Raw genomic sequence first — 72089 nt, 5'->3', positions numbered from 1 at the left:
CATTTGTAAGTCAGCTATCACCTAAATATTTACAACAACAATTTTATATAATCAAAAGTGAGCTTTGTTTGTGATATATTAAAGGGATAGGAAGAATGATCTTGCTAGGAAATACTGTTGAGAAAAATTCTCTAAATTCATTTTCATAAAAAGGAAGAAATTATTGATAAACACATCTAAATTTGTAGATTGGTTATTTTCTGAGGTTATTTGGGGTCATAATTGTAAATCTCATTATCGTGCTAGAAGGAGGTCTCTTTCATTATTGTGGTGCTGAGGTCCATATCCCTGAAGCTAATTGCAAGGTAGAGCTGCAGAGTTCTAATTGTTTGCCATCAAAATAGCTGTGTAAGCTTGATTAACAGTGTTCAGCAACATTCATAATAGTCCAAGCCTGGCCCTGCATAAAATAGAAACTGGGAAAAAATCAATAAGATTTAATAAGATCAGGAACAATCACTTACAATAGTACATCAATCACACAAAGTAATAGGTGCAGGATTTGATAGGGTCCTGAACTGCCTGAGAGATTCATAACCAGTACTCGTTAATGATTTGTTCATTTGCATTTTATCAATCCAGCTGCAGCTGACAAGCAGAAGGAACAGGAAAGAAATATGTTGACTTAAACTCATCAGCTTTGCAATTAAAAAAATAACATATAATAGCAAATGTCTTGTCACATGGAAATCTGATGTTATTACAAAGATGTGTGCAATCGTTGGCTCTCGGACTAGGCTGTAGTCAGACTTGCAGAATAGCTAGGATGACAGCATCCTTGTGGTCACTAGGAAGTCTCAAAGCTTAGAAAGAATGTCATGCAAATAAAATTTCCTCTCCACCTCTCATAGGCCTTGACTACATAATAATATTTAATGCAAAATGTGCATATTTCCTTGTTTTAATCTCTTTGAAATAAATGAAGCTTTTGGCTCTGCCTTAGGCAAAACCTCTATCAAATGCTAAAACAATAATAATGAGATGGCTTTCTGGTGATTATTGCTTATCATTATATCCTATTTCAGTTCATGTCATGACTATATAAAGTAATCATGCTGTATTTACCATCTATATTAAAACACATTTTGGGAAGAAAGGTAAGTGGATAAGATAAAATTGTGTAAACAAATTTCTGATTCTAAATAAATGAACTTTTTTAAATGTGAAAAAAATAATCCCCCTATAAACATCAGAGGCATAATGAAAAGGGTGAGCTATTTCCAAGAAATTCATGTGGATTCCTGCTAGGAAAATTTCATACAAGTTTTCTATAAAGACCATTATGTGAGTGGTGGGATGCAGAGCACATTGTCAGAAACCAGCAGTGGTACCATCCAAAATGTGGATTAATTAGTCTCTGTCCAAAACTACACGGCAAATAATGTGCTCCTTCAGAGAAAAACACTGTGCTTCAGATCCGTGTGGATGATATTTAAATAGCTCATTTCTATATAGGATCCTTCAATTCAATCAAAATACAGGTAAAGTCCCATTATAATAGGCTCCACTGGGCCTCTAAATTGTTTTGTTGTGGTAGAATTTGGTTAAAATAAATAAATACATTTATCACATTCCCAGTATGTAGTACATACTAGAGAGACAGATGTGATGTCTTCTCTCCTTTCTATTGAATTAACACATGAAAAGAAGTGCTTCGAATAGGGGAAACACGGAGCAGAGTATAGGGCTGCCATACCTTTCAGGCTGTCTTTAAATCCTGGATGACTTTCAAAATGGTTTTGGTATTAAGATAAAGGTTTTTTTTCCCTTTCCTTTTAAAGATAGGATTAATTAGTCTGACCTGAATTTTCAAATCTAAAAGACTGAAGGAAATACAAAGTAATTATTATGTGTTATCCTGACAAAAATAACTGTAAAGAAGTCAATTTTATGCAGCTTAATTTGCTCTCTCTACAAAGCAAACTCAGAATCAAGTGTTTCAATTACACAGGTTGACTCTTCTAAGGCCATTAAACAGAAAGAGCATTAGTAAATTTACCAAGAATCAATTCATAGGATGCCAATTTGCCTAAAAGCAAATTGATATATGTCCAATTTAGTGAAAGACACACTGATTTTTGGCATTCAATGATTTGTTGCAGTGAATTTGTTGGCTTCAAATATAGTTATCAGTTCTGTGGGAATCATCATTATCCATTATGCTGGAATATGGAAATCGTTTTAATTATTCACAACATTCTTACCTTTCAAGTACTAAAGAAACATTTTTAGTACTGACAGGACAATAGGCTTTGGAGATGCAGATACTAATGAAGCATGTATTCCAAATGTTCAGATTGTTACAGAAACAACATACCTCTTATAAATATTCTTTAAATAATATTAATAATGTACTCTCTGAGTTCAGAAGAAGGCTTGGTTAATAGTGGGTAGGTATCATCTTCAAACTATGGTACTTGATAGTGAAAAGTAAGTTGAATGCTTACATTGTAACAGAAGGAGAAAACACGGACTGTTTCAAGCAAAAATATATATATATATATATGTATACATATATATGCTTATTTATACATATGTGTGTGTGTGTATATATATATGTGTGTATATATATACACACATATATATATATAGTTACCTTAGCTGTAAAAGAGGTTATGGGTTGTTGAGGAAAACAATGGGGAACTGGTGACATTTGAGTTGAGATGTTAGAGATAAACCAAATTTCCCATTCTGGGTGAATAAAATTCATGTCATGGACAAAAGAGCATGGGTAATGGTACATCAGGTGAGTGCCCTGTGTGCCCAGTAAGTGCTGGAAGACTCAGGAAAGTGGAGATGTGTCCTGATTATGGAAGATTTTAAGTTTAGACATCTTTCCTGTAGAATAGAAGGGTCATTTGAAGGTATTGAAGAAGGAAATAGCAAAACAGAAGTAAAACATTTGGTATTATAGAAGTGGTTAACACTTTGTGCTCTAGAAACAAAGTAATCTAGCTTTCCATCCCATCTTCCTGCACATTAGCACCTGTAGGATTTTGTTTCACCTCTATAAGCTTCATTTTCTTCATCATCTATGATGCTTGTAAATCACCTACCATGTTGTTTGACACATAGGGATCCACTCAGTGCTTATTAGTTTTTATTATAATAAAAGAATAAATGTTGTGGTAGAAGTGAAAGAACTTATTTCAAATCATTTATATTCAACTATGACTAAATTACCTAATTTATCTGAAGCTGCAATTATATTGCTTAATGAGGATATATACATAAAGAACTCTCCAAAATGTAATACATTTCTTTAAATGATACAGTTTGTATAAGATCCCTATTTTATAAAGGCAAAAAAAAAAAATACTTCAGTAGCAACCTTGAGAATGGATGAGGAAGGAGAGACTAAAGACAGAAAATTATTTAAGGAACTTGTGACAGAGTTCTTTTTCTGGTCTCCAATGAACTAAACCTCCTGGAATTAACCTCGGTGTGTGTTCTCTCCCACTGATTCTGAACCTAGACTTCTGACTAGATGTGCTAAGCTTTAGCCAAAGGGGCACTAGAAGTTTAATACAAGTGGAAGTTTAGTAAGTAAAAACTTGCACACGAGGACTTGTCTTCTTGGAGTACTCCTTTTCAGAACCATTGCCAAGACATAGGAAGACCTGTAAAGGCTCTTTGGAGAGAGAGAGATGCCTGGCTTGGCTCCAGTTGAGATGCCAGATATATGAGAAAAGAAGACCTCATGAACAGCTAGTCCAAGTAGATAACATGTGGAACACTGACAGGCTCTACCAAACAAGCCCTGTCAATATCACAGGATCATGAACAAATAAATACTGCTTTAAGCCATTAGATTTTTAAAAATTCATTTCATTATCATTAATCTACAATTACATGAAGAACATTATGGTTACTAGACTCTCCCCTTCACAAAGTCACCCCCACAACAGACCCCATTACAGTCACTGTCCATCAGCATAGTAAGATGCTGTAGACTCACTACTTGTCCTCTCTGTGTTGCACATCCCTCCCTATGTGCCCCCCCACATCATATATGCTAATCGTAAGGCCCCCTTTCTTTTTTCCTGCCCTTATGTGCCCCCCCACATCATATATGCTAATCGTAAGGCCCCCTTTCTTTTTTCCTGCCCTTATCCCTCCCTTCCCACTCCTCCTACCCAGTCCCTTTCCCTTTGGTAACCATTAGTCCATTCTTGGGTTCTGTGATTCTGCTGCTGTTTTGTCCATTCAGTTTTTCTTTGTTCTTGTACTCCACATATGAGTGAAATCATTTGGTATTTGTCTTTCTCCACCTGGCTTATTTCACTGAGCATAATGCCCTCTAGCTCGATCCATGTTGTTGCAAATGGTAGGATTTGTTTTCTTCTTATGGCTGAATAATATTCCATTGTGTATATGTACCACCTCTTCTTTATCCATTCATCTATTGTTGGACACTTAGGTTGCTTCCATTTCTTGGCTATTGTAAATAGTGCTGCGATAAACATAGGGGTACATTGGTCTTTCTCATACTTGATTGCTGCAATCTTAGGGTTAATTCCTAGAAGTGGAATTCCTGGGTCAAACGGTATTTCTATTTGGAGCTTTTTGAGGAACCTCCGTACTGCTTTCCACAATGGTTGAACTAATTTGCATTCCCACCAGTAATGTATGAGGGTTACCCTTTCGCCGCAACCTCGCCAACATTTGTTGTTGTTTGTCTTTTGGATGGTGGTGATCCTTACTGGTGTGAGGTGATAGCTCATTGTGGTTTTAATTTGCATTTCTCTGATGACAAGCTATGTGGAGCATCTTTTCATGTGTCTGCTTTGCCATCTGAATTTCTTCTTTGGGGAAATGTCTGTTCAGCTCCTCTGCCCATTTTTTAATTGGATTATTTGCTTTTTTGTTTGTTGAGGTGCGTGAGCTCTTTATATATTTTGGGTGTCAACCCTTTATTGGATCTGTCATTTATGAATATATTCTCCCATACTGTAGGGTACCTTTTTGTTTTGTTAATGGTGTCCTTTGCTGTACAGAAGTTTTTCAGCTTGATATAGTCCCACTTGTTCATTTTTGCTTTTGTTTCCCTTGCCCAGGGAGATATGTTCATGAAGAAGTCACTCATATTTATGTCCAAGAGATTTTTGGCTATGTTTTTTTCTAAGAGTTTTATTATTTCATGACTTACATTCAGGTCTTTGATCCATTTTGAATTTATATTTGTGTATGGGGTTAGACAGTGATCCAGCTTCATTCTCTTACATGTAGCTGTCCAGTTTTGCCAGCACCATCTGTTGAATAGACTGTCATTTCCCCATTGTATGTCCATGGCTCCTTTATCATATATTAATTGACCATATATGTTTGGGTTAATATCTGGGGTCTCTATTCTGTTCCACTGGTCTGTGGCTCTGTTCTTCTGCCAGTACCAAATTGTCTTGACTACTGTGGCTTTGTAGTAGAGCTTGAAGTTGGGGAGTGAAATTCCCCTCCACTTTATTCTTTCTTCTCAGGATTGCTTTGGCTATTCAGCATCTTTGGTGTTTCCATTGAATTTTTGAACTATTTGTTCTAGTTCGTTGAAGAGTGTTGTTGGTAATTTGATAGGGTTTGCATCAAATCTGTATATTGCTTTGGGCAGAATGGCCATTTTGACAATATTAATTCTTCCTAGCCAGGAGCATGGGATGAGTTTCCATTTGTTAGTGTCCTCTTTAATTTCTCTTAAGAGTGTTTTATAGTTTTCAGGGTATAGGTCTTTCACTTCCTTGGTAAGGTTTATTCCTAAGTATTTTATTCTTTTTGATTCAATTGTGAATGGAATTGTTTTCCTGATTTCTCAGGAAACATTGTTTCCTATACATTGTTAGTGTATAGGAAAGCCACAGATTTCTGTGTGTTAATTTTGTATCCTGCAAATTTGCTGTATTCCAATATCAGTTCTAGTAGTTTTAGAGTGGAATCTTTAGGGTTTTTTATGTACAATATCATGTCATCTGCAAATAGTGACAGTTTAACTTCTTCTTTACCAATTTGGATTCCTTGTATTTCTTTGTTTTGTCTAATTGCCGTGGCTAGGACCTCCAGTACTATGTTGAATAACAGTGGGGAGAGTGGACATCCCTGTCTTATTCCCGATCTAAGAGGAAAAGCTTTCAGCTTTTCACTGTTCAGTATGATGTTGTCTGTGGGTTTATCATATATGGCCTTTATTATGTCGAGGTACCTGCCCTCTATACCCATTTTGTTGAGAGTTTTTATCATGAATGGATGTTGAACTTTGTCAAATGCTTTTTCAGCATCTATGGAGATGATCATGTGGTTTTTGTCTTTCTTTTTGTTGATGTGGTGGATGATGTTGATGGATTTTCGAATTTTGTACCATCCTTGCATCCCTGGGATGAATCCCACTTGGTCATGGTGTATGATCCTTTTGACGTATTTTTAAATTCGGTTTGCTAATATTTTGTTGAGTATTTTTGCATCTACGTTCATCAGGGATACTGTTCTGTAATTTTCTTTTTTGGTGGGGTCTTCCCTGGTTTTGGTATTAGGGTGATGTTGGCTTTGTAGAATGAGTTTGGGAGTATTACCTTCTTTTCCATCTTTTGGAAAACTTTAAGGAGAATGGGTATTATATCTTCTCTGTATGTCTGATAAAATCCCAAGGTAAATCTGTCTGGCCCGGGGGTTTTGTTCTTGGGTAGTTTCTTGATCACTGCTTCATTTCTTTGGTGGTAATTGGTTTGTTTAGATTTTGTGTTTCTTCCTTGGTCAGTCTTGGAACGTTGTATTTTTCTAGGAAGTTGTCCGTTTCTTCTAGGTTTTCCAGCTTCTTAGCATATAGGTTTTCATAGTAGTCTCTAATAATTCTTTTGGGTCCATCGTGATGTTTCCTTTCTCATTTCTGATTCTGTTGATGTGTGTTGATTCTCTTTTTCTCTTAATAAGTCTGGCTAGAGGCTTATCTATTTTGTTTATTTTCTCAAAGAACCAGCTCTTGTTTTCATTTATCTTTTCTATTGTTTTATTCTTCTCAATTTTGTTTATTTCTTCTCTGATCTTTATTATGTCCCTCCTTCTGATGACTTTAGGCTTCATTTGTTCTTCTTTTTGCAATTTTTATAATTGTGACATTAGACTATTCATTTGGGTTTGTTCTTCCTTCTTTAAATATGCCTGGATTGCTATATACTTTCCTCTTAAGACTGCTTTCACTGTGTCCCACAGAAGTTGGGGCTTTGTGTTGTTGTTGTCATTTATTTCCATTTATTGCTGGATCTCCATTTTAATTTTGTTGTTGATCCATTGACTATTAGGAGTGTGTTGTGAAGCCTCCATGTGTTTGTGAGCCTTTTTGCTTTCTTTGTACAAGTTACTTTTAGTTTTATACTTTTGTGGTCTGAAAAGTTGGTTGGAAGAATTTCAATCTTTTTAATTTTCTGAGGCTCTTTTTGTGGCCTAGTATGTGGTCTATTCTGGAGAATTTTCCATGTGGACTTGAGAAGAATGTGTATCCTGTTGCTTTTGAGTGTAGAGTTCTATAGACGTCTATTAGGTCCATCTGTTCTAGTGTGTTGTTCAGTGCCTTTGTGTCCTTACTTATTTTCTGTCTGGTGGATTTGTCCCTTGGAGTGAATGGTGTGTTGAAGTCTCCTAAAATGAATGCATTGCATTCTATTTCCTCCTTTAGTTCTGTTAGTATTTATTTCACATATGCTGGTGTTCCTGTGTTGGGTGCATATTTATTTATAGTGGTTATATCCTCTTGTTGGACTGAGCCCTTTATCATTATGTAATGTCCTTCTTTATCTCTTTTACTTTCTTTGTTTTGAAGTCTATTTTGTCTGATACTAGTACTGCAACACCTGCTTTTTTCTCCCTATTGTTTGCATGAAATATCTTTTTCCATCTCTTGACTTTTAGTCTGTGCATGTCTTTGGGTTTGAGGTGAGTCTCTTGTAAGCAGCTTATAGATGGGTCTTGTTTTTTTATCCATTCAGTGACTATGTCTTTTGATTGGTGCATTCAGTCCATTTACATTTAGGGTGATTATCGATAGGTATGTAATTATTGCCATTTCAGGCTTAGGTTCGTGGTTATCAAAGGTTCCAGGTTACTTTCCTTACTATCTAAGAGTCAAACTTAACTCACTTAGTATGCTGTTTCAAACACAATCTAAAGATTCTTTTCTATTTCTCCTCCTTTTTCTTCCTCCTTTCTTTATATATTAGGTATCAAATTCCATACTTTTTGTCTATCACCCGATTGACTTTGGGGATAGTTAATTTAATTTTGCATTTGCTTCATAATTAACTGTTCTACTTTCTTTACTGTGGTTTTATAACCTCTGGTGACAGCTATCCAACCCTAGGAACACTTCCATCTATAGCAGTCCTTCTCCAAAATAGACAGTAGAGATGGTTTGTGGGAGGTAAATTGTTTCAGCTTTTGCTTGTCTGGAAATTGTTTAATCCCTCCTTCAAATTTAAATGATAATCTTCCCAGATAAAGTAATCTTGGTTCCAGGCCCTTCTGCTTCACGGCATTAAATACATCATGTTACTCCCTTCTGGCCTGTAATGTTTCTGCTGAGAAGTCTAATGTTATCCTGATGGGCTTTCCTTTGTATGTGATCTTATTTCTGTCTCTGGCTGCTTTCAACAGTCTGTCCTTATCCTTGATCCTTCCCATTTTGATTACTATGTGTCTTGCTGTTGTCTTCCTTGGGCCTCTTGTGTTGGGAGATCTGCGGATCCCCATGGCCTGAGAGACTATGTCCTTCCCCAGATTGGGGAAGTTTTCAGCAACTACCTCCTCAAAGACACTTTCTATCCCTTTTTCTCTCTTCTTCTTCTTCTGTTATCCCTATCATGCAAATATTGTTCTGCTTGGATAGGTCACACAGCTCTCTCAATACTCTTTCATTCTTAGAGATCCTTTTTCTCTCTGTGCCTCAGCTTCTTTGTATTTCTCTTCTCTAGTTTCTATTTCATTTATTGTCTCCTCCCCCATATCCAACCTGCTTTTAATACCCTCCATCGTGCTCTTCAATGACTGGATCTCCTACCTGAATTTATTCCTGAGTTCTTGGATGTCTTTCCATATCTCCACTAGAATGTTGACAATTTTTATTTTGAACTCCCTTTCAGGAAGAGTCACGAGTTCCATATCATTTAAATCCTTCTTGGGAGTTGTATTAATAATTTTACTCTGGACAAGGTTCCTTTGGCGTTTCATGTTTGTATATGGCGCCCTCTAGTGTCCAGAAGCGCTATTCTGGAGCTGCTCAGCCCCTGAAGCAATGTTGGGGATCGCAGGGGAGCGGTACTGGTGCCTGGGGGAAGGAAAGAGCTGTTCCCCCCCTTCCTGCTGCTGTGCCTGTCTCCACTGCCTGAGCCAGTGGACCAGTCACACAGATATAAGTTTTTGTCCCAGAGGAGCCGGATATGGATCCCTGCTTTCCACAAGTGGCCAGAATCCTAGTCTCTCCAGGACCTCTGCCTGTATTAACTTTCCAACCCAGTAGTCATGTGAGTCTCATGAAGGCACTATGAAATGTAGGTTTGCGCTCCCAGCGCAGATCTCCGGAGCTAGGTTTTCAGCAGTCTCAAGCTTTCCACTCCCTCCCTGCTCCGTTTCTCTTCCTCCCACTGGTGAACTGTGGTGGGGGAGGAGCTCGGGTCCCATGGAGCCATAGCTCTGGTATGTTACCCCATCCGGTGAGGTCTGCTCTTTTCTCCAGGTCTATGCAGTCTGACGCTGTCTTCTTTCCTGTTGCTCTCTTGGGATTAGTTGTGCCAACCATATTTTCTAATTGTATCCAGTTTTAGGAGGAATCCTCTGTCTCTCCTCTCATGCAGCCATCTTTAATCCATTCCTCCTCAGCCATTAGATTTTAAGGAAGTTTCTTTGCATACCATAGGTAACTGCAACAGAAACTGGTACTCAGAAGTAGGGTCCTATCATTGCAAAATAGTGAAATATTTGGCATATGCTTTTGGATCAGATGACAGGTGAGACCTGAAGAGCATAAAGTTTGATAAAACAAAAAACATAGACTGAAGTTTTGTACTACAGGACAGTTGGTGAGACTGTCACCTGCAGTGACATGAAAAAAGTATTAGTTGCACTAATATTTCTAGATATAATATTGGAAGTACCAACTGGATATGTTTAGCTTCCTGTCATAAAATATGGGAGATGTTAGATGAGCTAAAGAAAAAGCTATTCAGTATACAAGTAAAATTTAAAGGAAATACAAAGGAGATATGACTTGCTGTGTAAAGAAACAAAATTGTGTCCTACCCCTGGGGTTTCGTGGCAGAAGACTCTCAGAATTAGAAACTAACTCAGGTAGAGATCAATTTCTAGGACCTGCTAGTGGCACATACCCTCCTAGTAAATATCAAGCCTAGGGTGAGAATAAAGGACACTTTTTGAGACCTCAGAAAGATTTAAGGCTGTGTCTTGGAGAGCCCGATGAAGGGGCTTCTTAGACCCTTAAGGATATTGTCCACAGCATCCGAAATCACAAGGTTTTAAGAAAACTGTATAAGAGGAACCACTTCCAGGTTGGATTAAAAGTGCTGAGATGATTAAAAAAGAAAAAAGCCTATTCTATGAGAAGGAAGAAGGTCAAGAGGCTGCTCAGTTGCCAATATATGCCATTTTTTTACGAAAAGGAAGAAAACTCAGCGGGAAGACCCAAGGGAAAGGTGACTAAGCCAAAGCAGTGCAGAACCTCTTCAAGGCCACAGAGAGATGGGCCCTAAGCGAAGAGATGTGAGACAATAAGTGGGGTTGTTTTATGCCTCTAAATTTTGTAGTAAATTTTTAGGACAGCAGTGCAAAACTCATGCTCTGTTCTCCAGATTCTGTTGTTTGCTACTGGTTTATTTTGGATACCATTTATGCATCACTTCAGAACCTGTTGGCCTTATCTGTCTTTTATGTCATTCGCTAATGTAGTGACCAGTTCTGCAAAGGCTCTGATAAACAGAATTATCTTGACATTCTGCAGATGCCATGCTGTCATACTGGTTCACAGTATTGATAAAACTATTTCAGTTGGACCAGGTGAACAAGGCTTAGGAAGTATGTTTGAGAGTAAACCACAAGGCATGTGTGTGAAGATGGAATATTAAACCTTAAGAAAAACAAATGAACATTTTAGAAGTTTAGAAATATGAGATATCCAACCCGGGATATCCCCTTCTTATTTTCTCTTTCAGTTTCTTTAGCGATTCACAACTGCCACAAAGAATGGTGTTTGGTGGAATTCTATGAATTTTGAAGGCATTTTGCACTGCCCTTGGAACTACTGATCCAACCCATTGGTTAGGTGACTCGGAAAGCTGCCAGTTTCAAACAGAGCCTTGCCCAAGTGCATTCTTCCCTTCCACACGGGCTATATGATCAGGCCAATCTCATGCTATTACTGTATTTCTATTGGATAAGGATGCTATGTGGAAAGCCTCTACAGTAGAACTGAAGTATAGATTAGTTTCCAGAGCAAAGAAACTTCCCATGAGAACCTTTTGCTGTAAGGAATACATATCTTCAAACTACCTCAAGGACATCTGACTACTGTAGCTTTTTCACTAACCCTTCTACATTACCTTGTTGCAGAGATTATATTTGGCAAATATCTGAACTGATCTTGAGTTGAACTTATCTTGTACTACTCCTTACTCACAAAAATTGAGACTCCATATAATAGGATATTAGCCAGATATAATGAAGGGCATGAACAATCTGAATGATGCCAGGGCTTTAATGCACTGATTGCTTCTTTCATACCACTCCTGAAACTTGACCTCCCCTGTTTCATTCCAGCCACATTTATAGAAACCAGTTCAGCACAACTTTATGTAATACTCTAGTTGATACCACTTCACTACAAACCTATGCTGCATATCTTTAACCTCTTTTCCTAAGAATTCTCTGTTTGATTCTATAGTGTCCAGGGACCCATACTGATCATATGCATGTGCAACTTGAAAGTATAAGAGAGTTAATACTCATTAAGCAACTCTTTGAATAATAAAAAGATGGTAGCCAGGAGAAAAATGCCTTTCTTAATCTTCTCACCAAAGGACTATCTTGAAAACCATTTCATGTAGTTAATCAGAGTCCCACAGATTAACACAACCAATAATCAACAGAAGCTGTCTTCAAAGCTCAGATTTTTTTCAAAATCAGTGAAACTACATATTTTTAACCAATTGACAGTAAGTTGCTGATATGACATCTTATATCCGCAAATGTTTAAGTGGGGAATTCTTGCAAAGATATTCTCTTGAATAACCACTGTATCATCATCAAAACAGAACTAAACATTGATATGTTACCACATCAAGGTAGGGGCCCATTCTTCCAGTTACCTCAGTAATCCTTTGTAGGAAAAGAATCAAATCCAAAATCACATATAGCTTTTAGTTGTCATGTCTTTTCAATTCTCTTCAATCTAGAATAGTCAGTCTTTCCTTGATATTTATAACTTTGACATGTTTGAATATTATAGACAAGTTATTTTGCAGAATGTCCATCAATATGGGTTTGTTTAATGTTCCTCATGATTAGATTCACACTGTACACTTTAACAAGAAAATTATAGTGATGATAATTACTTATTGCATCTTATCAGGTAATATATAATTTCAATTCATCCCATTAATTGTTGCATTAACTTTAATCATTTGATCAAACTGGTGACTACTAATTTCTCCATTGCAAAGTTACCATTTTACTTCTTTGTAATTAATAAGTATTTTGTGGGAAAATGCTTCAAAACTATGCAAATGTTTCATTCATAAAAAACAGAAATTACCCTACTAGTCTTAGCATGTATTGAAGTTTACTAGGATGGTTGCCAAAAAGTTATTTTCTAATTCTAGTTCAATAATGCCTACTAAATGTGTTAGTATTACATTGTAAAGAATATATATATATATATATATATATACACACACATTTATTTACCTAACTTTCTAAATATATGTATTTAATTATATCAATATGGCCTCATAGATTCTGATTTTATTCAAAGGGTTATGATCCATTAATACTGGTATATATCTGAATTGTTCAAATTATACCAGATTTTGTAAGTGGGAGCCCCTTCAAGCTCACCTCTATGTCTTTTTGGCATGTCTCATAATTCCTTTAGTACTTTTCAAATATTTGTCACAAGACATTCTAGGTTCATGTTGAACTTTCTTACCAAACCCTTGTTCCTCAAGAATTGCCACGTACAAGAATTTTCATCAAACACCATTCTAGTACCTGCACCCAGGTGCTCTGGAGAAAAAAGTTACACTTTTCCCACTGCAGAGCTCTTATAGTTGTTCAAAATTAGAATATGCATAGTAGATTTTATTCAGATTTTAAAATTTATGTACATTAAATTCATACTGTTCAGTGAGTTGTTCTATGAATTTTAATAAACTCAGGAACTTGTAACCACCACCACAATCAAGACACAGTGCAGTTGCTCCATCATTCCCTCCTTTGGGCTACTTCTTGTTTTAAACCCTCCCTTAACTCTTAATTTCCAGCAACTGATACTCTTCTCCAGTCTTATAATTTTGCCATTTCTAAAATATCCCTTTCTACCGACTTGTTTCACTTACTTTAATGCATTGTGATTAATTCATATTGTTGTATGTTTCAGTAGTCAATTGTGTTTTGTTGCTGAGTCCTATTCCCTTATATGAATGTGCCTAATCTTGTTTTCTCATTCCTCATGGGAGAGCCATTTACTTTATTTCAAATTTTGTGCTGTGACCAATAAAGCTGCTATAAACAAGCCCAGGCAGGTTTTTGTGTAAATATAAAACTATCAAGTTCTTTTCAAGAGCCACTGTACCATTTTGCATTTTCGCCAGTAGCATATGACAATTCAAGTTGCTCCACATCCTTACCAGCACTTGGAATCTTCAGTTTTAATTTTTATTTTGTTCCCATTCTATTAGGATTATTTTGGAATTAACTTGCATTTTCCTAATGACTAATGATATTGGATATAATAAGCATACTTTCAAACAGAGCAGAAGTTCCCCAGGGTAATTATATTCACCTAGTAACTTAATTGGGTCCTGAAATAGCAGTCTTTCCATAGTGATTATGTGGAGTTCTCTAATAGTTATTGTGATTCTGATCCCACCTGCCTCCACATTCTAAGAGCAGCACCCTCCCAATTCTCACGTTAAACACCATCAGCCCCTAAAATAACAAAGATAGGTGTAAACATTGGGTGAAGTTATATATACATTTGGAGGTAGAATAAAGGGTATTGTAAAAATTAAACTACTATGATTTTTATGTATTCACTCAAGTAAAAAGTGGGGTCATCTGTTCAAAATGAAGTGTAGTGAGATTTTATTACAACAGAGAGATTTTATTATGGAAACCCATATCAATTCCTTGCTTTTTTTTTTTAATGGATGAAAGTATGAAGTAACATCAGACAGAGCTATTTTACAAGAATTTCATTTACTCAGTGCAATGACATGAACATGGTTTACCTACAAAGATATCCATAATAGTAAAAGCAAGCCAGTTTCAGTTCAGTTTTCAAATGGAAATTTGCCAATTAAAGATCTTTGAATGGCTTTGGAATTGGTACTGAGCCTGCTGGCTCTTTTGAGTAGAGAACTTCACAGGTATTTTTTTCTTGGATAATAAGATGTATATAATGTGACAAAGATTTTGATGGATAAGGATAATCTGAATAGCTCTTATGACTTTGTGTTGAAGCAGTAAAGTTGTGGCAATAGGTGTTTGTTCCCTCAGGAGCATCAAAATTCAGAAGGACTTTATTGTTTTATTAAATCTTTTATACTTGGAAAAACAGCAAAGAGTACACTTAACACTAAAGAATTATCAGTAGTCTATATAGACTTGTTGATAATGCAATTCTAAAGGACATGGAGGAATGACAATTTCCAAATCGGGACTAGTTTTTATTTGGGTTCAACTGGGTGAATGGTATTTGTGTAGAAGTTTGGCTTTTCAATTTGCCTTTAGTAGAGGAGAATATCCTTTCATTTTGGTGCTTTGTTCTTTTTCAAATAATTTGACCATCCTCATAGGAGCTGATAACTGTAGTTGTTAGTTTCTATAGCAAAAACAATTTTTGCAGCCTCTTTTATTTCTTCTTGGCCCTCTTTCTTTAAAAACTGTTACCTAGCACAACCTGTAATTAACCACATACAGCTTTTGTTTTATTAGAAAGTAAATATTTATTACTTCATTCTTTTTGTGTTATATATCATACCTGTTCTCAAATGGTGGGCAATCACAGAAAAATAAATGAAACCAGAAATCCAGTAAGATTTTATATTAAACAACTGTAGGTCAGAAAAATTGAGTACTACTAGAGGAAGGTCAAATTCTGGGAAAGTAGAAAAATAAATCTTGCAGCATGGAATTTTTCCATATCAAGAATAATGGAGAAATAGAGCTCTGGCCAAAGATTACTTTTCTCTCCAAAGGTAATGCAAATTTCATTAAATGCAAATAGCAACTATATACTGATGGATTAAAATATCCTGTTAAGTCCTCTCCAGTATTTTTTTTTCCCTTTACGTGAAAGTTTATGGGTAAATTCACATAATATTAATGATGTGGAGCCATTCCTCAGAAAGTGAACCTTGAATGAGGAAGGATGTCAGATGGGAACTTTGCGTTTCCTTATTTCATTAGAACATCTTAATTATGAAGTATAAACCCAACACAATGTTTATTTGCTCATAATTTCAAGTTCTTTCACCATCATACTTCCAATCTCAGTTAAGGCACACCACACGTTTTTTAAAAAATTACCTAGTATTGCCATTATTGTGTCATGTGTAGTATTCCAGAAAGATTCAATGTCTAGAAAGTTGCATAAATCAGTTCAGCCATGGCCCCTCTTAGAAGTTTGTAACATGTTTTATTTATATATAATTTATACAATGTGTAAATGATACATCTTTCTTATTTCAATATATTAACTTGATTAGAATTGATTAAAATTCTATATATGTCTTGTAAGTTGTGCTTTTCACCTATGCCAGCTTATTACAAGAAGAATAATAGCAGAATTATAATTTTAATAATTAATAAAAATTATAATTTAGGAAATTATAATTTATGAAGAATTATAGCATTTCTGAACAACAGTACAAAACTCTGTCAAAAATTCCTTCCAGATAACAAAAAGTATAAATACAATACAAATACATTATTTAAAAAATTTTCATATGAAATAGCCAAATTAAACTATAGCAAAGTGATGCTTTTCCTGTTAGATATAATATGGGATGCTGACCCTCAATGGTGGGAAACTACATCTTCTGATGAATTATGCAATTACATTGATGGATGGTTAATTGAATCACTGTGGCAGACCATATGTTTACTCATGACCTGAATGTTTTTGGTCAGTTTATGGCTTCACATCTCTGACCTATAAACATATGCTGTTTTTGAAATACCTGTTTTAAATGTAAACTTCTGGTTTAAAATGCCCATAATAAAATTAATTATTAGCTTCAGCAGCAGCAGTTCGTACACAATTGTTTTTTTCACCAAATTGATCTAGACCATTCCATGGTTTGAAACCATCAGTAAATGTAATAACACTTTTGTGTAAATGATGAAATTAATTGTCTCAGTTTAGGGGCTCCCTAACATTAATAGAAATTTCACTTGAATTCTCACAAATAAATATAGACATAGCTATTTAGATAATATTTTGTGGTTTATTGAGAAAGGATGCTAAAGAATATCCAGCCAGGACTGGCACTTACCAAAACTGAGCTGAACAAGATGATCTTTGGTTTTCTGTTTCCCACTCTCTTTGTCCATCGTGGCTTCTCTGCATCCCAGAGTGTAAGAGATATCTCCTTTAGGTAATGTTCCTTGATACCTGTTCCATTTGAGAGGGAAATGTTTTAGTTTCCCTGAATATTAGGATGTAAACAGCCATGGCTTATGAGGACAGGCTAGGTAATTGAAATGAATGGGTTCTTGTTGCTTTTGGAAAGGTGTATAGCACAGAAGAACAACTGCAAGTATAGGCCTGGGTTGGAATCTTCCCTCTGCCACCAACCAGTTCTGGCCTTTCAGTGAGGCTTTCAACAACCCTAACTAGCTTCCTTCTCTACACAATGGAGGTAGAATATCTATATCATAAAATGTTACGAGAATTAATTAAAATCCTCTATTTTGCACCAAGTACAGTTCATAGAAGGCTTTCAGAAGGCAACTATTAATAATTATTGTAATTCCTTGGACATCTCACATAAAGTCTTGGGTAGTAATAACAACAATGACAATAATAGTAATAACAACAACTGCTATTCATTGGGTACTTGGCTTTGTGGAAGAATTGTGCTATACACTTTGTTCCAATTCTGTTCACAACAATCATATGACATTATTATTATTATTATTTCCATTTTGCAGGTAACAAACCTGAAGATATTGTTCAAGATCACAAAGTTCATAAGTGACAGAGAATAAAATTGAATCCATCATGTCACTCCAAAATTGATATATAGATATATGTAACTTTTCCTAACTTGGTAATGAAAAAAAAAATTACTTTCATATTCAGCTCTCTTCTTTGCATGCCCATATTTGTATAACATGCTCAAATGTCTACAAGTAAAGAGAAAAATTCTGGGAAAACTGAGATGACTTAGATCTTGACCATAGAGCTTGTATAAATTATATGAACCACTTTTCAGTGCCATTTTTTTCTGGGTTGTGATTATGGTCTTCTATTTTTGGCAATTTTGAAAAGAAAGAGAAATCTCTGATTACCTCCTGCCCTTTACATAGTGCTGCTTGAATACTAATAATTCCCCATAACAGTACATTTATCTTCTATCTTAGAAACAAATTTTAAATGATTTTTAAAATAAGTTTCTTAGCTAGCACTGTATTGTGTGCAATCTGTCTTGAGTCTATGACAAAAAAATCTCAGCTTCTTGGAGTAACCAGATAGATTTGCATCACATGATAGAATTCTAAGATGGCCCTCAAATAGCCAACCTCTATATACATACCCTAGGATTGTGAATATAATGGATTTCACTGTCATATTTAGATTAATTATATACCACAGTTGACTTTAAAAAAGAGAGATTATTTGGGGTGAGCCTGATTTAATCAGCTGAGCCCTTAAAAACGACTGGGCATTTCCTGAAGTCAGAGATTCAGAGCATAAAAGGCATTTCACATGAAAGAGCTCTCCATTGCTGTCTTTAAAGATAGTAGGAGCCATGAGATAAGTAATGTCAGAAGCTTCTAACACAGTGGAGCCCCAGCCAACAGCCCGTAAAAAGTATATATACTTCAGTACTAAAATCACAAGGAGTGCAATTCTTCCAATAACCTGAATGAACTTGAAAGTGATCCTAACTTGAAAGCCTCCAGATGAGAACCCAGTGTGGTTGACTCCTTGATTTCAGCCTTAGAATGGGTGCATTCTAACTAGGACCAGAAATCCTGAGTCACGTTTTACCTGGACTTATTAATAAATGGGTGTTGTTTTAGGTCACTGAACTTGTGATAATTTGTCACACAGCAATAGAAAACTAATATACACCACTTAGAATATAGCTTACTTATAAGCAAGAAAGCCAATCTTAGTGGCTAATAAAAATATGAAAGAATATGCATGCTTATGAAATAAAATACCCATAGGTCCTAGTAGCACACAAGTGCTGTGCATTTTTATAGTAAAACCATGACTGGGAAGTATGGTATTTAAGCAAAATATTTCCTTGAACTGTGATTGTTATTTTTAACTAACCATTTGGATTTTGAGAGTAAGAATAAACATTTTTACTTATTTATCAAAATAACATAAAATGCCTTCTGTACTTGAATTAAATGTTTTACATATTTCCTCTCTGCACTAACAATTTTTAAAGTTAATTGAATTTCCCAAATGTTTTAAGGTAAATACTACTACTTTTTCACATCAGTGAGGTAGAACATGTAGCTAAGTAATACTACTTTATCTATGATTTGCCTTTGATGCTTCATCCAGTTTGACAAGTAAGTGCTTTTAAGCTCTTTACTTTGCATCAACACTGTGATGAAATGAGACTTGAACAATGTGTACCACTGAAGAAAAATAACACACAATCATTGTATTGTTAGAAAAATAAAGCATTGTAAAGGACAAAAAAAGCTAATGGAGCAGTATCTTTGATTCAATCATTGATTTTTGCACAAAATATCCAGAATTAACTTAAATATCCTTCATCCAATGACTTTAACCTGTATTAGAAAAAGGGCTCATCTCTGTTGAATAATTTTTAGGGCTACGTTGAGAAAGATTATGATAATGTACATATAATAAAATTGTCGACAATGGTTGAGTTCTATAATTGTGAACTAAATTCAAGGAGGCGGCCTTGAACTAGCAGTGTCTTCATTTTGATTAGCTTACCTTTTCAAGTGTTCTGCTAGGAACCTTTATCACAAATAGAAGCAAGAACTTTATTATCATCACTATAGCAACTGCAGGGAAATTTTATTCCAAAACAGTTGGCTACCTGAAATTTTTTTCAGAATGGAAAGAAAAGCAGATGATATATAACATTTGAATTCATTAAAAAAATTTTCCTGTGATCTAAACCAGTGCACTGTCTTTTACAAGGCCAAGATAGTCCTGTCACTTTATGGTTTTTTTTTAGTTTAGCAATAAGGGAGCACACATATGCATAATTTCAAATTTTTTAGGAATGGGTGTTCAGCATTTCCTGCATACTTGAATGCAGCTTACAAAACTCCTTTATGAGGAATAGTTTTATCAGATCCCTCAAGATTTGAGTAGGTTATTAAACAAGACTTTTTCTGTGAATTATAATATTTACATAAAAAGCATTATACCAAATATAATATACATGAGCAATTGGAAAAGAAATTAATACTATCTTCTTTGCCTTGCACAATAATGATTACAATTTTTAAAGCTGGTCTATGTAATATTTTGTGCTCTGTCTTAAATATCTGTGTAAGAAAATGCTCTTGTTCTTCCTGCTATATCTTTTCATTTCTCTAATCTTTATCATGAGCTTGTATGGTTCAAAGTTGCTGACAATCTGCATTTAAAAATAAGATGATCGTGGAGTAGGGCTGCCGAGGCAATTTTTAACCTTTATGTCTCTGCTGGAGTCAGAGTTCTGAGAAGTTCCTTTATAATGGCCTTTTAAAAATGGCTTTATGGACTGATAGGACTTACTTTTTTAAGTACTGTTCTCATACTTTAACTGAAAAGACAGGACAAGATTTTAAGATTTCTTGGATGGCGTGGGTGCCTTTGGGCTTCCTCCACAGAGCCTCCTACTGATGACTGAGGGAACAAGTCCTCTGCAAATTTAGGGAGACTGGGTGCTTTACAAGACAAATTATAATATGCATTTATTCTCAAGCTTTCATAATCTTTGTGTGAATTCTAATCTTGGAATTAAATCTCACACGTGTATAAAATTATACATGAAAGGACAATAAAAGGATAAGAATATGCTTGCAGGAAACCATTAAAATGATGCATGGATTATTTTTGAAAGAGCTTATTGGTGCTTTAAAATCTAAAGTTGATTTTCCATTTTCATTACTTTCTTTTATAGCAGAATCAATTGAATGAAGCATCTGGTATATATATATATATTTTTTTATATTATACATATAAGTTCAATATTGTTTAACTACTTAAAAATAATGATTATATATGTGGTAGCAGTATATTTTTAAAGTTTTTCCTCAAAAAGCCTTATTAAGTCAACTAATTGCATTACTAACTAGGGAAAAAGTTCATTGTGTTTTTCCTGCAGCCTTTTATCACAAAACCAGTTTTCAATGAAATCCTCATATCTATACAATGTACAATTTCCATCAATATTCTTTGGAACTAAATATTAAGGTAAGAAGTAAATTTGTGACATAATGGTATCTAGAAAAATTTTAGTAGTATATTCAACTCTGGACATCTTTTTATTTAAGGGAGTTTTATCTCTCCAAGTTAGTAAGAACATTGGGATGATATTAGCTATTTGACAATTATATTATTTACTTATGTTACTCTATGAAAGTGTTTTTCTATCATGGTATAAAATGTGTATATTTAGGAAATACCTCAACTTTTAAATATATCAACATCATTATGTTGTTTATTTCAAAATCTGGACATTTCTTCATTAAAAATGTATAAGTTATTTTAAATTGATTAAGCAAATATTGTTTTAAAAGTTTACGAATTTTGGAGGCTGCCAGTAGATGGCATTCTGGCTTCTGTAAGAGATGCTTATTTAGGACTGGGCTCTTTTCTTTGGAGAAGGGAAGGAGAAACTGTGACAATAGGATTTTGATTGAAAAGGTTATTAAACCTTGAGAAAACTTCAGCCATTCGAAAAACAAGTAAGTTTCAAACCATGCTTCTTTTGTTAACTTAGTTTACCAAGCCTGGTCAATTTATTAATTCTCAAAGTTGTGATTTGGATAAACTTAATGTAATTTTATTGAATGAAAGTTTAATGTGAAAATAAAATGTTATGCTGATTATAAATAGACTAGTGAAAATAATGTTTTGGCTTTGTTCAAAGTACTGTAATCAAGAATCAGCTTATGTTGAGAATTATTTTATTGCCAAGTGGCCCAAATTCAAATATAGCATCATTTAGTCATGAGAGACCACTGATCTACTTTTCCTTCTGTAAAACATTATTAATCTCAAATTGACTTCATTCAAATATCTGATATAACCTCTTGCACATAGTAGGTGATTATTAGGTATTTATGAAGTGGATGAAGGAGAAAGTACACCTATAACTCACTAGAATACTATTTCTGGATTGATTTGTAAAATTACATAATTGAAGGTCCTCAGGAAACTATTTATAAGAACGTCAAATGTCCAACATGAAAAATGGGCCACTGCTATTTCCCAGGAAGCCTTTCTTAAATTCTTATTTAGGAGATAATTAAATTTATGCTGTGTAGGCAGCTTCTCTCTATAATGCTATTCTTAATGATTACATCATTTATTACAGTTCTGGGGTAGGTAAGGAATTAAACCCAGTAAACACTAAAAAACCCAGCAATTATTTCTAACATGTTTAAAAATGTTTCATAAACCAAACATGTACAAAACCATTAAGATAATCTTTTGGCATATCATGACAAAAGAATAAGAAATAATTTTCTAAGCAAATCAAAAGTGCAAACTAGATCAAGATAGATGATTATTCAAACAGCATTCAATTTCCAAATACTATTTTCTTCATTGGTTTAGATTTAAACAAATACTTAGTGTAATAATTGCAGTAGTTATCTTTTTATTAAAGCAGTCCTCCTTAGTGATATGCAATAACGTATTTTGATAGAATATTTATATTAAGCAATAGATAATGAATTAAATAATTTCTTTAATTTAGACTTTTTATTAATTCTTAAAACTCTTCCTTTACTCATCTAGTAGACTAAGCTCTAATAGAGTAATACTGCTACAAAGCACAAATGATATTCCATGTTAGGAGAAATAATTAATTAATCTCAGTTAATGCCTTAGAATTTCTGCTACTGGCTGCAAAGTTCCTACACTATTGATTTTTCTGAGTCACTATTAGATTCTTCCACCTGAGAATCATGCCCCTTTCTGGCTGGCTGTGTAATTCAAAATGGTAGGTACTTTGCTACTGTAAACAAGAATCTATGCAGAACATGATTATTTTAATCCACATAGTGTCAGCAAGTTTATCCATTCTTGATGGCCATGCTTAAAAACCATCTCCTCCAAAACTTTTCTGATATCCTAAGTCAGAAGTTATAGTTCTCATTTCATTTCTTAGTTTTCATAGTATTCTTTTTCTTAAAAATGTTTGCCTTATGTTTATCTATATGTTTTCTATATCTATGCAATAAGATCTTCAGAGGAATAGTCATTATTATATTCCTCCTAATGGCTACTCTACTGCCCTCTGTGTGCCAGGGCTTCAAAAATTATTTTCAAGTTTACAGGAAAACTACTGCAGTAAGAATCTTTTGAATTAAGAGTACACAATCAATAAACATGAGTAAAATGAATAAAAGCATGCATAGATGAGTATGATAGCATACAAGGGAACAACAAAGATCAAACTTATTCTCTGGGGAATGGCACCTTATAAATGATAAATTCAGCCTAAAGCTTTGTGTTTGGAGGTTCAGCAGTTGTTTTTTCAGTGGGTTTTGTTTCATTCTAGGTCAGAGTCTCAACCATGTCCACTTAGAATCACTGGAAGCTTTTAAAATTGATACTGGTTCCTGGGATCCAACCCTAAAATTTCTAATTTAATTTGTTTCACTTGGGCCTCTCCCATCAAGATTATTTAAAACTCCTCTCTGTATCATTCAACTATTTAGTTGCCACTGGTAGGAAAGTATACCAGGTCAACTCTAGCTGTAGGTTATGATCCTATGAATTCTATCTCTATTTGAGGAGGATTTTTTCAACTTAATTATGCATGTGGGAAAATAATCACTAGGAACATTCATTTTTATTAAGTAAATAAATACTTACTACTAACAAAAAAACATCCACATGATTTATAAGACATGTTTGAACTGTGACATAGTCTCTGGGGGGAAATATTGCTTGAAATGGATATTTCCTCATGGGGAGGGATTCATATGGGATTTAGTGAATTAAGGACTTGATTTAAAATTCCAGTTCTCTATGGGGTCAAGCTTGTAACCTTGGGCAAGAACACATTTCCCTATTCACAGGGAGAGGGTTATCATCCCTTTCTCATAGGATTCTTGTGAGGTTATTTATGTTCCAGAAAAGTGCTTGTCAAATGATTACCATGCAAGTAGGCCTTTGGTAGGTTCTGTCATAATTAGGCCCATCAGACTGCTGGCATTATGATCATTACTGCCTTGGCTTCCTATGCTTGGGTCCTGCCATTCTCTTAATGATTCTGGTTCTGATTCAAACTTTATATCTCATCGTCAAAGACTCTTTCTGGAAAATGTCTTGAATTGTTCCCCAATGTAAATTAGAACTATCCAATCTGTTATTTTCTTTTATCATATCACTTTCAAAATGCTTGTGGTATATTGCTTGCAAACATGGTCCAATTCTCTGCCCTTGACTGTATTCACTTGCTTTGCAACAGAAATTCGCTCAAGTCATGGAGTGAAGGATAATTCTCCAGTACTGCCACTTTGAATTTGTGTTGAATCTTTGACTTGTTTTGACCAATTTAATGTGCAGCAGGTGTGAGACCTGCTCCCAGCCAAGACCTTTAGAACATTGAGAGCTTCTGATTGCTCTCTAGAAATTCTTCCTGCCCCCTGAGAGAGGGCCTGCACACATAGGCAGTGAAGATGCACACGTGCAGCAGAAAATAAAAGACAGACAGACTTGGAACTCTTTGAATTTTGAACGCACTTCTGAAATAGTTAAAAAATAAGAAAAAAACTCCAAAGGCCAATAGAAAAATGGGCAAAGATATGAATAGATCATTACTTCTAAGCCTATGAAAGGATGTTCAGCATCACTTATAATTAGAGAAATACATATTAAAATGACACTTGGATACAATTTCTCATTTATTGTGTTGATGAAAATTTAAAAGAATAATAACACATTCTTTTAGCAAGGCTGTAAGGGAACAAGTACTCTCATTTACTGCTGGGGGGAAAACAAACTAGTCTAAGCCTTTTAAAAGGATATTGGAAAAATCTCACAGAACTATTTAAAATATTTACCTTTTGGCAAAGTAATTCTACTTCCAGTAGTTTACCCAGAAGATACATTCCCCAAAATATGGACTGCACATGGCAAGATTATTCACTGTTTTGTTAATAGTTTCAAAATATTGAAAACAAACAGAATGCTCCTTTAAAATAAAGCACTTGATTAAATTGTGGGAAAAATAATAACATAGATTTTATGAAATGACATGGAGGATTTCCAGGATATATTGTTAAAAGAAGGAAGAAAAGTGCAAAATAATGTTTACAATATGCTAGCTTTCTATAAAAGATTATGAGGTAGCTGATTGCTGTCAAAGAGTAGGCATACTATAATGCTTCTATTAAACCATATGGTATTTGTACATGGCTGGACAAACATCGGAGTAATAGAATAGAAAGTTCAGAATAAGCCCAGCTATACATACAATTTAGTAAATGATAAAGTTGTCATCTCAAAAATAGAATTTTTAATAAATTGTTCTTTGACATAGACTCTGCCCATTTGTTCAAAAAGAAACACAGGCAAGATAAACAAAACAACTGAGTTCTTATAGGAAGGAGGGAGAACAGGGTAAAAAAGATGGAGGGAAGGGAATGGAGTAAAAATGATGGGGGAAATGACCCTGCTCTGACTATACATTTTTATAAAGTTCTGACTTTTAGAACCATGTCAGTTTTCCATATAGTTAAATAATAGATTGTTATTTAAATTAAATATATTAAGTAATAGATTCCTGTAAATAACAGGAAATCAGCAAAAATTGGAAGATGTGGAAGAAAAATAAAACAATATGGAATATAAACTGAAACAAATAAACCTAACTGTATTTCAACTGCGTATTATTACTCACACCATAAAGATGAGAAGAGGTGGTACTTCAAGAAAACTGCCCTAAATAATTTTGGGCAAAGCACTTTGCCTAAATAACTGAAGACTAAAGACAAATACAATTATAAGTAATTATTGTACTCTAGCTAGTAGGTGTTTAGCGTCAGCCTGCAATTCTAAAACCACTTTTGTGGGACTTCTAGGATTGAGCAAATTAGTAAGTATATTTGGATAGTAAGAATTGCGCTTCTCTCTGTTGGACAAGGGAGTCAGAAATAAGAAAAGGGACAAGGTGCAAATCAACCTTTGTTGTGGAAATTATCAGTATGAACTGACAACTAGTAACAAATATATACAGAGAGAAATAAATATTAAAACATCCTAAGGCTTTCCTTAAGTTTGGGTATTACAAATGATTTTAGAATTCGTATGCACATTTACAACATTTGTGATAAAGCTCTTTTAGAAACTTAGTAAGCAGGAAAATGAACTAGTTTTACAAGAGATGGGGTAATCCCTTTCTCTTGTTCAAAAAGAGACCTCCTGGGTTCAGAGAATCACATGAAAGCCAGTTTTGCAGATGTGGTTTTCTCATGTACTTTGCTATCCACAGGGTGATACATAGATTTGCAGTATCATTTTCACCTTGAGCCTGTTACTAATACAGAATCATGGGTCCCATCTAAATCAGAACCTCCATTCTAACAAGATTTCCAAGGAGTTTATGTGTACATTAAAGATTACAAGGGATTGTTCCAGTAGCAAAGAAGACCAAAATCCACAGAAATGGTCCTTTGTAGACTTAAACATTATTGATCATCTTTTACCCATTTGGCAGAAGTAATGGTATAAAGTGAAATAGATATCTTTATATCTTATATGTTTAGCCATAGTAGGCATCCTGAAAGCAACCCAAAGTAATCACATTTTGGCAAGAGCAGCACGTCATTAGCAACCATAGCAATTTTCTAAAATCTTAATACTACTAATGCACAAAAACTGACTTTGCTTCCTAAAAATTAGCCAGTACACTCTTCTCCATTCTCCTGTCCACATAACCTAGCTAAATTGTGAATCCACATTTTAACTGGTTAAACATTTTGAAAAATATACTCTATTAAAAATAATATGATGAGTCTTCTTTGAAAAAACAATTTTTTGTTTTATATTAATTTCATCATCTTTGTTTTTGTTTTTGCCACGAAGAAATAAATACATTTGGATAAATGATACAAGCCAATTTAAGGATTTTCACAGAACTACAGAGTTCCTGTGTTCCACTGGTATGAGTGGTGAAGGTTGGGTTGGAGTGTAGCTGTTGATTCTAAGCTACAGCACCATTCTACTCATTATCCATCTGAAGATGTGGTCCCATATGACCATCTGGCAATAAGTCTAAGAAGGCTCAAATTAGTTATTTCATATAATAATCTATGTTGAAAAGCCCCTGCTACCAACTCTTTTCCTTATGATGAGCTCTTCAAAGCAATAAACAAATTAGTTGAGCCTGTAGTGAGGACTATAGCTTACTCTTTTAAATAGGAATTGTTGACACAAACCTTTTCACATATTTGAAATGTCAGCATTTCAGTTGCTTTTTATAGGAGAAAATACATTTCCCACAAGAAAAGTGTTATTATTTTTGAATTCATACACATATTTCTGATTTTTTGGTAAGGTTTATGACTGGCACATAATTTTTTAAAGAAACTTACTGAGCATATTTGCTTCCTACTCTTCTTTTTTCCCAATCTTAATAAGTCATTAATTGTCACTGACAGTTTTACAGATTCAAGATTAAATAACCTCTTTTAATATCTTAATTTCTACTTTTAAATAGATGCCCTGGACTTTTATATTTAGAACTCAATTTTGCTTTTTTGAATCTCTAGGCATCTACCCTCCAACCCTCTATTTAAAAAAAAAAGAGAACACAAATATTCACTCTATTATATGATTTTCATAGATGTACATAAGCATATCTGGCTGGGAAGAGGTTATCAAAGGCCTCTTCTACCAAATGCTGCTTGTGGTTAACCCATACAAAATTCCATTAGAGCCTTGGAAAGTAGAAGAACATAGTAATTTCAAATGAAATCTTTTTCAAGATTTCCTAGTGCTTAAGGAAAAGGATGTTTGTACAAGTACGCTCTTTCTAAAAAAGTACTCTAACTGTAAACCTTTCAAGTTAAGAGCAATTATTTTGTGGCTCAAAGGGACTGAATTTTTTTCCTAGGTCTTGATTATGCAACAACTCTCAGTAGTGTTGTAATTTTGCTCAAGTATTTGTTTCCTGGGTCTGATTAGGGAAGAGAAAGGTACTGTGACCCATAGTAGATGAAATGCAAGTTTTCTGGTATATGAAGGACTTCAGGTCCTGCGTATCTGCTTAGAAAAACAGAGTCAAAGGACAGAGAAGACAAGTAAGGTCCTTTAATTCAACCAGTTCTACATTTAAATGTTAGCCTCAGAATTTATATGTTATGGAACTTTGGCTAAATTAGCTAAATTATGAATCCACATTCATCATACCATAATATCTTCCTTTCAGATCCTCAGTTTCCTTGTCAATACAATGTGGATATTATCAAATGTAATATTTAAAAATTCAACTATCATTCACTTTTGAGCAATTTAAACATATGGACACAGGAGACCAGAAGCTCCTCAAACTGTTCCCTGACCCGGGGCTGAAACAGCATCCAACCATATCAAAAGGAGGTGTGGGTAACTTGGGAAGGTACCAAGGTGTCAGGTGTGAAGGAAATAAGTTGGGGAGAAAAGTTCTGGAACAACAGCTATTTTCCAACCAGTAAGGAATTAAAAAAAAAAATTTTAATTGGTGCACAAGGGGCTAATGCCACTTCTGTTTATTGTGGTGATTACATGAGTCATGCAAATATAAAATAGTTCATAAAGGTGTATCGATAAATTTGGTTCTTAGTATTAAGAATAAAAAGTCAAACTGGAAAGCAAAAAGGAAAGAAAGAAAATTCCAGAATACATCATAAAAGACAAAACACTTAGTCATTATAGAGTTTATTTAATTTACTCTTAAGTGAAAACAAATGAATGTTAATATTCAAATATAAGATTGTCAAGACCTGGGAAGGGTTTGAAGTTTTGTCCCACTTGAAAGCTAAGAAGTTAAACTGTCACAGTTTCAGGGAGGCTACAGAAGACATAAGATCACTGGGTCAGAGAAAAAAGATTACTATGCATGGTCCAACAAGCAGCATGAGTATCAGCATATTTGTGTCAGTTCCTCTTACACTGAAGTCATGCTGGGCAATGTTGATGGACTCAGATTAAAGCCTGCATACATGGTATGTTGTATTACAAAAGAATCCTGAATTTAGGCAAAACAAATCTTTTAAAATGGGTAGTAAATTTGCCTGCACTTTCCTTAAGAGACAGACAATACCTCTATCTTCAAAAACTGTTCATCATACAAACATCCTTGAAAAGATAATCCAAAATAAAGGGCAATCAATTCCCCAGTTCACAAGATGTGTACAAACAAAATACTTATAAAGAATAGACTCCCAAGAAAAACTGTGAATTTTCCTTAACTTGTATTTGTCTGGAATATTTTATGTTACTATAACAATTGAAGGAAGATGTGAAATCAAATATATATTTTAAATAGTCTATTTTTCAAACATTTTACATTTACAGAAAGATTACAAAGATAGAGGTTTCCTATATTCCCCATATCTAGTTTCCTCTATTACATTTTTTATGATTAATGAACCAATACAAATTATTATTAACAAAAGCACATACTTAATTCATATTTTTCTGGTTTTTACCTAAGTCCCTTTCCAGTTCTAACATCCTACCATCCTACTTGGGACTTATTTGCATTTAATATTCGTGTCTCCTTAGGCAGCTATTGTCTTGATAGTTTCTCAGACTTTCCTTGTTTTTTATGACCTTGACAGTTTTAAGGGGGAGTGATAAGGTATTTTGTTGACTGTTCTTCCATTGAGATTTGTCTGACATTTTCCTCATAATTAGGCTAAGGTTACATGTTCTTGGAAGGAAAACCACAGTATAAAGTCTCATTTTCATCACTTCAAAGTACCTACTATCATCATTATCAAGGTACATATTATCAATCTGATTTATCACTGAGGATGTTAATTTTGATCACTTGGTTGAGGGATTAGTTGTCAGGTTTCTTGATTGTAAAATTACTATTTTTTTCTTCTTTTTCATACCGTTTCGCTCAGAAGGAAATCATTATGCCCAGCCCACACTCATGGAATGGGGAGTTATGCTTCATTTCCTTTAGAGCAAAGCATATATGCATAAATTATTTGGAAATCTGCATGTAAGATTTACCTATTCTCCCTCATTTATTTACTATTGAATCACTAATTTATATAAGTAAGAACTCAAAAATATTTATTTTATATTTAGGGTTGTAATCCAATACTATTACATCTATTTTGTTGCTTAAATTGCTTCAGTTTTGGCCATTGAGAGCTCTTTCAGTTGGCCCCTGTATCCCTTTGAGATACTCTGACCATTGCATGCTCTGTGTGTGTGTGTGTGTCGCACTTCCTTATTTTCTGACACTACAAATGCTCCAGGCTCATGCTGTTCATTTCCTAACTCATTCTAGAATTTGTAACCATCTTTATCTATATTAAACAAAACATGAGTTCATTCTGATGAATGGAATTCTAAGCCATGGGACATACATCGTTCTAGCCTCCAACATTCACTTCAAAGTAACCTCCCAACCCAACAGTGAATAATCTGACTTCCATCCTTAAAACATTTACTTGCTGCTCCGTTCTGTTATGCATAGGTAGCAGCTACAAAATCGTTAACACATACTCTTGGGAAACAGTTTTATCAACCTGAAAGAACATTGCTTAGTCCAGTTGCTTTTGCCTATAATTTTAGAGTCCCCACTGATTTGGTCAGCTCCAAACTCGTTTCGGTCAGGACCTTCTCCCCATCCCTCTCATTGAAATTTTTCACATATTTATAAACAGTTATATTGTTTGGCATATTCTCATTCCATTCTGGGAGCTCCCAACATCCTGAATGACCTTTTAAACCTTGCTTACAGTAAGATGCACTCTTTGTGTTAGAAAGTTTTTAACAAATGCATAGTGTTATATATTGACAATTACAGTATTATAAAAACAAGTTTCACCGCCCCACAAAATCTTGTGTGCTTCACCTATTCAACTTCATCTCTCTTCCCCAAAGTCCTAGCATATACTGATTTCTTTGCCATTTCAATAGTTTTGTCTTTTGCAGAATATCGTATAAATGTATCATACAAAATGTAGACTTTTACACTAGCTTCTTTCACGTAACAATATGTACTTATGTTTCATCTGTAACTTTCTGTGGCTTGATAGACCATTTTTCTTTTTTTGTAAGTTAATTTTATCTATTTATTTATTAATAATGTATCGTTGATATACAATTTTATGCTGGTTTCAGATATACAACACATTGGTCAACAATCACCCATATTATTAAATCTTCACCTCCTCTTGTGTGGTTACTAGATAGATCATTTCTTTTTATCACTGATAAATTGCCAAACTGTCTTCAAAACTGGATGTGCCCATTTCAATTTCCACTAGCAATGAATGAGTGCCTTGTTTTACATTCTCACCAGCAATTTTATTTTAATTTTAGCAGCTCTAATATGAGATTTTAATAGAATTATTTATTCTTTTAAAGTTTATGGGATCAATAGATCAGAAGTGATGGCTCTTTCATTTTTTATTTTGGTAATTTGCATCTTCTCTCTTTTTCTTAGCCTGTCTAGATATTTATTAATTTTATTCATCATTTCAAAGAACCAGATCTTGGTTTTGTTAATTTTCTCTTCTTTTTTGTGTTTCCAGTATCATTGATTTCTGCTCTAATTTTTATTATTTATTTTCTTCTGCTGGCTTGGGCTTAAATTGCTTTTCTTTCTCCAGTTTCTTAATGATGAAACCTAGGTTATTTATTTTCAGATTTTTCTTCTCTTTTAATATACACACTTAATACCTTCAGTTCCTTTCAAAGCACAGCTTTTGCTGTATCACACATAATTTGACATGTATTTTTTCAGATTGAAATATTTTAATTTCTCTTGAAACTTATTCCTTGACCTATGTGTTTTTTAGGAGTATGTGGATTAATCTCCAAATATTTGGGGATTTCCAAGCTATCTTTCTGTTATTGGTGTCTAGTTTAATTTCTTTATGATCTGAGAATGTATTTTGTATAATTTCTATTCTTTTAAATTTGCTTAGGTGAGTTTTAGGTCCAGAATATGATACATCTTTATCAATGCTTCAAGTGAGCATGAGAAGAATATACATTCTTCTGTTGTTGAATGGAGTATTATATAAATGCCTCCTTTATATAGATCTGAATTTTGACCTTGATCATTTCACTTCTGCCTGGAGAACTTCTTTTAACATTGTTGCAAGGATAGTCTGGTGGTGATGAATTCTAATTTTTGGTTGTTAGAGGAAGTCTTTATTTTTCCTTTACTTTTTAGAATAATTTTTCTGGGTATATAAATTTAGGTATTTTTTTCCTTTTAATAATTTAAATATTTCAGTCCATTCTACTGTTGCCTATGGTTTCTGGCAAGGATATCACCACTTTTCTTAGCTTTATTCCTTTATAGATAGGTGTTTTTACTTTCCCTCTGGCTTCTCCTAAGATTTTCTCTTTGTCCTTGGTTTTCTGCAGTTTGGATATAAGATGTCTTATGTAATATATGTGGTATTTATCTTGAAAGATTATCTCTAAGCTTCCTGGATTTATGCCTGTGTGTCTGCAATTCATTTTGGAAAATTCTCCATCATTCAAATATTTCTTTTGCTCCATTCTTATTTCTCATGATTTATGTATGAAACACCATTTGAAATTCTTCTTTGCTTCTTGGATATTGTCTTCTCTTTTGTTAATTCTTTCCATTTTTTTCTTACTACATTTCAGTTTAAAGTTTTCATTCACATGTACTCAAGTTCATTAATTTTTCTTCATTTGTTTCTATAGATGAGTTTATCAAAGATACCCTACATTTTTATTGCAGTGTTTTTTATTTTAAACATTTCCTTTTCTTAGAATTTCTATCTCTTTGCTTTCTCTACCAATCTGTTCTAATAAGTTTTCTACTTTTTTCCTTAGACACTTCAGTATATTAATCATAGTTATTTTAAACTACCTGTATGACAATTCTATCACTTCTGAATCTGATTATGACACTATTCTGTCTCCTTAGACTATTTCCCCCCTTGTATTTTTTTCATGCTGTAGGTAAAATTGCAGTATTTCCAGAACAGAGTCGCTTGACTTTAGTGCATCTCTGGATCAACAGGCATTCCTAAGGGGTGGAGAAAGGTAGCTCATCTCCGTATCAATGAGTAATTTACCTGGGCCACCAGGGCTTATCTGAACCTAAGAGGTTGGGGGGAGGATTCCTTTGCTTCTGCCCGAGCAGGGGAGATGGCCCCCAGACCACTGTTTGTAAAGCAGTAAACAGCTTTTAAACTTTATTTCTCCCTTTGACTGATTTCCGTTTCACCTAAGTATTTTGCCCCGGGATTTCCTTTCCTCGGAGTTACACATGCCTTGTAAGTGTTCTTTTTGAAATTGTTGGAGATTTTTCATTGAGTATTAGGAACCAAGTTAAATGAGCTGTTAGTGTAAGTTTTGATATTCTAAGGTCTTCTGCCTTATAAATTCTAGAAACATCTGCCCCCCAAGATACTAAGTTTTGCTTCCTTAAGTTAGGAAGACTTCAAACTCCTTTTCTAAGGTCTCTTCCTGCCCCTACTGGGAAAATTAACTTGTCAGAAAATGAGTATTAAGGTAAGGTTCACTTCATTTTCCTTCCTAGTTAGCCAAAGGAGAGCAAATTACACAATATTTCTTCGTGAGTGGAAGGAGATTTACAAACTATTTTTCTTTTCTTAATTGTTGAATTGATTTTAAAAGAAAGTTTTCCCAATTTTTTTCAGAATTTTAAAAGTTTAGAATTAACAAAGAATTTACTTTATAGACCAGATTAAATCACCTTTAAATCATATTCTTAACAGTCTGAAAATTTTATTTAAAACTGTATAATTTAAAATGATTATAATCACATTATCAATGTCATCAATATGTTTCTTTTAAAAATCTTAAAGGCTTTTTATGGATTATATCATTTACCACATTTTGCAGGTGAAAATTTATAACACATATGGTTAAAGCAAATTATTTCTGTTTTTAGTACAAATATAATTAGCCAAATAGATTTCAAATTTGTCAAGGAAACCTCATAATTCATTTGCCTATCCATTCAGCAAATATTTACTATGCATATTCTACAAGTCAGACTTTTCCACGACTAATCTCAGCTTTCATTTCTTAGACCCAGGTTTGCTTCCTAGGCACTGCCATTTTTTTTTGTTTTCATCAGACTCCAGGGAACTTGCCTGATTTGTTGCATATGCCTACTCTGCAAATCTGAGTGCTGTATGACTATTTCTAGCAAGAAAAACTTGTAACCCACCACTTATCCTCCATTAATTTCCTGAAGGCAAACATAAATACTTTTTTTTGTATTGCTGTTAAGGAACTAATATAGGGGACTTGTTTTCAGTGGAGTAGTATAAAGCTTAATAATCTTATAAACGAATTGAGAAAGACTTGGATTAGTTACCCATAAGAAAATCATATTGCCTTTTTTATCAATTACTTCTGTTATAGAAGCTAGAAAGTGTAAATACTCACTTTCTCAGATTCCTTTACAGCTAGCTCTACATTGTATTACAGTGAGACATGTACAATTAACAGTAAACAAAAGTCATAGCATGGTTCTTGTGGGAAAAAAATTTTTGAAGTAAAGGCATACCTTTAGTCCTTTCTACTTCTGCTTCACTGATTTGTTTCATTTTGTTCATTTGCTTTTCAGATATGGATTCATGCCTGGACTGTGACATCTTATAGCAATGTGATAACAAGCATTAAGGCAACATCTATATCCCAGCAGGATGGTGCAGAAAGATAATACAACCTGGATCACTGGCCCTGGGTCCTTGAGCAGCTGCACCTGAAGGGCTTGCCTACATTTCAGCTTCTTGTAAAGTGAAATAAATAATGATTTTAACCATCATTACTTATATATATATATATTTTTTGCTTGCAGTAAAATGAATTTGTATTTGATTCAATATATTCTCTATTTTACAATTTCTGATTACCTTAAAAATATAACAGAAAGCCCTGCTAGAATTTTTACTCTGGAAGTAGCAATTTATCCAAACCTCTACTCCCAGGAAAGGATAAATTGAATAATTTCCTTATGTAAGAAGCACTCAGAATATAAGAGTAACTCCATTTTTCACTGAGCATTTAGCAAGTACACAAAATAACACTTTAAAAAAATGTTCCAAATAGAGTATATCTAAACCACCAGTCAATAATATCTACACTAAATTATTTTATCTTTTCATTGAATAGTTGCTGACTATCTGAAATAGATTTGGTATAATCTTGCTTTTTTTGTTACCAAACCATTTTGACTTTAAGTTAACAAATTTAGGAGGAAGCAGATTTTTCCTTAATTTGTTCCACGTGAAGAGCTGCAAAAGGAGTTGATCAGTCATCATTTTTATTTCATCACTAAGAGACCCTGTTTAAAAGCCTAGCTCTCTGATCATATCATCTCAGATTTGAATCCAGGCTCTGATATTTTACCAGCTATGTGATTTTAAATAAGTGACTAAATTTCACAAAGTCCCAACTATTTTTTCTTTAAAATGGTGATAAAATGTATCAAGGTAGTAAATTTTTGAAAACTAAATGAAGCAATATGTGTTTATGCTTAGTTCAGTGCCTGGAACAAATTAGATCTTAATATATTATAGCTATTGTTACTTTTAGTATTAATTATTATTCAGCAACTCAGATTGTGGCATACTGTTAGTACAAATTACTTTCTTAATTTGTTTGAGCCATCAAAGTCCAGTTAGAGAAAAATTACATTAACCTACAAAACCCTGTCATTACACAAATGTAGACATAGCTGCATTTGTTTAACACAATGTAAAGTGAATATTTATTAATATCCATTTAACTGTATTGTAAATGATATGTTCAAAATAATATGTAAACCAGTGGGTACCAATATATCTACCAGATTTTGACCACACATATAAAGTTCACTAATGTGACTTCAGTATGTATATACATGATTCCATAAACTTGTTAAGAATTTAGTTCACGATGAGCTGAAAGACAGAACTTAGAATCAGGCCTTGTGAGGGGCCTGACATAGAATCTTCTTATCAGCTTATTATCTAAAAATTTAGAGGTAGGTGCATTAACAATAAAAAGAGGCTCAGACCTCCCACATCTCAAGGTCTCATATTGTTATGTTGTGTATTAGTTTGCTAGGGCTGCCATAATGAAGTGCTAGAGATTGGATGGCATAAACAACAGAAATTTATTTTCTCACAGTTCTTGAGTCTAGAAGTCCTAGATCAAGGTGTCAGCAGGGCTGGTCTCTTCTGAGGCTTCTCTCCTTGGCTAATTGATGTCCATCTCTTCCTTGTGTCTTCACATGGTCTTCCCTCTGTACATTTCTGCCTCCTAATCCCTCTTTAGAAGGACATCAGTCATATTGGATTAGGGCTATAAATGTAGACAAAAAATGGAGCTAACTTTGACAATGAGAGCACACTAAAATAGAGTCGGGGGCCATTAAAGAAATAGCTTCTGTGCAAGTTCTTTTCTCTGAAAATGACTGTGCTGGGAAGAAACTCTTAGTCTGTCCAACTGTAAACATCAAGGACAAATGTCTGCCTGTAACAAAGTGGGCTTTTTGCCTAGTAATTAGCCTTAGCAATCAATTATATATAGCTAAATGTAGGTTACAATAGCATTAGCCAATTGTAATTCTTTCAAAAGAATTCATGTAAGGCCCCTCCAAGTTCCCCTTTTTGTCTTTAAAAACCTTAAGCTTTTTCCCACTTTGGAGCATACATTTGGGCTTCCCCTGGAATCTATGTTCCTGGATTGTAATTCCTAAGACCCCAAAACACAATTAATTGTCTTATAGTTTTGCCTTTTTTTGGTCAGCTGGCCCACCTTAATGATTTTATTTTATGACCCCTATAGAGATTCTATTGACAAATATGAGATGACATGACATACTGCCAGATATGTCATGCAGTTTCCTAGTAATGTGATGCTGTCATTACCTCAGTGGTCATGTGAAAAAGTTTAGCTATACTGTCTTTGACTAATGTTCAGTGAGTCATAACGGTGCATTTAAATGAAATGCAGATATAAATGAGCCATTATTGCAATCACAAGTTCATCTTCAAAATTATCTTATATGACTGCGTATATATAATGAATTTTGGAGGTGCATAATGAATTTTGGAGGTACAGAATTGAACTCATAACATGTAGTTATGAGATTGTGAAATAGTGGATGTAGAATGGAGCAGTCCCTAAACTATATGTTCAGCAAATCTTAAATCATATACTAATTCTAATGTCTTTCTTATTGTAAAAAAATAAGGCAGTGGTACTATAAAAAATGGTAGCTTTCTGTTGAAAGTATCTAATGGTTTATTTTAAAGATCATCTGTAGAGTTTAATTTTTAAATTAATCCTTTAATGCCTTGAGAATATCTTATTCTGTCTGCATGGTCACAAATGGATAACAAAACCAAAAATATGGCTTAGCTATTAGAAACACCTATTTGAAGTTTAAGCAATGCTGAGAACATTTGAATACCTTGTCAATATATTTGTAGAACATAATGGAGTCTATCTTTTATTCTTTTGGATATTAAAGGTTAACTTTTTGAAAACTAAATCCCTATCATAAACTTGCTGTTGTATATTTTGTTTAACTGTGTTTTCTTTCTTCATTGCATCTCTGGAAACACAATTTTGGCAAATTCCTATTTGTCATAATTATTATCATCTGAGTACTTGTACAATTATTTTTCACAGGCGATAATATTTGTAATAATTAATTGTGTGCCAGTATGTGTATGCATAGCATATGAGGAAGCCATTGATGGCACAATATTTATTTTCCTTGTCTAATGTGCCATAGCGTTTCAACAACTGTAATGCTGAAGAAAAAAAAAAGAGTAATGTTTGATGGGGCACAAGGAACTGTTCCCCAGAGGCTCACAGAATAGCATGTGATAACTTCCAGGGAAGCATTTGAATAGTAGTGCATTTAATGCCTGCAGAATTGTAATACAAATTAGGTAAAAATAATAAAATGCATAGATGTATCCTAGAGCCATTGTATCTACTTTCCCTAGGATGTATTCTTCCTAAAACCCACTTCCCTCCAGTAGATATTTATTATGCAGAATTATTTACTTATTTATTTATTTATATTATATTATATATTTATTTATTTATTTATTGCATAAGTATGTTTGACTTTACAAGTTTCTACATTAGCTGGTTATGTTACACAGCACACAGTTTTGTCCTTTGTTAAAGTTTTCCAGTTGTTTATATTTTTTTCAATAGATGAATTAGAACATCTCAGGAAATTGGTTACTGAAATTGAAATGGGAATGGTAGGATCCATTCTGAAACCTGCCTTTCAGTGTTTACCTCAAAGCATGCTTCTGTGTGTTTGCTTGATTTACATTTAGCAATACCTAAGTGCAAATAGTAATCATACACCAAAGTAAACGGGACTATATGCAATTGCTTCCTCCGTTTCTTCAATTGCACTTGCAATCCCATAGATTCCAATCTTGACAGGTAGCATAATTAGAAAATTCTCTTTGTCTTATTAAATGTGACTCTTCTCAATAGAATTCACTTCATTGCCAGCAAAGAACAGAAAATATACTTCAAATCTAAAATGGGAAATCAAGGGGGACTGTTTTATTTTTATCTGTCTTTGTGCATGCGACATTATTATCAAAGGATATTGTAATGCTGAAAATGTACTTTGGGGATTTAAATCACGCATTAGCCTGGAAAGCAAAAAATGCTGTAGGGCCCAGGCAATATATTTTCTCATTAATCTGATTGAAAGATTATCCTTCCTATAGCTATGAAAAGTCTAATACTCATATATCCATCTTCTCTGCTAGTAAAATTCAGCTTTGTGCAAAGTCATTGTCTCTAGTGTCGGGGGTCCAACACTTCTCTCGGCAAAAGTCCATCTGTATTAAAATAAATTCAGAGCAGCCCGCCATTTCAGGCACACATTTTGATTATTTCATAAGCTGCTGTGGAAAATGGAAGCACCAGCAAGTCATGCAGTTTCCTGGTAATGTAATGCTGTCATTACCTCAGTGGTCATGTGAAAAAGTTTAGCTGCACTGCCTTTGCAAATGTTCAGTGAGTCACAACATTGCATTTAAATGAAATGCAGATATGAACGAGCCATTATTGCAATCACAACTCCAGCTTCGAAATCATCTTATATGACTGTATACACTTTTTCTGTAACCTGACATTTGTAATATGTATCTAGCTGTGTCTTTGCTCGCTTGCCACTCACCCCACCTCTTTTCTCCACATCATCCTACAGATTCAGAAAGAGGGAAAGTATTATGATCAGAGACTGCATGCAGTAGTAATTGAAGACACTCCTGATTGATTTCGTGCAATCAGAGAGGCACGTTATTTGTGGTGAAAATTAAGTAAAGAAACAAAGCTGATTTACAGACTGCCTAGCCATGGTCAATGCCTCTACAAAAGATTAGCAAATCTACATGAACAAGCCCCATCAAAAAGAAGCCCCAACCTCTTACATGCTTTTCCACATAAGAGACTGAAAATTTTGTATAACCTCAGTAGTAACTTGCAGCACTTGTGATTTTAAGTTTTAATGAAACTACAGAAAATATCTTCAACTGAGTGATTTCTATTCCCAGCATTTTTTGAGTGCTGCTACCATGAACAGTATAGATGGCTCCAGCCATAACTGTCACACAGATAATATTCTTTTATGCCTCAAGACACTAAGATGGTGCTGTAGATAACCAAAAGAAATAAGCTGCCACCATCACTAATCTGCAGCTTTGAAACACTATAGCTTTTGCATGGTTAAAAGAAGGTAAAATCACCTACCAGTGTAAGAGAGAAGACATTTTAAAAGTGAACAGGACCTAGAAGAATTAAGGCTTTCTTTCATATTTATTTGTAATCCATATGCACCATGGATCAAATTGTCCATATCCTATTTTATGTGTTTATGTGTGACAATTGGAAATGCAAAATGAGCCGGGGACTTTACATTCCCCCAGGTCATTTTTGTTAATGTAGTAAAATGAAAATCTAAGCAGTATTTGGCCTTAGTGTTCCCTTCAGAGGTTAACTTTGGAGATCTTAAGGGTGTTCTTATGACTGGATTTGTAATGTATGTAGCAGATTAGAGTGTATTATGATATTCAGATGCATCACCCAAGCACTCTGAAAAAAAATTTGCCGTTTCTATTTTTCTCACCCAGCAAATACTTCTTGAGGGCTTTTTACATGGATAAAATTGAATTTTACATTCCTATTGCATATTGTGACTTATCAACTACTTTCGGTATATGTGAGCCTGGGGTTTGAGCACAAATCATAACCAAATTTGATGAACATCTTCTATAAAGCTAGGATACTTGGTCCATAAAAAGAACATAATTAGTTTTATGTCTGGAACTACATTTTGGGGTGAAATACATCATTTCATATCACAATAGAATGCATCTTTACTGGCAAGAAAAATAGCATTCTTTGCTACTTGTTCATAAGAAAAATAAATGAATGTAAGATCGAAATAAATTTTGGAATACCAAAGTTATTTATTCTTACTATATTTAAATGGCTGTTTTTCATATTCACTTTGGAAATCTCAAATCAGAAAATCCTCTCATTTGAGAATAGGGGTGGACATTCAAGACTCAGGGAATCAGAGAAAACAATAGTGGTAAGTGAAATATGAGAATTGGACCCTACAATAAAACAATCTTTCTCATTATTTGTTAAAGAATGTGAGAGCTTACCAGGGAAAAGAAAATGTAGAGCAAGATATACAATTTTTTTTTAATTGAACGCAAAAACTATCAATACTAATCTGCTAATTCGTGCCCCCAAATGCAATCACATTGTTGGGACCAAAACACAATGCACTCAGGAAGCTATTAAATGCGCAGCAGTATTTCGAATCGAACCACGGCGACTTGTTGTTATGGCACTGACATTATTGGTTCTTGTATGTAGTCACATAATGATCTCTGAAGCTAGCTTTAAAAACTGTTCTATAAAACCAGTTAGCCGATGTCAAAATCTGACTACAGAGTCAACTTTCTAAGATACTTACCTTAAAGCTACATTTAAGGACCTTTTTTTTCCAAGCTAAAAAATAAAAATATAGAAACCAAATGTCATCAGATTTTCTCTCTCTAAAAGGACTCCTTGGTATGGTAAGCTCTTCTGTCTTTTATTTCTAGTTTATTATGGATGTCATCCTCCAATTGTCATTGACCTAAAACACATGCACCGCTGAAATTATGTCAATGTCAGAAAAAAATACATTTGTTCTCATGTTTTTCTACCTGCGATATTGAAAGAGCATACATTTTTTTGTGTGTGTAAAAATTCAAATCTTGCTATAGAAATTCTACATCATTTCAAATATACAAAAGAATATAATCAGAAATCACTTTATCCATATATTACCATACTTTTGTGGTCAGATTTTGTAACATTATGGTATCTGCTGTGGACATCATCTCATAATATAAAAGAACACAGTGTGATGACATTGTAGCATCCAGTAGTATTGTGGACAAGTATTTCAAAGCATTATCTCTTCAAATTAGACAGTTATGAAATGAAAATGAAATTATACTGTAAATAATTAGACATTCTCTTCTCCTTTTAAGTTTCTATAGAAAACAGCTCAAAATTCAGTGTACACAGAACAAGAGAAATAATTTTCTATGCGTTTGCATACTTCTCAAATAAAGATGATGGCATCTTGAAAATGGAATTGCTACAGCAAAACTGCTTTTCGTTCTGTGAAAGCCCTTGCTTTTGTAATTGTAAATGAAGCTGTTTCATCTGGCTTATGTGCTGCTTTTCCTACTATTGCAGCTCAGGGCAATACAAATGATTAGTTGCCTGATTCCAGATTCACATAGGCTCAACTATGAGAACTAGACTCCGGCATTTAAATGACTGAACTGATGGGAGAACATAAACTATTCCAGACCATTTATACAAATGGAACCGGCCAGGCATTTTATCAAATTTCCTATTACAGGAAATAGCCCTGCATCATCTTTACGCAATTTTTTTTAAAGTCACACAAAATATTGGGGTGCACTTTATGTTAATTTTTTTTATTTTAAGATTTGACATCAATATGCCCCCAAAAAGATATTTTCAGGTCATGGTCTCAAGTGGTTACAGCTTCCTGTTACACTCAGCTGCACTTCAGTGAAGAGGTCTCTATAAGAAATGTTTCCCTCAAAGGAAACCATCTTTTCCTGTAAATTAAATTTCTGAAGAGTTTCTCTGGAATACAGAAAGTGTGGATTTCAACTGAGCTCAAAAGATAGAATTTGCATATGAAAATCAATCATTCTATTTTGGGTTGAACATCCAAATTACCTGCTTAAGCTTTCATATTTGTAATTTCATATTCCTAAAGAGTTTGAAATGTCAGTGAATACCTCCAAATCCTCATTTCTACTTTTCACCAGAAGGTCTAGGATGTCAGTTTGAAAAACTGCAGGAACTATATGAAGTTTTGCAAAAAATTTCAACACATAATTTAAACAGCCTACTAAATTAGCACAATTGAAATTTAGGCTTTAGTACCATGTTTTATGGGTTAAGCTTCTGTCTCCCTGAATTTAATGGAAAAGTAACTGAACAATAATATGTGACAGATTAGAAAGAAATAACCCTGAATTTTGTAAGCCACACAGACATGTCAGTCCCTTTACTTATAATTATAATCACTACGTACAACATGACTAACAATGAACTAACAACAATAATAACAAAATTAAGAGAACTACTCTTATGAAGATTTCTAAGAAAAATGAAGAACCAGGCCTGATTTTATTAACTGAGATGATAAAAAGTTCAATTTTTTTTAAAGACTTCATTTTTTTTTTTAGAGCAGTTTTAGGTTCACAACAAAACTGAAGGGAAGGTACAGAGATTTCCCATATACCTCTGCCTCCACATGTGCACAGTCTCCCCCAATATCAATATCCCACACCGGAGTGGCTCATCTGTTACAAGTGATGAACCTACATTGAATTGACATATCATGATAACCAAAGTCCATAGTTTACAATAGAGTACACTCTTGGGGGTACAGTCTAAGAGTTTGAACAAATGCATAACATATAGTATCATACTGAATATTTTCACTGCCCTAACAATCCTCTGGGGTCAACAGTTCCATCTGTATACCTAAATTTCCCAGATAATTGTTCTAATAATCTTTTCACTTTATGAGGATCAGGCCTGACAATATTATGTGATATCAAAACTTCAAGTTTGTTGTGAAAAAATATAAGGACTTGAAGAAATTGGACTGATATCTTTCCCATTGCCAAGACCAGATTTTAATTTATATCCTTATATTCACCTCTCTTTACCTTATCATGTCATAGGGCCCAGTTTGTTTTTCAGTTTCATACTTTTAATTCTGCCTGTCTCCATTACTGTCTCCATGGTGTAATCTCTTGCATTGGTATTCATTTTCATAACTGGTTGTGCCATTCATTTTACAAGGAAAGGGGTAGAAAGCACTGTTGTCAAGTAGTTCAAAGTCTGATAGAGGAGAGGTACTGATAGACAAACACTGTTACCTCAGAGATAAGGAAGGATAAGGCACAGAGTCCATTAGAGCAGGAAGTGACTATGTCTAGGTGACATCAGTCACCACACCAGTTTGGAGTGGAAGATAGTTGGGAAGGAAAGACTGGAAAATATGTGAGCAGGGTTTGGAAATATGTCTGAGCCTATATCAATGTATATCAGTGGTGATCAGGGAATCTCATATATAACAAACAACATATACAATGTCATGAGGAACATATGAACAATTTTATATTAGAGAAGCAAAAAAAATAAGCAGGAATCCATTAAATGAAACTGGGAGAAAAGCAAAGATGAGGTCATAAAGGGATCTCATGCTGTAGTAAGAACATTTGATTTTCTTTAGGCCACTTGGGATATGTTTTGGGAAAGTCTTCAGAGTAGGAAATGGGTGACTGATTTGAGAATATTTGTGCTAGTTTCAGGTGAGGAATAAATAAGAAGTTGTGTCTTGAAGAGCGGGTGCCTGTGGGTATCAAGCTAGAGCAGGGGAAAATGGGAGGCTATTCCCCGAAACCCCTCCGGGTACCCTGTTGGACACTTCTTTGTGTTTCCATAGCACCACCTCTTTCCAACTAACATAGAAATTAGCACATCTGAGTATTGGTGTATCTGTGCCATCGCTCACCATCCTCCCCAGCCTCCAACCCACCTACTAGACAAGAAACTCATTGAATGTAAGTGTGTTCTTCCTCTCCTTATCATGCACACAGCAGTACGGTACATAGCAGGGCTCAATGAGTGTTTGAATAAGTCAATAGAAATTTTATTGAAAACTAAAAATTCACTATGTAGCTTTATGCTTGTGTTGTTTCTAGCTTTTGTTACAAACTGAAATCAGCTACATCTTTCTTACTAGGTTAGATACCTAATAAACTTGTGAAAATTGCATGACAATATGTTTATATGTAGATCATAAGTTATGTCTCATATATAAAAGTTTGTATCTTTCATATGATGAATACTTGTCTTATAAAAGAAGAAGGCAACTAAAGTTGATTGAGTACCCTCTGATTCTCAAAACATGGCAAGGCAGATATTAGGGTTTATGGGAGTTTTTTGGGGGTTATTATTAGGTGGTTATAACCACAGGCCAAGGAATGCCTGGATTAACTTTTCTTCTAATAGATTTCCTAGCAGAGTAGTTGCTATTTAGAAATAGTAGTATGACACTTAAAAATAGTTTTATAAAAAATAGCAAGCTAAGAATGAAGGAATAACTATAATAGGAGTCACACAAGTTTCTGAGAAGGTAAGCAAACCTTGATTAAAGGCCAAACTGATGCATGCGGCCTTGGCTGAAGCCCTAAAAGAACCTTCAAAATCCTATACCTGAAAATAAACCTTGGTATCCCCACACTTGAGTCTGCTTGCAAAGAGAGGGAGATGAACAGATCCACAGAGAGTCCCTGAGTCTATTTAAACATCATATTACAAAGAACCAGCAGAGAGCAAGGTTCCTCGGAGGTGCCTGAACTAGTTGATTCTGTCACTGCATTTGGAGAAGAGACACATCTAAGGATTGGAAGGAGGAATATGTAAATGAAGCCCTGGGAATTTTTCTTTTAACACAGTGTCTATAACCAGACATATCTTTGGCTCATTGGTGATTGACAATCTGGCCAAAATAAGCCAGAAGATACTTTCTAAGAGTAGATATTATTACTATTATTTTATGGGTGAATAAGGTGATGTTAAAGAAGCTAAATGGCTTGCCAAAAGGTATAGAGTTAAGGAAACTGGAATTTGTACCAGTTTTGCCAGATTTTAAATCTGTACTCTGAATGCAACCTTATGGGAAATCCCTAGTTGATGCAATGAGGTACACAAGACCCACCCAGATGAACTTTGTCTAAACACTTTTGTTCACAGAATCATCAGCAAATAAGATGGCTGCTGTTTAAACCATTAAGTTTTGGGGCAATCTGATATGCAGCAATAGATAACTAAAATGCATGTATTCCCTGATAGTACTTTTTCACCAGTGTATACTTTAATAAAGCATGCATGCCCTTACTGTTCAAGAGATTGGAGAGAAGAAAGTCCCACCTAACTTATTGCTGAAATCAATTCTAGACCCAAGGTTGATCTGAGATCACTTGTAGTGGTCTGGAGGGCTTCCCAGGTAGTTAACGGCTAAATAAACAATATGTTGTGACATTTCTTTTTCAATGAATCAAGATCATATTATATATATTTGCCAGAATGTGGGTAAAATTGCAGTATTTTCACAATCTCTCTGCTGGCTTTAGTGCATCTCTGTATTAACAGGTGTTTCTAAGGGGCGGAGAGAAGCAGTCTTCTCCCTATCAGTGGGTAATTGCCTGGGCAGCCGAGGGCTTTTCTGGACCTGAGAGGTTGGGGGGAGGTTTTTTCGCTTGCTTCTGCTGTGGCAGGTGAGAGAGATGCTGCGTGGCTTTTTTAAAAGCAATAAACGGATTTTAAACTTCATTTCTCCCTTTGACTTATTTCAGTTTCAGCTAGGTATTTTGCCCCAGAATTTCCTCTTCCCGGAATTACACAGGAATATAAGGCTTGGCAAACATTGAAGAATACTCTACTCACCAAACTCTCAACAAATACATAAACAAACAACCCAGTATCATTTATTTAAAAAAAAACACATTTTTTCCAAGTTAAAACACCATCAAAACAAAACAAAACAAAATCATATTCTGAACACTTTGACTCTCAAAAATGTAAACAAAGGTATGATAACTTGATTTCTCCACTCTCTGCCAATGGGCCTCTCTTTTTTTAATCTAGGTACTTTTGAAACAATTTATCTGAACATAAACATTAGCTGGTACATGAATTTGGCTCTTTCTGAAATGCTTTTACTATATAAATGACAATACTACCAAATACAAGTGTTGTGGTTCCTTTGGGTGATTACTACTGTCATCAGCATTTCCTGGTGAAACATAAGATTTTTGGCCTAATTGTTGAGGAAGACTCAACAGAACAGTCTTTTCAAATGTAGAAATGATTGAAATAAAGATTTAAATGTCTCAAGTAATCAAACATTTACATGTTGGTCAATGGAAGTCATATTTGTGAGTGTGAATTGTGATGAAAGTTCACATTTTGAAAAGGGAACAAGAACCATCCTGATTAATAATTCATTAGCATTCTTTCAACTTCCTTTAAAACAAGCTATTACCTACATTGTGGGAAAGCAGATAATAGACTATAATGTATCACTTTTTCAGGGCCTAGAAATGGTCTTATATTTTAAATCCTTGTTTTAATTATCTAGCCTGATATTTTGATAACCAATATTATAACATCAGGATGTTCAGAAGATACTGGGGGAGATATTTGGACAATTTAGTCTACAGTTCTTGATTTCATAGTGAGATTGTAATGAGGAATTCCCATTTACTCTTGAGCTCAGCATTTAGATAATTGAATAATAAACCACAATCAATGAGGACCTTTAAAGATTGTCACTCTATGTTCAGACTGAACTTAAAAACAAAAAGATATGAAAAACATAGCTGCAAACATTTTGGCTCAACCCCATTTGGTATTCAGAATATAAATGAGATTTGTTATCAGCCAGGAAACCTGAAACTGATTTAACCTAGATATAAATCTTCATATTAAGGACATATTTACATTTCTTGCATAGCACAGTAGGTTAGCACTAAAGAGGATCTGCATTTAATTTTTAAAAAATGGCTTAGTGCAAATGATATACAGTACATATTTCTCATTTTAACCATTTTGTTTATTTCATAGATACTTTTATTTTAACATGGTTGTGTTAAGGTTTGCTGGATAAAAAAATATGCTGCAAATAGAAGCCAAACCACAGTAAAATGACTCTGCCTAACCTTCAGAGTTTCAGCCATTTCCTTTTATATTTTATAATAAGATATGACAACTCAATTTAAAGAACATACACAATAGTTGCTGACTACAGTGAAAAGTTTATATTAAAATAATGTGTTGCTGTGGGGAGGTGGATAATTTAGCATACAGTAGGTAATTTCTGGCAGGGCTCCTGAAATAAGCAGAAGTAGTATCTGTTAACAGAGGATAAATGCAGATAATGTTACTCTAGTCAGTAATAAGGATTTTACAGATCCCTGTTTAAATGCTGATGCAAGAGAAAATTAAGAAGAAGGCTGCATTTAGTCATTAAAGCTGAACTGGTACAAACTCTGTCAATAAAACCTGACTTTTGATTGTGCTCCATTCCTACTGATATGTGGCTCCACCAGTTTTTTTCTGGGTTTTAATGAAGACTGAGCAAACTTGAGCAGTCCAAACAAAATCGAATTGAAACTTAATTTCAAGAAGTGACTGGGTGGAGAGGGATTTGAAACCCTTAAGCTCTAGCAAGGTTCCCCTGCTTTTAAACAGAATCTTTGGCTATTTTGTCTCCCTCTGCCATTTTATTTTATTCCAGGAAATGAACCTTTAACTCTTTGGAATTGCCAAGGAAGAGAGATGAGGTAACCAGGTATCAGTTTACAAAAGGATAGTTTTTTAGAAAATTCCTGTTGACTGCTCTTTTCTTCTCTGCAAGAGAATTTATAAAATCAACATAAGCACTGTCTTCTTCAGTGTGCTCACCAAAACAGTAGTAATTTGAATGATCAAGATAGGTGGTAAGAATAGGAAAGGAGGTGTTTTTCCTCTAGAAACAGTACAAAGGGACTGTATCTGTACACTGAATACTGACTGACAAACAAAAATCTAAAAGCCAATCTTATTCCCCAAATTAAAAAACTAATAACTCCTCCCTCCTTCCCATTCTGTTGCTGGAGGTGATTGTGAGGTGCTATCAATAGTTAGTCTTCATCTATTACCATTTTTGTTTGGGAATACTCATTATAGAAATCTAGACGTGATAAATATGGGTCACCATACTCCCTTGCAAAAGAAAAGAATTGGGGACTTTGGGGTTATCATCACTTATTGTGCTTTGCTTTGAATAATTTCTCCCACATGTCTCCTTGCTTTAAGACCCAGAGAAGAGGTTTTTGGAAGCATAAGTAGGATGGATTAAATTGGGGAGAGAATAGAGTTAAGGAAACAATTAGTAAGGTTTGAAAATGTATTGGAGTGAAAGTCTCCATTATCATTTATCAGTGTACCTTTAGTTGGGACCTGGAGACAAGCCTCTAATCCAGCATTATTGTAGATGCTTGAATCTCTATAATCATGATCTTCTCCATAGGCTTGAAAGCTGCTCATGCCATTTCCTTCTACCCTTGATCAAGTGTGTTGAACCAACTTGCTGTTGGACCAGCAAGGTAACTTTAGGTCATCTGGATGACTAGGAACTGCGTTTTTCTGTTACTAGTCTATGCTTACCTCTGGTTACTAAACTCAGGGTTTTTTTTCTGCAAGGTTAATTATTATGGTATTACATTTTTCCCTGGACAGAAGAAACTCCTTGGCCCCCACACTAAGTTAAATCTCTGTTATATAGTTTCATAGGGCCTTAAATTACACTCATTTTTCTTCTACTTAATCATTCAACAAATACTTGTGGAGTGGTTATTTTGTTCTAGGTATAGCAATTAACAACAACAACAACAAAAACAAAACTCCAGGTATCATGGAGCTTACAGACTGTAATTCCATGCTATTTAATGCCTTCGAATCTCCACCAAAGTAAAAGTGCTTTGAAAGCAAGAATTATAATTGTCTTCTTCATCACTTCATCACTTTGCAGAGTGTCTAGAATAATGATGAGGTGCAATGACTATTTACTGAATTAACAAATAAATAAATAAGCATAGCAATTTTATAGAAACATTGGTGTTTTATATGCTCCTGAGCAAAATCTAGTTGTACAAAATTAACAGTAAAAAGTTATCTATAAAAAGTGACCTCATTAGACTGAAATACTAGGACATGGGCATTAGAAATATGTCTGTATTACTACTTAGGAATAAACTGTTTTCTAGAGAAATACTTGAATTTGTTTCAGATTCTGTCTTTTCGACAGATATCAATACTTTAAGTATTTCCTAACACTCAGTTTAAGTATATGTGGTACAATAAAACATTATTCATGCTCATCAAAGTGACACCAAGGATCCCATCCTAGAATTGTAGCAGCAAAATATGTTACATAACATTAAGGTGTAACTCCAGGGGGAAAATGTGTTCCCAGTCTGGGGCAAATAAACCTTTGAAGCCAAAATCAAAGGAAAAAATAAAGTGGGAGAAACCCATTTACTGCTTACAAGAAGTTTTCTACTCTTGCTCGCCCATTTCTCTCCCTTTTCTGGCTGGGAAGAAACTAAAAAAAAACCTCTCTGGTCCCCCTGCTTGCTTGCCTTTCTACCCACCACCTAATTACCTATTGCTATGGAGATAGACCACTTCTCTTCATCCCTTGGGAACACCTAAGGAAATGCACTAAGGCCAGGGGAGAGATTCTTGAAATATTGCAATTTTACCCACAAAGGCATAGACTATTTTTTTACCTTGTAGTAAATGCACACACAATCTTTTCAAAATGCTTTGAAAGAGCACTGAGTTGAAACGTTTTTATTGTTAATAGGGTGTTGAAAAATGTCTGAGTCCTTTTGCCTCTGTTAATGAGATCAGGAAGTTCCTAATAATGAAAGAGCCAAGTTGTATGCCCATATGAAGACAAGAATAATCTTCAATTGCCTTATGTTTTTGTTCCCTGGTTTATTTATAGCCAATATCAGGATGCAAAGAGAGTAGGCAAATAGGGACATAGACTCTGCCTTTTTACTCATCATCTATTTCAACAACGAAAATGGCTAAATCACGGAACATGTGCCATGAAACTATCCATGGATAACATATGATTCTTTAATTTCTGAAGTCTCACAATAGTTTTAGAAATAAAAGGAAAATCATTAACTCACTTAATAAAAAATCTAGTAATAAGGCTGCTAACAGCTACCACTGACTTAAGAGTTCAAATGATACCACCAGAACCCATTTCACAGCTTGAGATTCTCAGAGTTGGCTTCATTCTGAGGCACTGAACATTATAGGAAGCATCCTGACTCTTCAGGCTTACATTCTCATACCAACACCTAGGCACAATGATCAAGAGGGATATGTTTTGGGTAGTCAGTTTTATTTACAGATTATTACAGAATCTATATTTTTGTCAAACCCATATGTTTTCAACTTGCTGCAAGAACAAATTCACTCTTCCTGCTGAAGAAATAAACAAAACAGGAGCCTTGTGAAGTCAAAGTCTAATGAATGCTCACCACACGGAAACATATAGAGTGCTGCATTTCTCAGCCACTACTGCCCATTTAGCGGGTATTTGGAAATATGTGAGGATGTGTTTGGTTCTCATAATGACTGTGCTATGCAATGGCATGGGGAGCTCAGGATCTGGGGCTTTGCACCATCCTGAGCTTCCTTGATAGTCCTTCACAGTGACAAATTATTCTGCCTGAAAGGTCTAACAGTGCTCTCTCTCATTTACACAGAGCATCAGAGATGACACACTAAGATGACGATGGTGGCAGAGACCAAATACTGTCCGTCTTGGCCAGTGAGGCAGCCAGATTTTTTTGAGACTGCCTTGACATTGGCGAAAAGAAGTCTATTCAGCAACAAAACTCATAAATTTTGAACCTGAAGTGAACTTTTTCGGAGTTTCGAAGATGATGAACTTCCTATAAGCAGATCTTATATAAGAAAGTAATCTCTTCAGTAATCAAAGTGTAATAATGTGCATTGTATATTTTTTAAAAGCAACCTTTAGTGAGAAAGAGGTCAAGTGAGCCTATCTGGGCAATCACCTAACCTTTCTTCTATTTGTTTTCCTGGACACAACTCTGAATTACCATAAAAAATGGGCAGGTTCGGGATGGAGGTTGTTCCCAAGGTAGGCCCCTCTCCCACACCTAAGTTGTTCTTCAGGTATCTTAACGTACCCCATGCTCATCTTGGCCTGACCATAGGCTGGTCCCTTCTTATAAATAATGCCAGCTTCCACCAGTGATGATTCTGAAGTTTTCCATTTGGATCACCGCTCCAGATGAATTAGGTAGAAGAGAGAATTATAGATGTCTTGAGGGTGTTGCTAGCAAGACACTCAATTTGAGAATTTTTTGATCATTGTGAAATATCTAAAGCATAAATGAGCATATAGTTGAGTAATTATATTAAACACTTAATATTTACTGAGCATTGACTATCAAACCAGGCAGTAGGCTAGACACTTAGTGAGGCAAACATGAGCCTGGTAAAATCCCTGCTTTCATGAAACTTAGAGTCTTTGCATTATGCAAGTCAAGTACAAGGAAGCAGCTGAGCCTGAGAAATGGATGTTGCACAACAGAACAGATAATTAAAAGACAGGGTGTAAATTAAGGCATGGTTCCTAGGGATGCTTCATTGCATTGGTAATGTTCTGTTCTTTTTTTTTAATGACATTCTCAAATTCATAATAAATGTGGCATGTTACCTGTTCCAAGATTAAAAAGGTTCAGATTTCATTTTTACATTAATTTTTTTTAAAGCAGCAAGTCTTCTACAAGAATCATAAAGGCTTAGCTTTGCAGGTTTAGTTCCTGACCATCACAATAAAATAAATCAAATGAGTTTTTTGTTTTCCCAGTGCATATAAAAGTTACGTTTATACTATACTGTAGTCCATTAAAATGTGCAATACATTATGTCTAAAAAAGCAATGTACATATCTTAATTAAAAAATACTTTATTGATTACAAAGTGCTAACCATCATCTGAGCTTTCAGCAAGTTGTAATGACTGATTACAGATCACCATAGTAAATATAATAATAATTTAAAGGATTGAAATATTGTACAATACAGAGACACAATGTACACAAATGTTGTTGGAAAATGGTTCTGATAGAGTTGCTTGACACAGGGTTGCCACAAAACTTCAATTTTTAGAACAGGCACTACCCATGAAGCACAATAAAGTGAAGTGCAATAAAATGAGGTATGCTTGTATATGCTCGCAATTTCCCAGAGCAACTGACTGAGTTACTAAACAAGTCAGGCAGGGTTTAAACACCTCTCCCAATATCTTCTTTCCTCTAAGGACTTCAGTTGGTCACTGTGTCAGTCAGGCATTGCCACTGCTTCAAACAGTTTTCTTCCTTTATTAAGAGGTCACCCGCAGAGACCTGGGCAGGCTAAGGCAGAGTTCACCTTTGCTTTCTTCCTTGGCTTTGTCATGTAGCTGTGCAAGTAGAATCCCCAGTCAGAGTGATCCCTGAGGCCAAGAAGTTCTATTACACTGCAGCAAGAATTGGTCAGCTCTTTGCTCCAGGGAAAATCCTACTTCTGTGACTAATAAGTATTTCAGAAGAAATAAATGAGCATGTCATTCATCCTATGATTACAGGATGAGCTGCAAGGGAGTTGCTGGCCAACAGGCCCTTTCCGTAACCCCCAGTTACTGAGTTCCTTCCCTAAATAGTGCAAATTGTCCCATGATGGGATTAAATCCTTTTCCAACCACTACCATGGCAAATCTGGTGGAGGATCAGGGCAGACAGATGAAGGGAACGTTTGCAGTGTTAAAGGGGAGGAAACGGTGGTATTTGTGCCATGTGAGTCAATGGGGAAGTTAGTTAAAATGTTGTATATTCTAATTATATAAAACAATTATAATTAAAATATTCAAGGGCTACACATATAAATACCATTATTTCCACAATATTTTACATACAGATACTAAAATATCAAAATATTACATATCTGAGGGCACATTGAGTCAGGTTCTCTGTAGAATGGCACATACATCATTGTTTACCACTATCATTATCACAACTACCAAACCTTTACCTCACTCATTTCAAAATAAAAGAGTATAAAGAGTATAAGAATGTATAAGCACAGCATTAATGCTTTACCTTCACCTACATCTTTCACTTTCTCCAGCCGATCTCTTCTTCAAAGTCTAGGATACCTGTGCCATCATCTTACCTGCAGCCTTCCCTGGAAATAACTTCCTTCCTCTTTCACCTTCCTTAGCATGACATCTTTTGTGGTATATATCACATATACCCTGGTTTCTAGATATTTATGAACTTATCTAACTTTCTCTAATGAATAAAAAGGAAATCCCTTAAAGACTATGATCTATATTTAATTCACCCCATTATAATTCACCCCACTTCCTTATGTTAGCTTTTCAGTAAATATATGTCAACAAGTAAAGGAAAAGGGAAAACTAAAGGATGGACAGACAGTCTATTATTTTCACTCTAATTTGTCAAATGTGTTTTAAAAGCCCCACTTATTTTTTAAAGTCTTTTTCATATTTATGATTTTCTTCTATAATTTTCTACTTATGTTTCATGAACTTTCCCTTAATGGAGCCAGAATGCCTAAACATTATATTAGAAAGAACAAACAAGTAGCATGGTTTTTTATTTTAGTTTAGTTTTTCCTGAAAATTCACTTGGACTGTATTGAATTTATAATATTTTATTTTATCTTTTAAAATTGAAGTATAGTTGATATACAATATCATAGTGGTTTTACTTATACAACATAATGATCTGACAATTAACTAGACCCATCTCCCACTGGCTGACCGGACCTCATTTCAGTGCTCCCATAACTGGCTCATTGTATTGTATTCCAGTTCTCAAAACTTCCAATAGAACTGTTCTAGTCTCCCTTTGTACTGACAATTCTTTGTCCTCATTTATTTACCTTTCCACCTTGAGCACCTTTAGTTGTGGCAGCCATAGCTCTAGACAAGAGATGCTCCTTTAGAAAACCCTGGCTGGGGAGGTTGAAAATTGATAAGACATCATGCCAACAGAAAGTAAGTGAACATACAAAGAAAACCTTTTTGATTTATGTTATTCCTGCCAAATCTGAAATAATGATTTGTAAAATATTTACATATTTCTCTAATTTATACCTTAGCTACTTAAAAAAATCAAGATAAAAGAACATTATCATATACACAAAAGCAATTTACTATCATGTTCTCCATCTACGCTAATTTACTTGATCCTTAAATTATTTCTGACTTTCAAGGTAAAAAGGAAAATATAATGGTTCATATAATTACCAGATTAAAGGAAATCTATATTCCCAGTTAGATAAATGTTCATTCTATTTCTAAATTCTAATAGGATTATGAATCTTCATATGAGGATGTTGATAAACAGCATATTTAGTACAGGTTTTATAGCAGATGTAAAAAAAGTTTTTCATTAGGATTTTTATGAACATAAAAGTCAATGATATTATGCCAAGGCTTGACTTAATGAAGATAATCTTTAATGAGCTAGCAATTATAGACATTTCCACAGCTCAAATACAGATATAGATGGTCTATAAGAATATATGATTAATATGTCTCTTAGATCAAATCTATCATTGAAATATTGTGATAATTCAAAACTGTTAATCCAAAAAAAATATGTTCACACATGAGAATGAAGTTGAAATATTTTCAGGTAAATTAAAGCTGAGTTAAGTTTACTATGCTAACGGAAGTTCTTCAGGATTTAGGAAAATGCCAACACATGGAAAGTCAGATCTCCCGGCAAGAATAAAAAGCACCAAAAGTGATAGATGTGCATAAATACAAAATATTTTCTTTGTCATAATTCTTTAAACGTTATTTGAATATTTAAAACAAAAATATTGCAGTGTGGAGATTATAATATATGTATTAATAAATTGTGTGACAAAACTACAAAAAGGATAGGGCTAAGCTTAATTATATTCTTACCATTTTTATACCTTGTATAAAAGGTAAATACTAACTCTAGTTAGATTACAACATGTTAAGATTTCATATTGTCATCTTTAGAGTAATGACTGAGGAGTAAAAGAGCCAATAAGCTAATAATGGAAATAAAATGAAATATTAAAAACATACTGAGTTGATATAAAGAGGGCAGGAAAAGAGATAAAAAGGAGCAATAAAAAGATAAGACAATGATAAGTAGCAAGATGGCAGATCTAAGCAAAATCTTATTAACAATTAAATTAAAAAGAAATGGACAACATACTACAATTAAAAGAAATATATGGTCAGCCTAAGTATAATAAAAAGAAAACATATCTGTGGGGAAAATGGAATTTTTTGACCAGAATTCTCACCTGGCCTTTATATGCCTGTTGTATATACATATAAGAGCCTACTTGCACAGAAAAGGAAGGTAAAAGGCATATCATGCAAATATAAGTATAAAAAGCTGGTGTGACTATGTTAATATTAGATTAGGCTTCATGACAACAGGCATTAACAGAATAAAAAGAGTGACCTTTCATAAAATAAATGCTCAGTTCATTAGAAGATATAAAAATTATAAATGCCAAAATATATGAGCCTACTTACACAACATCAGGGTCATTAGACAGTCACTGAAGTTCTGGCCAGGGTTGGGGGAGGGGCGGTGAGGGTGTCCTCTCCTGAGTTCCTGTATGTAATTGGGCAGGTGCCCTCCAGTCACCAGGGACCTGCCCACAGAATTCCTCCTAGGGGAAAGGGAAGGGGGTTCAGAGCGGAGTGTAGGAAAGCTAGAAAGAGAGAGTTTGGGAGCTGAGTGAGAGAGGGCAGACACGCTGGGAGAGAGAGAGCCCAGCAGCCAGATTTGGAGCAGGGAAGAGACTGAGCTGTGAGAATAAATCTTTGGACCTTTTCATTTCCTACTCCTTGCCCTTGTTTTCTTTGTTCTTATCAGATTCATATATAGAACTTGCTCTGGATGGGAAATCTCCTTCTTCCCAGAGCTATAATATCTATAGTTGGTCTACTTATAGACACAAATTAAAAATAAAAGGAAGGTAAAAGGTATATCATGCAAATATAAGTATAAAAAGCTGGTGTGACTATGTTAATATTAGACTAGACTTCATGACAACAGGCATTAACAGAATAAAAAGAGTGACCTTTCATAAAATAAATGTTCAGTTCATTAGAAGATATAAAAATTATAAATGCCAAAATATATGAAGCAAAAGCTGGCATATCTAAAGATAAATTAAGCAAATCAAAAATTGTAGTTGAAATTTTTAATACATACTGTCATAATTGATAGAACAAATAGATAAATATATGTGTATATATATATATAAGATTTGAACATGATCAATCAAGGTAATTTCATTAAGATTTATATGATACTACTTTCAAACTCTACATTGTTTTCAAATGCATATGGTATAATTTATTAAGATAGATGTTATAGTATAGCTTAAAATTTTTTTCAATGAATTTTGAAATATTTGAACTTCAGAGAGTAATTTTTCAGACCCCTTAAAAAATTAAATTAGAAATCAATAAGATACTAGGAAACCGTCAAATATTTAGAAATTAACACACTTCTAAGTAATATGTGGTTCATAAATAAAAGAAAAATAAGAAAATATTTCAACTGAATATGAGTTAAAAAAAACTTGAAGTATTTGGATACATATAAAACAGGCCATAGGGAAATACGTCTTTAAATGCTTGTATTAGTAAGATGTCTAAGGATTTCAGATTTAAAATCAATGATATATGCAATTGTGGGTAAAACTGCAATATTTCCAGAATCTCTCACCTGGCTTCAGTGCATCTGCATATCAGTAGGTGTTTCCAAGGGAGGGAGAGATTTAATTCGTCTACATATCAATAGGTAATTACAAGGTGTGTGAGGGTTTATCTGAACCAGAGAGGTTGGGTGGAGTTCTCTTTTCTGCTATAGTCTGGTCAAGAGAGAGACGGGACAACTGCTTGTGAGAAATTTTCTTAAACTTTATTTCTTCCTTTGACTGATTTCAGTTTTAAAGGTATTTTGCCCCAGGATTTTCCCGCCGGATTTACATCTGGTGGCAGTTGGCAGGACCTCCGAACCTGAAATGTGTCTAAATGCAGGCTGCCTCTACAGATGATGGGGAGGTCCCAATGACTGCAGCAGTAAAAGGTGCAGCTTCACTCAGGAACACCCTAAACGTGAGATTTCCATCTGGGAAGCCTCTAGTGGAGAATTAGTGTAGGGTAAAGCACCTCTTAGGGGGATGGGGCCTTCCCCAGAAATGGGGAAGAGTGGAGTCACTGGAAGCTGCAAAATTGGCCCTCCGTCAGATAGAAGACTGCTTAGAGGCCCTGAGTGGCCATGTAGCAGCTGGCATTGTAGGATCTCTTTTCATCCAGATAGTGAAACGTGTTATTGAGGAGAGAGAGAGGATTATTGAGGAGAGAGAGACTTCAGCAGGAGAGAGACACACGTTAGCATTGCTTGGAGGAGCTGGGTGGTGACCTATGAGCTGCCCTTAAGGAAGAGAAACAATTCACACTCCTGGAAAGGATGGCTCACACTCCTGGAAAATTTCTTAGCAGCAGAGGGGCAAGGTGGCATGAAAGTTCACATTGCCGAAGAGCATGGGGGAGGGGGAGGAAAGAGCAGTGCCCTCAGCTCCAGAAATGGAGGAGGTGTCAGGAGAGGATGAGGGCATGGGGCCAAGGGCCCATCTGTTGCTGAGGTCACCACCTGAGGCACCAACCTCTCCTGCATTAAAGGCCTGTCTGGTTGTAATTAAGAAAGTAAAAACACAACAACCGTGGGCTTCTGACAGGGAGAAGCTGTCCCCTCCCTAGGTTATGGAGCACCCCTATACCCAGGATGAGCTGGTGGACATGAGCATCTGGTATTGGCAGAAGCCATCAGAACCTTTGTCTACATGGCTTTTGTGTCTCTGGGATATGAAGGTGGAAAACATTATGTCGCATTCAGAAATGAGTAGACTGGCTTCCCTGATGACTCACCCTTTCTTCCTGCAGTGGTTGCAAAGTGCCCATCACACCTCAGGGAAGCAGGTGCTTCTGGAGTGGCTGACAGCAGCCATCAGGGAAGTTTGGTCTAATCAGGGTGATTTATCATACTTACTCACTAGCTGGAAAACATATGTGGAGGTCCAACAAGTATTGCAGGAATTGGGCATGAAAAGATATCATGTATAATATGGACCCCCAAGGCCCTGATGAAGAGTTGTTGACCATAGGAATGATAAATCTGGTGCTACACACAGCTCCCTCATCTCTTTTGGGTCCCTAGTGACTATTCTTGTCACCCCCCACACAGGGAAACCCTTGAGGCTACTCGTACTTTAGCAGATCTGGGGGAGGTTGAAACAGTAAAAGCCTGAAGGAAGTACAGGCTACGACTGAAAGGAGAGGTGCAAAAGGCCCCTTGAAGGTCTTGAGGACCCAGATATGTGTTATTTGATAAAAACCAGGGTAGTGAAAGAAAGAAAAACTTGATGGGCAGCCCAATAGGATCTTCTTAGAACTATGGCACCAGTTAAAGCCAGAGCAGCAGTTCCAGCTGCTGAGGTCCAGGCAAAGCCTCATGTCCAACTTATGTCCCCACAAGACTTCCTGGGGGACAGTACTCAGGCTCTGCCTGTGTTCCCATGCACACAGGATGACATTTGGGTGTTGTGTTTCAACTGAGGGTAGGATCAAGTCCCCCACTTGGGGGATATGGTGAGGACAAGAAGCCATACATAGAGTGATAGTCATTGGTCCCCTGTGAATTCATGTGTCGTAGCACTAGTGGGCAACACACGAGCTGTATGCTCCATGATTCATTGTGACCCAGAGGGTTTTCCAGTGACTCCTCCCTCCCCAGTTTGCAGGGTGGAGCTGAGTGGAACAAGCCCAAATCCCCTTGGGAATAGGGTGTCTAATACTGTGTGTGATGTTACACTCATGTCTGATTACCTTACAGATAAATGTGGCATTTTTGCAAGAGGTTTGGCGTCTTGTAGGCTATTGAAAAGTGTTTATTCTGCAAGTGGCATAAATTCTGAAGCCCTTATGCCATTTGGTACAAAAGGGCATCAGGTGGGGTTGGCATGAAATGTGTGCATTTACCTCTGCTGCTGCAAAATAAGCAGTCAAGGATGTGAAGGTCCTGAGTGAGACAGACCCTTCAGAGCCCTGTGAGCTGGATGTCCCTGTGACTGAAGTCAGCTAGGGCTGGGGCCTTGGCAGCGCCTTGTAGACCGTTTGCCTTTCGCATTGGCCCAGGTGCATTAGCTAGCAGCACAGCCTGCCTCAGGCAGAAAGCAGTGTAGGCTGTAGCCTGTCAGTGGGGCCTGCCTTTGACCTTTAGCAGAGCCCCATCAGAAGTGCACTGTGTGACTGAGTCCCACAGCAACCTGGAGACTACATGGCCTTGGATATTTTGACACATGGACCAACAATGGCTGTCCCTTCTGGCACCTTGGGGACAAGGCCTGGAAGCTGGCCTCTTATGTGTTCCTGGAGTAATAGAAGAGGGCCCCCAAAGATGATGATAGTGTAACCAAAAAGGCCAAAAGGTAAGAGCCTCTTACCAGGGAGTTTTGTCTTACCATTGTGGTCAGTGCATGTGCCTCCCATAGCTCTACATATAGAACCATCAGTAAACCCTACAGGGAGAGGGGTGAAAGTCTGGTATCCTAGACCAGGATGAGATCCCATTCCTGGCACTGTGCTATCACAACACCACTCTCTTGCATGTATCCTACCGGATGGATAAGATTTGCCTATGCTGGTGTCATTAAAACATGTATCTCATCACTCTTAAGTTTATTTTCTTCTACAGTCCTGTGGCCTGGATGCGCCCCCTCCTGGCTGCAGCTGCTGCGTGATGACTGCCCTGAACTTCCTACCTGTTCAGCTACTGACTGCCAATGGAATAGGTGAGCTGTGAACTTAATCTGCATAGGACTTTGAACCTAACTGAATCCCCCAGCTTGAGGATTATCATGACTTTATTGCTGTTGCTATTTTATGTTATTAGCCTGGTTACAATGCTCCAGTTTTCTTGCCCAGGGGCCATTGGGGAAGATGGGGAACATGTAGATTATGAGGTGAGATTTTTGGAGGGGTGGGCTGTAGGTAAAACTGCAATATTTCCAGAATCTCTTACCTGGCTTTAATGCATCTTCATATCAATAGGTGTTTCCAAGGGGTGTAGAGAATAAGTCCATCTACATTTCAATAGGTAATTATAAGATTGTGTGAGGGTTTATCTGGACTGGAGAGGTTGGGTGGAGTTCTGTCTTCTGCTACAACCTGGTCAAGAGAGAGAAAGGATGACTGCTTATAAGAAATAAACGTACAGCCTGGTCAAGAGAGAGAAGGGACAGCTGCTTGTAAGAAATAGATGGGTTTCATAAACTTTATTTCTCCCTTTAACTAATTTTGGTTTCAAAGGTATTTTGCCCTGGGATTTTCCCCACTGGAGTTACACAATGACAAGAAGAAATCTTAAAAACAAATAATTATGCTGAGCAAAAAAGCCAGACACAAATACATACACACTCTTTTATTTTATTTACATTAAGTTCAAAACCAGTTAAAATTTTAACAAAAATTGAACCAGTGGTTGCTTATAGGGGATGGGAATAACTGGAAGAGGGCATGAAGGAACTTGAAGCATAGGAAAAATGCTCTATATCTTGATAAAGGTCTTTTGATATTTGGGTGTAAATTATTTGTGGAAGCTCATTGAATTGTACTCTTAAAGTCTAAGCACTTAACTGTGAACTTTATTTTTTTAAAAAGCCAGTAAGGAAGATGAAAATAAACCCTGAACCCCAAAATAAATGTAAATGCACTCTTCCAACTGACACAACATTCCCACCTAAATCTGAGAGGCTACATCTATAAACAAGTACCTTCAGCTGGCTTTCAAAATAAGGCCTTCAGTCTTCAGTTGATTTCAGGGATTTGGTAGTGACAAAAGGAGAAAGTATTTTCACAAAGCTGTTGATGCAGTTAAGGCCCACCTTTCCAGAAAGTATTTTCCTATTGATTCACTTTCTAATACTTAAAGCATAAAGTAGCTTCATTTTGGCACCTACTGAGTAACTGATTTTAAATAATTTGGTATCATGACACTCCTCATACCCCTGTTAAAGTAAAAGACAACAGGCCCAAAATGCACTTGCTTGTTCCAAGCCTCACAACAGCAAACCAAGACTTAATATATAACCTGATTGCAGTTTCAGCCTTTCCCAGGAAGGTGACCTTTGACCAGACAATGTGCAATTACCTGATCAGCACTAGTGAGGTAAAGTGCATGATAGTTCCCCACCTATCCCCCAAAGGAAGGTGACCTTTCCTGAAACAATCCACTCTTTGTTAGAAAACTTCCTTTTTCTATCTCCTTCTGCCTATAAAAGCCTTTCATTTTGTACACTTTAAATATCCTTGGAGCTCCTTTCTGTTTGTTAGATGGGTGTTGCCTGATTTGCTGAATAAAGACAATTAGATCTTCAAATTTACTCAGTTGAATTTTTGTTTTTAACATTCCCAAATAATGGCATTACTGGTCTGTAGGAAATGATTAGGTAGTATTGCCCATTCAAACACTGGAGAATGCCAGCCAAAAACAATTATTTGACTTTTGCCTCAGATGATGTTGAACAGTTCATTAAGGCAGCAATTTAAAGAGCAATTTCCATTGTTTTTTGGAGCCCATTCAGAATTCAATAAAGTGATAATATCAACTAAAGGAAGATGATTATATTCCTAATTTCTATGGCCTGTATGTACACAGTATATTTAAAAGCTAAATCAACATTTTGATCTGGAAAATAAAACATGAAGATGACTGCAGTTAAAATAAGGAAACATCGTCATCATTCTTATGTATTTTCTTTCTTCCTGGAATTAGTTAACTGCATCATCTATGTATTTAATAAAAAACAATGTCTTGAGGTTTTATTGCTCAATGAAAAAAAAGCACCAATGAAACTAACAAAAGGACAGTTGTGTGAATGTCATTAGTCATGTTTTTCCTAAAACTGTTTATAAAGAAATCATGCAAAATAAACTAAAGTTCATATAAGGCCAGGGACCTATGTGGTCTTGCTTTTAGTAGGATCACAACACTTTTAACAACATCTGCTTTCCTTTCACATAGTAGCAATAACTACCTCTGGACAAAGTGTATATTTTGTGTTTACATCTTAGAACGTTTCTCATTTTCCAAGTAAAGTAATCATCTTGGGCTTGTCCTTTCAGCCTTTTCTCTAAAAATGTTCCCCCAAAGCCCTTAATGATTTCAGTAGGAGCTATAGGATTGGGCATCCCAAGGAGTGTTTCCTTCTTTGTGCTGAGTTCAAGAAGTTAGTTATGTTGCCAGGCAGCTGCATCTGGACAGGGCTCTCCCTGAACACCAGGTGAAACTTCACCCTGGATGGAGGAGGGGTCTTGACTCTGAATGAGAAAGAATTCTCAAGCAGGTTATATGAGTGTAGGTAAGGAAGGAATTCATTAAAGCAAGAATAGCAGGGAATGGCAGCTGCCTTGCAGGCAGCAGAGAACAGAAAAGTGCAGAGGAAAGAGGGAAAGTTCTCGGCCTAGAGCAGATTCCTTTGCCAACTCCTGAAGTCAGAGTCACCTGGTGTCCTGTGTCTACTTGAATCTGCATGGTGTGGGGACAAGTCCCTACTAGCCCAGGATTTGGGGGAGCTGTGGATCACAGGATGGAGTGAGATTATGTTCTGAGAATTTCCCAAAGAAAGATTTTCAGGCAGGCTACCAAGAGCAGATCACACAGCTGCAGTTCCTTCTGGGTCACCCACCCAAGTGATAGAACTTGCAGGCCCAAATCTACATATTCAATCACAAATCGGACACTGGTAGCACCCTAAATCCAGACTTAAAGTTATTTATTTATTATTTTTTTTATTTTGATATCATTAATGTGCAATTACTTGAACAACATTATGGTTACTAGACTCCCCCTATTATCAAGTCCCCTCCACATACCCCATTACAGTCACTGTCCATCAGTGTAGTAAGATGCTATAGAGTCACTACTCATCTTCTCTGTGCTATACTGCCTTCTCCATGTCCCCAACCCCCTACATTATGTGTGCTAATTGTAAAGCCCCATTTCCCCGCTTATCCTTCCCTTCCCACCCAACCTCCCCAGTCCCTTTCCCTTTGGTACCTGTTAGTCCATTCTTGGGTTCTGTGATTCTGCTGCTGTTTTGTACCTTCAGTTTTTTCTTTGTTGTTATACTCCACAGATGAGTGAAATCATTTGATACTTGTCTTTCTTCTCCTGGCTTATTTCACTGAGCATAATATCCTCTAGCTCCATCCATGTTGTTGCAAATTGTAGGATTTATTTCCTTCTTATGGCTGAATAATATTCCATTGTGTATATGTACCACCTTTTCTTTATCCATTCATCTACTGATGGACACTTAGGTTGCTTCCAATTCTTGGCTATTGTAAATAGTGCTACAATAAACATAGGAGTACATATCTCTTTTTCAAATTGGGCTGCTGCATTCTTAAGGTAAATTCCCAAGAGTGGAATTCCTGGGTCAAATGGTATTTCTATTTTTAGTTTTCTGAGGACCCTCCATACTGCTTTCCACAATCGTTGAACTAGTTTACCTTCCCACCAGCAGTGTAGGAGGGTTCCCCTTTCTCCATATCCTCACCAACATTTATTGTTGTTTGTCTTTTGGATGTTGGCCATCCTAAGTGGTGTGAGGTGATATCTCATTGTGGTTTTAATTTGCATTTCCCTGATGATTAGTGATGTGGTGCATCTTTTCATGTGCCTGTTGGCCATCTGAATTTCTTCTTTGGAAAAGTGTCTGTTCAGATCCTGTGTCCATTTTTTAATTGGATTATTTGCTTTTTGTTTGTTGAGGTGTGTGATTTCTTTATATATTTTGGATGTCAACCCTTTATCGGATCTGTCATTTATGAATATATTCTCCCATACTGTAGGATGTCTTTTTATTCTACTGATGGTATACTTTGCTGTACAGAAACTTTTTAGTTTGATATACTCCCATTTGTTCATTTTTGCTTTTGTTTCCCTTGCCCAAAGAGATATGTTCATGAAGAAGTTGCTCATGTTTATGTCCAAGAGATTTTTACCTATATTTTTTTCTAAGAGTTTTATGGTTTCATGACTTACATTCAGGTCTTTGATCCATTTTGAGTTTACTTTTGTGTATGGGGTTAGACAATAATCCAGTTTCATTCTCTTACATGTAGCTGTCCAGTTTTGCCAACACCAGTTGTTGAAGAGGCTGTCATTTCCCCATTGTATATCTATGGCTACTTTATCGTATATTAATTGACCATATATGCTTGGGTTTATATCTGGATTCTCTATTCTGTTCCACTGGTCTATGGGTCTGTTCTTGTGCCAGTACCAAATTGTCTTGATTACTGTGGCTTTGTAGTAGAGCTTGAAGTCAAGGAGCATAATTCCCCCTGCTTTATTCTTCCTTCTCAGGATTGCTTTGGCTATTCAGTGTCTTTTGTGGTTCCATATGAATTTTAGAACTTTTTGCTCTAGTTCATTGAAGAATGCTGTTGGTATTTTGATAGGGATTTCATTGAATCTGTAGATTGCTTTAGGCAGGATGGCCATTTTGACAATATTAATTCTTCCTAACCAAAAGCATGGGATGAATTTCCATTTATTAGTGTCCTCTTTAATTTCTCTTAAGAGCGTCTTATAGTTTTCAGGGTATAGATCTTTCACTTCTTTGGTTAGGTATATTCCTAGGTATTTTATTCTTTTTGATGCAATTGTGAATGGAATTGTTTTCCTGATTTCTCTTTCTGCTAGTTCATCATTAGTATATAGGAAAGCAACAGATTTCTGTGTATTAATTTTGTATCCCACAATTTTGATGAATGCAGATCTAGTAGTTTTGGAGTGAATTCTTTAGGGTATTTTATGTACAATATCATGTCATCTGCAAACAGGGACAGTCTGACATTTTCCTTGCCAATCTGGATGACTTTTTTGTTGTTGTTGTCTGATTGTCATGGCTGGGACCTCAAGAACTATGTTGAATAAAAGTGGGGAGAGTGGGCATCCTTGTCTTATTCCCAATCCTAAAGGAAAAAGTTTCAGCGTCTCGCTTTTAAGAATAATGTTGGCTGTGGGTTCGTCATATATGGCCTGTATTATGTTGAGGTACTTGCCCTCTAGTCCCATTTTGCTGAGAGTTTTTTATCATGAATGGATGTTGAATTTCATCAAATGCTTTTTCAGCATCTATGGAGATGATGATGTGGTTTTTGTCCTTCTTTTTGTTGATGTAGTGGATGATGTTGATGGATTTTCAAATGTTGTACCATCCTTGCATCCCTGGGATGAATTCCACTTGATCATGATGAATGATCTTTTTGATGTATTTTTGAAATAGGTTTGCTAATATTTTGTTGAGTATTTTTGTAATTATGTCCATCATGGACATTGGTCTGTAATTTTCTTTTTTTGTGGTTTCTTTGCCTGGTTTTGATATTAGAGTGATATTGGCCTTGTAGAATGAGTTTGGGAGTATTCCCTCCTCTTCTACTTTTTTGAAAACTTTAAGGAAAATGGGTATTAGGTCTTCACTAAATGTTTGATAAAATTCAGCAGTGAAACCATATGGTCCAGGGTTTTTGTTCTTAAGTAGTTTTCTGATTACCAATTCAATTTCTTTTCTGGTAATTGGTCTATTCAGATTTTCTGTTTCTTCCTGGGTCAGCTTTGGAAGGTTGTATTTTTCTAGATAGTTGTCCATTTCTTCTAGGTTATCCAGTTTGTTACCATATAATTTTTCATAATATTCTCTCATAATTTTTTGTATTTCTGTGGTGTCTGTGGTGATTTTTCCTTTCTTGTTTCTGATTCTGTTTATGTGTGCAGACTCTCTTTTTTTCTTTATTATTCTGGCTAGCAGTTTATCTATTTTGTTTATTGTCTCGAAGAACCAGCTCCTTGTTTTCATTGATTCTTTCTATTGTTTTAGTCTTCCCAATTTTATTTATTTCTGCTTTAATCTTTATTATGTCCCTACTTCTACTGACTTTGGGCCTCATTTGTTCTTCCTTTTCTAGTTTAATTAATTGTGAGTTTAGACTGTTCATTTGGGATTGTTCTTCTTTCCTGAGGTAGGCCTGTATTGCAATATATTTCCCTCTTAGCACAGCCTTCACTGCATCCCACAGATTTTTGTGTTGTTGCATCATTGTTATCATTTGTCTCCATATATTGCTTGATCTCTGTTTTTATTTGGTCATTGATCCATTGATTATTTTAGGAGCATGTTATTAAGCCTCCATGTGTTTGTGGCCTTTTCAGTTTTCTTTGTGTAATTTATTTCTAGTTTCATACTTTTGTTATCTGAGAAGCTGGTTGATACAATTTCAATCTTTTTGCATTTACTGTGGTTCTTTTTGTGGCCTAGTGTATGATCTATTCTTGAAAATGTTCCATGTGTACTTGAGAAGAATGTGTATCCTGTTGCTTTTGGATAGAGTATTATGTAGATATCCATTAGATCCATCTGTTCTAATACGTTGTTCAGTGCCTCTGTCTTTTTACTTATTTTCTGTCTGGTTGATCTGTCCTTTGGAGTGAGTGGTGTTTTGAAGTTTCCTAAAATGAATGCATTGCATTCTATTTCCCCGTTTAATTCTATTAGTATTTATTTCACATATGGAGGTGATCCTGTGTTAGCTGTATAGATATTTATAATAGTTATATCCTCTTGTTGGACTGACCCCTTTGTCTCTTGTGACTTTCCTTTTTTTGGAGTCTAATTTATGTGATACAAGCACTGCAACTCCTGCTTTTTTTGCCCTGTTACTTGCATGAAATATCTTTTTCCTCCCTTTACTTTCAGTCTGTATATATCCTTGGGTTTGAAGTGAGTCTCTTGTAGGCAGTATACAGATGGGTCTTGTTTTTTAATCCATTCAGTGACTCTATGTCTTTTGATTGGTGCATTCAGACCATTTACATTTAGGGTGGTTATCAACAGGTATGTACTTATTGCCATTGGAGGCTTTCGATTCATGGTTACTAAAGGTTCAAGGGTAAATCCCTTACTATCTAACAGTCTAATTTAACTCACTTCATGTGCTATTACAAGCACAACCTAAAGGTCTAAAGTTTCTTCTTTTTTTTTTTCCTTTCTTTTTCTTCCTCCTTCATTGCTTGTATGCTATGAATCATATTCTGTGCTCTTTGTCTATCCCTTGGGTGACAAAGAGAATGGGCATCCTTGTCTTGTTCCCAATCCTAAAGGAAATCTATTTAGCCTTAGGAATACTTCCATCTATGGGAGTCCCTCCAAAATGCACTGTAGAGGTGGTTTGTGGAAGCTAAATTCTCTCAACTTTGTTTTATCTGAAAATTGTTTAATTTTTCCTTCAAATTTAAATGATAACCTTACCGAGTATAGTATTCTTGCTTCAAGGCCCTTCTGTTTCATTGCATTAAATATATCATGCCACTCCCTTCTGGACTTTAAGGTTTCTGCTAAGAAATCTGATGATAGACTGATGGGTTTTCCTTTGTATATGATGTTTTTTCTGTCTCTAGCTGCTTTTAAAAGTCTGTCTTTTCCTTGATCTTTGCCATTTTAATTATTATATGCCTTAATGTTGTCCTCCTTGGGTCCCTTGTGTTGGGAGATCTGTGCACCTCCATGGCCTGAGAGACTATCTCCTTCCCCAGAGTGGGGAAGTTTTCAGTAATTACCTCCTCAATGACACTTTCTATCCCTTTTTCTCTCTCTTCTTCTTCTGGTACCCCTATAATGCGAATATTGTTCTGTTTGGATTGGTCACACAGTTCTCTCAATATTCTTTCTTCTCTTTGTGCCTCAGCTTCTTTGTATTCCTCTTCTCTAATTTCTATTCTATTTACCGTCTCTTCTACTACATCTAACTGATTTTAAATCCCTCCATTGTACTTTTCATTTCAGATATAGAATTTCTTAATGATTGAATCTCCAACTTAAATTTCTTCCTGAGTTCTTGAATATTTTTCTGTACCTCCATAAGCATGTTTATGATTTTTATTTTGAACTCTCTTTCAAGCAGACTGGTGAGCTCAGTTTCATTAGGCCCTTTTTCTGGGGTTTGTGAGATTTTTGGTCTGAACCATGTTTTTTTGATGTTTCATATTTCTGTGTGGTGCCCACTAGTGTCCAGAAGCTCCAGGCTCTGGAGCTGCTCAGCCCCTAGAGTGAGGTTGGGGGTCATAGGGGGGTGGAGCTGGTGCCTGGGGGGAGGAAATATCTGTTTCCCGATTCCGTCTGCGGTACCTGTCTCAAGTGTCAGAGCCAGTGGGCTAAGCACATAGGTGTAAGCCTCTGTGCTTTGTGTCTCTAGCTGTTGTAAGCAGGGCCTCCCTCTGGCCAGCCTGATGCCGGCACAGTGACTGCAGGTTTGCAAACTGGTGCTGGCAGGCTCGGAGGAAGGTGCAGCAGGTTGTTTCACAGTGGGGGCCTCGGAGCTGAGTAGGCAGCCAGGTGGATGGGGCGCCTGAAGCTCCTCAGAGTTTTCAACCAGCTGGGCAGAACGCACCCAGACAACCTTGTCCAGCTCTCCCCTCCCCCATGCAGCAAGCTCCATGCAAACCCCGCTCCTTCAGCAGCCTTCTCACTGCTAGGAAGCCTCTCAAACAGCCTGCCTTTCATTTGTCTCAGAGCAGCTGGGTGTGGATCAACTCCTCCAAAAATGGCAGCAATCTGTCTCTCAAGCACTCCACCTATCTGAGCTCCCCAACATCCAGAGCACCACACAGTGTAGGTTTCTGCTCCCAAAGCAGACTTCCAAGGCTCAGTGTTCAGTACTTCTAAGCTTCCACCTCGTCCCTGCCCTGTTTCTCTTCCTCCCACTGGTGAGCTGGGGTGAGGGATGGGCTTGGGTCCCCCTGATAAAGGCTTTCATACGTTACCCTGTGTTCGTGAGGTCTGCTCTCTTCGTGAGGTCTGCATGCAGTCTTGTTTACTCTTCTTTCTTGTTGCTGTTTGAGGGTTAGTTGTAGCATTTAACCATATTTTCATACTATTTGTGGTTTTGGGAAGAATTCTCTGTCTCATCTCTCATGCTGCCATTTTGAATCCTCCTTTAATTTATTTTTAATGGCCAATATTTAATCATATTTTAGATACATGTTCTCATTGGCTAAAAGTTTTTGCAAAAGCTTCTGTCACAGTTTATTCACTTAATTGACATCAATATTTTTTTTCAGTTTATTATAGGTGCTATGAATATAGTGAGGGATAAGGCAGGCAACATCCCTGTCCTCATGGAATTTTCATTTTAATAAAAGTTATGAGCCAAAACCCAGTAACTGTAAATTAGGGGGGTGAAGTTCTTTTTCATAAGGTGGTGTTTGTGGAGAAATATGAATGAAACACAGAAGGAAACAAAGCAGATCTGAAGGTAGAGCATTATAGGGAGAGAAAATAAAAAATACAAATATCTTTAGATTAAACAAGTCTGTTATATTAGAGGAGGCATATAAATCAGAGTGGCTGGAGTATTATGAACAAGGAGGAGGTTGGTAAGAGATGTGGTCAGACAGGGAGACAGTGAATAGATCATGAGTGGGTTTATAGGTTATAAGAAAAAATATTGCATTAATTGAAAATAAGATGGAGGATGATCAGAGTATACTAAGCATGGGGGTGGGATGGATTGATCATTCTGACTGTTGTACAAGGAAATGAACTCTAAGGAGCAAAAGTTTAAGGAGAAATGCTAATTAAAAGTTCTGTCAGTGCAGAAAATTAAAAGTGAATTTAGCTTTTTTAAGCATAAAGGAATTTGATACCAGGAAGTAAGAACTTACAAAATTCTTTGGAGGGATTAGAGGAGTGAACTACAGCTTGGCTTCTGCAGTGTAGGAATCAGAAAACCAGAATCAAGATGGAATTTTTATCAGTTATCAAGCCACAGCTACAATGGATCCTAGAATGCTGCCACAGCAAACATTTAATTTCCATATTTTTGCTAGTCAGCAAGAAAAAATAAGCCAAAGATTGAGGAAGATAGCCTCCACCTTACTTCTGCCTTCATTTTGAACAATCACATCTAATTGCAAAACAAATTTACATTTAAGAAGCCTAGCTTCAAAGGAGTCTGAAAAATGTAGGTTTTAGTTTCCTGTCCTTTCTGTACAGAAATGTGCCCTAGAATAAGAGTTAGATAAAGACAGAAGAAGCCTGTGAACATTATACAAGTCTAAGAGAGAGGACGGTGGTTTGAAGTAAAGTGGCAATAATGCATATGAACTTGCTAAAGTATGGGATGTAAACAGTGATATGGAGTCAAGGTTGACCCCTAATTTTTGGTTTCATCAACTGAACAAATCATGGCCATTTCCTGAGGTATGGATGCTGGGAGACCAAAGGAAATCAAAAGTTTTATCTTGGACTTTTAAGTTTGAAATACCATAATTAGATATGATTGTTGAATAAATCTGGAGATTGGGTAAGAAATATATTTGGGAGTTATATGCATATAGATGGCATTTAAAATCATGCCAGGGTGAAATTACCTTGAAAGTAAGAGTGAAAAAAGAGAAAGAAGCTTTGGGCAAAGTCTTATAGCGACTCAACATTGAGAGAGCAGCAAGAGAAGTGGATCAAAGGAAACAGTAGGTAGAGGCAAACCCAAGAGAATGCAGTGTCCAGGAGGTCAAGTGAAGTAATTGTTTCAAGAGGGAGGGCATGGTTAATGGTGTTCAAAGCCAATAAGTCAAGGAGTGTGAGAACTGAGAAGTAGAATGACCTTCATTCCAGCCACTTATCTATCTAGTGGGGAAGAGAAGGGTTATAGCTCTGAATCAGTTTTAAACAAGCCAGACTGAATTTTAAGCATGTAATGTGACCACAAGATTTTAGAACATATTTCTAATGGGTAGAAAAAGGGTTTGACAGAACAGAAATATAAATAGTGCTTGGAAAAAAGAAATGCCATGCATATCCACCATAATCCTTAGTTGAATTCAATAAATCTGTTTCAAAAGAATTGGCATTTATGGCAATAATAAGGTATGATGTCTATTTTACAAAGGCTGTGATTATGTTAATCCGGCCCTCATTAAATGCTTATTGAAAATTTACTGGGTACCAGGTATTGGAAAAACCTAAAAATTACATATAAAGATGACTAAATAACAAAATATTGGCATTTTGAGGGATAAAATGAAGATATATAATTGTGAGCTATAATTTTTTAGAATTGTTCATATATTCTACTTTAAAGGAATATTTCCAAATAAATTCTTGATTAATGATTAATAAATATTATCATAACATTATAGAGTTCATAATATGACCTTACTTGATTTTCAGAGTAATTTTTTTTCTCCAGACTTTATTTTTTTTAGAGAAGTTGAAGTTTACAGCACAATTTAGGGACAGGTACAGAGATTTCCCATATACCTACATCTGCACACAATGCATAGCCTCCCTCATTATCAACAATCCCCAACAGAGTGGTATATTAATTACAACTGATGAACCTACATGGACACATATTAATTGTCCAAAGTCCATAATTTATATTAGGGTTCAGTCTCAGTGTTGTATATGCTGTGGGTTTGGAGAAACATATAATGACATGTATCCATCATTATACATCATGTAAAGTATTTTATTGCCCTATAAACTATCTGTGCTCTGTCTATTGTTCCCTCCTCCAAACCTTGACCTCTGTTAACTACTGATCTTTTTGGTGTCTCCACAGTTTTGCCTTTTCCAAATAATATATAATTGGACTCATACAGTTTGTACACACTTTTCAGATTAACTTCTTTCACTTTTTATATGCCTTTAAGTTTTCTCCATGTCTTTTGATGGCTTTATAGCTCATTTATTTTCAGTGCTAAATAATATTCCACTGTCTGGATGTACTACAATGTACTTATCCATTTACTTACTGAAGGGCATCTCAGTTGCTTCCA

Source organism: Manis pentadactyla, chromosome 3 (genome assembly GCF_030020395.1).
Source record: "Manis pentadactyla isolate mManPen7 chromosome 3, mManPen7.hap1, whole genome shotgun sequence".
Classification (NCBI taxonomy): Eukaryota; Metazoa; Chordata; class Mammalia; order Pholidota; family Manidae; genus Manis; species Manis pentadactyla.
This window is presented reverse-complemented; position numbering follows the sequence as displayed.